The sequence below is a fragment of the Hordeum vulgare genome, chromosome 3H (assembly GCF_904849725.1).
Source record: "Hordeum vulgare subsp. vulgare chromosome 3H, MorexV3_pseudomolecules_assembly, whole genome shotgun sequence".
Taxonomy (NCBI): Eukaryota; Viridiplantae; Streptophyta; class Magnoliopsida; order Poales; family Poaceae; genus Hordeum; species Hordeum vulgare.
Window position 1 is genome coordinate 439,174,704 of NC_058520.1, and position 72,089 is coordinate 439,246,792.

At 45.2% G+C, this 72,089-nt stretch overlaps 3 protein-coding genes and 1 long non-coding RNA gene across 4 annotated transcripts; 3 read left to right on the forward strand and 1 right to left on the reverse strand.

The window, feature by feature from the left end:
• Positions 1 to 12,524: 12,524 nt before the first annotated feature.
• On the forward strand, positions 12,525 to 18,431 carry LOC123444137 (EEF1A lysine methyltransferase 2). Its single transcript, XM_045120758.1, has 7 exons — positions 12,525 to 12,937; positions 14,047 to 14,172; positions 14,720 to 14,911; positions 15,273 to 15,369; positions 17,192 to 17,295; positions 17,851 to 17,902; positions 17,986 to 18,431. The coding sequence occupies exons 1-7, from the start codon at positions 12,642 to 12,644 to the stop codon at positions 18,196 to 18,198; spliced, it is 1,080 nt and encodes a 359-aa protein (XP_044976693.1). The 5' UTR covers positions 12,525 to 12,641; the 3' UTR covers positions 18,199 to 18,431.
• Positions 18,432 to 18,668: 237 nt separating this feature from the next.
• LOC123444138 lies at positions 18,669 to 22,092 on the reverse strand. Its single transcript, XM_045120759.1, has 8 exons — positions 20,775 to 22,092; positions 20,236 to 20,497; positions 19,761 to 19,832; positions 19,555 to 19,622; positions 19,329 to 19,470; positions 19,163 to 19,243; positions 18,970 to 19,062; positions 18,669 to 18,892 (listed from the first exon to the last, which is right to left on the reverse strand). The coding sequence occupies exons 2-8, from the start codon at positions 20,461 to 20,463 to the stop codon at positions 18,791 to 18,793; spliced, it is 786 nt and encodes a 261-aa protein (XP_044976694.1). The 5' UTR covers positions 20,464 to 20,497; positions 20,775 to 22,092; the 3' UTR covers positions 18,669 to 18,790.
• Positions 18,775 to 19,800, forward strand: LOC123444139. The gene is made up of 2 exons (XR_006630949.1): positions 18,775 to 18,861; positions 18,934 to 19,800. It is a non-coding gene; the product is annotated as an uncharacterized LOC123444139 (long non-coding RNA).
• Positions 22,093 to 22,802: 710 nt separating the features above from the next.
• Positions 22,803 to 24,723, forward strand: LOC123444140 (guanine nucleotide-binding protein subunit beta-like protein A). The gene is made up of 2 exons (XM_045120760.1): positions 22,803 to 23,767; positions 24,413 to 24,723. Exons 1-2 carry the CDS (start codon positions 22,883 to 22,885, stop codon positions 24,524 to 24,526), a joined length of 999 nt encoding a protein of 332 aa, XP_044976695.1. The 5' UTR covers positions 22,803 to 22,882; the 3' UTR covers positions 24,527 to 24,723.
• Positions 24,724 to 72,089: the final 47,366 nt, after the last annotated feature.

Sequence of the window (72,089 nt, forward strand, 5' to 3'; positions counted from 1 at the left end):
GATATACAATGACAAGTCAGTACATTTTCTTGGAAGTCATCCCTTCTTACTCACTTGTCATATGCCCAAGTCCCTCTCTTTTCTTAAAGCCGCGCTGCGACATTTGCAGCGGTACTACCGCCAGGGTAGCGGTACTACCGCCAGGACCCCAGCGGTACTACCGCCAGGGGTAGCGGTACTACCGCCAGAGCTCAAAATCTAACTCGGGCGGCTGGAATATTTCTAGGGTTTCGAGGGGGAGCGGTACTACCGCCAGGGGGAGCGGTACTACCGCCAGGACCCCAGCGGTACTACCGCTGCACTCCAGCGGTACTACCGCTGCACCCCAGCGGTACTACCGCTGTCCATACCCCTTGGGCTATATAAAGGGAGGGGGAGCCCGATTTTCAATCTGTTTCTTCTTCCTGGCGGCTCCTCCCTCCCCTACCCCGAAAACCCCCCGATTGGATCTCACTTCGTGGAGCTCTTTCTCCCCGTTGGTGTGGAAAGGCTGCTTCACTTCTTCTTCCTCCTCCAAAGCCATGAATCCCGGTAACAAAAGCTCCTCCCTTCTTCTATTTTGTTGTTCTTCGTGTTCTAGGGTTAGGAGCATTGGGGATTGGATTCATCTTGTTGATCCTATGGTTAGTTATTGGATGGCATGAAGGAATTTTTGAGGGGAGTATAGGTCCAATGGTTGTTGTTATGATTGCTGCCATGGTTTAGGATTTCACCGTCTTAGATCGAATATTTGAACTTTTGGATTAGATCTGAAACGTGCTCTCTCTTGCCTAGGCATGTTTGCACCTCGTGTTCATCTTGTCATTAGGGCTGGGGTGTACGCCTTAATGTTCATATTCAGTCCATGCCCTCGAAAACGAGTTTTACATGTGTAATCTGAAAGTCAAACCCCCAGCGGTACTACCGCCAGGGGGTAGCGGTACTACCGCTAGGCCCCAGCGGTACTACCGCCAGGGGTAGCGGTACTACCGCTATGACCCCCAGCGGTACTACCGCCAGGCCCCAGCGGTACTACCGCCGGGGGTGGCGGTACTACCGCCAGAAGCATTCACGGTGTATTTTCTCTTTTGCTTAGCAATGCATGTTTTCGTTTTCTGCTCTTTCAAGATCCATTGCCTTGACTTTTCTTATCGCCTCTTTTTCGCTTTGTGGTCTGTGTCACAGGTGGCTCTGCTCGCCGTTCGAACCCCCCACGGGACACGGCATCCAAACAGTTTCGCAACACAGAGGCGCCCGAGGGGTCTACCACGTCCGGTCTTCCCCCTAAGAAGAAGTCCTTTAAGAAGGTCGCTCACAAGGACAAGAGGGTGAATATCCGCACAATGTCTCCCAAGGATTTTCTGGAATTTCGCACCAAGAACCACTATCTGCAGGAGAGGGAGAAGATCGATGGTGTTGAAAATGTCTGGGTTAAGGACCATTGCAGGATATATCGAGATGTCATTGCAAACTTCAAGAAGAACTATGTCTCTGTCTAGTGGATTGATCTGGCACACCTTCAGCGGCACACAGAGTACTTTGGTGATGCCCTTGCTTTGATTGACAAGATGGGCCTCAAAAACATCATCTCCTTCAAGACGGATTTTGACCCCACGGCAGTTGCTCAGTTCTATGTCACAGTTCACTTCTCCCCTGATGAACAGCGCTCCATGATATGGATGACTGGGCCACAGAAGATGACTGGTTCCTGGACAGAGTTCATGCAGTTCCTGCACGTTGATTTTCAGGGTGCTGACACCCCTCTTGGGCTGCGTCCTCACGCTCCAGCCCCCACTGATAAGGGCCTCGCAAAGGACAGACTGCAGACACTGTATCTGAGGAAGGGGGTGCTTCCCAAGCACCTGGACATCATGCACCGCATCTTTCGGAACACCCTCTTCCCTCGGAGTGGTAACTTCGATGAGGTCCATGGCTCCTTGGCTGAGATGTTGTTACTGTGTGAGGAGGCTATGTCTATGGAGTCTGCTCAACTGGATATTGCAGATGTGATGTTCACAGAACTATGGAACTGCATCATCAATCGTAAGGTCCCTATCTACGGGCCTTACCTGTTTGCATACATCTGCCATAAGTGGCAACAGGCGTTTCCGGATGAGGTGCTCTACGCACAGTCTGACTACATTGTGCATGACCCAATCAAGCTGCGCGTCAAGGACAAGTGGGCCAACCCATCTTCATCTTCTCAGCACATGGACACTGATACAGAGACAGCTGCTGGTAGAGGACCTGCCTCTCAGTCCCGCTCGTCTGCCATGCCATCTTGGGCTATCAAGTTGCAGGACAAGATGAAGACTCTCTTCTGTATGCAGGCCAAGGGTCAGTATCAGACACACGTGGCTCAGAAGCAGAGCCGCCAGAGACATAAGCGTGTTCTCAGGACCTTGGATGTGGACATCTCCAGTGGCTCAGAGGACGACATCACGCCTGAGGCCACGTGGATGCAGGCTCAGGGGTACCAGTGGTCGGGTGATGAGGCGCAAGATGAGGAGGAGACTGACCAGGAGGGGACCGACGAGTCTGGTGATCCTGAGGACGAGGAGTAGCTACCTGTGACATTAGGTGTGCCCCCTTTTTGGTGTCTTGTGCCAAAGGGGGAGAGAGTCTAGGAATTTGATTTCATTCGATCTTGCATTGCTTTGCCTTATTTGCTTTGAACTTGGTTTGCTTCGTTTGCTATCTTGTGTGAGACATGATACTTCCTATGTGAGATTAGATTTATTTCCATCATATGCTGTGAGTCATATGTCATATATCTCTATCTTTTTACTCTCATATTATTATCCATGCAAATCCGGTATTGTCATCAATCCACCAAAAAGGGGGAGATTGTTGAGGCATAATTTATGCCTAAGTAATTTTGGTGATTGATGACAGTACCGTACAGGACTAATCGTGTGTGTCAAGGTTTCAGGCAACATTCGTCAACGGCACAAGACGACACGACTCCTCTCTTCGGGAACGGAAGCATGGCGCTATCCTAGATTCTCTTCATTTGAGTCATAGGAAAGCCGTACTATTAAGAGGGGATCCGTAGTGGAAAGGTTTGGGTGGAATCTATCTTTGCACACGCACACCTCTATTTTCTCCCTTTCCTTTATCCTTGGAGCGGCCCTCGCCGTTTTGTTCTTTGCGTCTCGGCAAAATGGTCCCCAGCGGTAGTACCGCTGGACTGCCAGCGGTAGTACCGCTGGCTGGCGGTAGTACCGCCCCTGGTCAGCGGTAGTACCGCTAGGCTGACGGTAGTACCGCCCTGGCTGGCGGTAGTACCGCTCCAGGTGCCCTGTTCCACCTACCTAGCGGTAGTTCGTGGACGGACCCTTTTGCAAAGACTTTCTCGGCGGTAGTAGTGCTTATGCACTACCAAGGGCCAGCGGTAGTACCGCTGGTTCCAGCGGTAGTACCGCTGGAAGGGCCAGCGGTAGTACCGCTGGTGCCAGCGGTAGTACCGCTGCATCCAGCGGTAGTACCGCCAGGCAGCGGTAGTACCGCTCCTTCCCAGCGGTAGTACCGCTGGATCTCGGGCAGGGAGTGGGAAAACGGTCTGAATTTTCCCCCCACTATATAAAGGGTTCTTCTAGCTGAGGAACCCTATCTCTTACCTCTCTAAGCTCCATTGTTGCTCCACAAGCTTAAAAGTGCCCGATCTCTCTCCCTAGCCAATCAAACTTGTTGATTCTTTAGGGATTGGTTGAGAAGGCCTAGATCCACACTTCCACCAAGAGAAAAGTTGATTCCCCCACCTATCCCTTGCGGATCTTGTTACTCTTGGGTGTTTGAGCATCCTAGACGGTTGAGGTCACCTCGAAGCCATATTCCATTGTGGTGAAGCTTCGTGGTCTTGTTGGGAGCCTCCAAGCTTTGTGTGGAGTTGCCCCAACCTTGTTTGTAAAGGTTCGGTCGCCGCCTTCAAGGGCACCTATAGTGGAATCACGGTACCTTGCATCGTGCGAGGGCGTGAGGAGAATACGGTGGCCTTAGTGGCTTTTTGGGGAGCATTGTGCCTCCACACCGCTCCAACGGAGACGTACTTCCTGTCAAAGGGAAGGAACTTCGGTAACACATCCTCGTCTCCATCGGTTCCACTTGTGGTTATCTCTAACCTTTACTTTGTATTTGCTTTTCCTTGTGACAATATCTTACTTGTCTTAATAGGTCTTGTTGATAGCTTCTATAGGGGTCACCTCTTTGTCATATTATTTGTGAACCCGTATAATGTTTACCTTAACTTGTTAAGATTAATTAAAAAGTGGTCGTTGTCTATTCACCCCCCCCTCTAGCCAACCATATCGATCCTTTCAAATGATGAAAACCCCATCTTTCTACCCTTGATGGCAACAACACGATGCATGCCTCGCTACCCCTTTTTTCACTGGGTGAGGTCACCGCACGGTATGAACCCAAAACCAAGCACTTCTCCCATTGCAAGAATCATAGATCAAGCTGGCCAAACAAAACCCACAACTCGAAGAGAATTACAAGGATATGAAATCATGCATATAAGAGATCAGAAGAAACTCAAATAAGATTCATATATAATCTGATCATAAATCCACAATTCATCGGATCTCGACAAACACACCGCAAAAGAAGATTACATCGGATAGATCTCCATGAAGATCATGGAGAACTTTGTATTGAAGATCCAAGAGAGAGAAGAAGCCATCTAGCTACTAGCTATGGACCCGTAGGTCTATGGTGAACTACTCACGCATCATCGGAGAGGTCATGGTGTTGATGAAGAAGCCCTCCGTATCCGAATCCCCCTCCGACAGGACACCAGAACGTGCCCCAGATGGGATCTTGCGGAGACAGAAGCTTGCGGCGCCGGAAAAGTACTTTCGATGATCTCCTGATTTTTTCTGGAATTTATGGGAATATATAGGCGGAAAACCTAGGGCAGAGGAGGCCCAGGGAGCCCACAAGCCTGGGAGGCGCGGCCCCCCTGGCCGCGGCTAGGGGGATTGTGGGGTCCCTGGTGGCCCCCTGCCCTGGTTCTCAAGCTCCCCGATCTTCTTCTGTTTCGGAAAAAATCTTTTTGGAAGTTTCGTTCCGTTTGGACTCCGTTTAAAATCCTCCTCTGAAAAGGGTCAAAAACACGGAAAAAACACGAACTCGCACTCGGCACTGAGTTAATAAGTTAGTCCCCAAAAAGATATAAAAGGCATACAAAACATCCAAAGTTTGACAAGATAATAGCATGAAACAATCAAAAATTACAGATACGTTGTAGACGTATCGTACCGCGACGTCGAGTACCCATAATTCTTCCCATGCAGACGGTTAGTGCGTAATAAGGCCTTCCGACCAACCGAGATCAAATACCCAAATCCATTATCATTTTAATTAGGCCATCGACACAAACACGCGAGAATCTACCCGCCTAACATCTAAACACAAATGATCCTAGTAACATGGTCGAGTAACTGTGTGGTTGTAACATCGGGGGAATCCGAGGTATCACCCTCGTTGGATTCCGAACGATGTATCTGTCAAGGTGGGCTTAGAGGAATCACCCTCGGGGGTCCCACACTTGAGGGGTTGCACGGCAGAGGCATCGTCGGGAATGGTGAAAGATGAATCACCCTCGATAACCATGACCGACTAGCTATACTACAGAGATATCATCAGGAGTACTTAGCGAGGTGTCACACTCGGTACCCGATAGTATTTCTGTAGCGACGTACAACTAAGGGGGGTGTATGTGCTGTGTCGGGTCTGGCTCGTCGATCAGGGATCGAGATTTGAAAACAAAGCGGGGCAACTGGACTACGGGGTCAGAAGGGATGACTGCTCCACCTATACTAAGCAGATTTAAAGTATAGTACTGAAAGTAGCAGTTCATCAAAAATAGGCTATGCATCAGGTATAGGAGCTAACTACAACAATAGCAAAATACTAATGCAAGCAGGAGGAAGAAAGACATAGGCGATATAGGGATGATCAAGGGGGGTTTGCTTGCCTTGCTGCTCTGCGGCAAAGGGCTGGTCGACAGGGTCGTAGATGTACCTGGCAGCAGCGTCAGTCTCGGGGTCTACCGGTAAAAAAAGGGGGGAGAAACAATAAATAATAGCAATAGGTGCAACACTAAGCATGACATGGCAAGATGCAGTCTAGACATGAGCTAACGCAGCAACATCTGTCATAGACGGGTCGGAAGAATATGTGACGATATTTTCTGGGTCTCTGGCTACTACCGATCGGACGGAAAACGATGGAAAAGTTCCACGTTTGCTATGCTAGGGACGCGTGACACACGAATGGACCGCGTATCCGGGTTCGTCTCGTTCTGCTGATCAACTTTCATGTTGAAAATATTTTGATCTGACTTACGGATTATTTTATATTAATTTTTAAAGTTTTATTCAATATTTAGGAATTAAAAACAGATTTTATTAATTTGATTAAATGCAATTATGACATCAACATGATGTCAGCAGTTGACTGCTCAACTAACCAGTGGGTCCCACGCGTCATAGACTTAGTTTATTAATTAAGGTTAAATATTAATTAATCAGATTAATTTAGTGGGGGACCCACGTGTCATACTCTAATTATCCTAATTACTTAATTATCCATTTAATTAATTAACTAATTAATTAAATAATATATCTATCTATTTATTTAATAAAAACATATTTTTATATTTATATTTTATTTTTATTATCATTTTTATTTAAGAGCGTGTGGGGCCTCCTTGTGAGTGGGAGTTGGGGGGGGGGGGGGTTGGCCCCATCGGTAGGTGACAACGGTCTAATACACACACATATTCATATCTACATACATACATTAAACATAACGTATTCTTTTTTACATACAGATACCTACATACGCAATACATACATGCATTATACATAATTCATTTTTTTTTCTTTTCTTTCATCTCTTTCTCTAACCTCCTAGACATGTCTCAACTCACACGAACCCTCACAATAGAGAGAGGAGGAAAACTACACCTCCACCAATAGGGGCCCAACGGCGCCGGAATGCGGCGGCGATCGCCGGAATGGAACCGGGAGAGGGAGGAGGAGAGGATGGCCGGGGCCCGGAGCTCACCAGCGTTGACGGGAAGGTCCGGAGTAGCCGGAGTGCACGGGGATTCGGCGCAGTTCTGGCGAGGGGGAGCTCCCGGTGGTGGTGGTGGCCGACGGAGGGCCGCCGTGGCCGGAGGGGCCCCGGCCGAGGGCGCCGATGAAGGGGCCGGGCCGACCGACGATGTAGGAGGCCGGTGGGGCGCCGAGGGGAGCTGGGATCTGGGATGGTGGGGAGGGCGACGGGAGTAGAGGCAGGGCGACGGGGGGGGGGGGGGGGTGGTTCCTGGCGCTGGATCTGGCCAGGGAGGAGTGCGAGAGGGAGGTGGGGATTGAGACCAGGGGAGTTGGTCTCGGGCGTGAGGGAGATGGAGCGAGGCACAAAGAGGTGGGAGCGCGTGGGGAGTGTGGTAGGTGAGGGGGGTTGGTGGGGTCTGGGGTGTCGGTGCGGTAGGTGGGACGAGGGAGTTGCCCTCGTCCCTGGCGGCGGACAGGGAAACGAGAGGAGGCAGGGGCGCCGCTAGGGTTTGGCCGTGGGCGCGGTTGGGCCGGTAGGTGGCCGGCTCGGCCACTTGGCCCAGTTCGGCCAGGGGTGTTTTCTCTTTTTTTTATTTACTTTTTTTATTTTTCTAAATAGCCTCCTGTTTTAGTTACATATGGTTTGTAATAATTTTAAAATGCCCCAATTCACTTTTATAAATTATTAGGGAATTTCTATAAATTTCCCGATTTTTTTTATTTTAAACATTATAAAACTTTTCCCGTTTGATTTATTCTTAAACTTCGAACTTTGACTTGGTTTCAATTAACACGAGATCAACGATATAATTTATGATGACGTGGCATTCATTGCATATATTTATTGTAGCTTAATTACATCCAACACTGTAGCAAAAGCTGAGGATGTCACAACTACGTCTGCGCTACCTTTGTAGACAACAGGCGTCTACCGATGCAGCGGAATTACCGTGTGGCCGGCTGCCGTGCGGACTATGGATCCTGATCGTGTCGCCGTGTGGACTGTGGATTCACGGTTGTAACTCTGCCCGAAGAACTCGCCATCTCTCGCATGGATGGTGGGAGGATCCTCGATCTGGAAGTAGGGAATCACGATTAGAGTTCTTGTTTTTATTCCTTCGTGGGATCAAAATTACGCAGGTGAAGCTTGCATCCTATTTATGTTTGTTGACTCGGTGATTGTTGTATATGCTGGATTCATTTGGTCATAATCATCCAACAAGAAATTTCTCATCACATGCTATTTGCATCGTGGACTCTTGTCATGAGGCTGCTTCGTGTTTACATGGCACAGGATACTGATCCAAGACATGCATCATTAGATCAAATCGATGTTCCCCTCCATTGTAAGGATTCTCATTCTTAATAATGTTTTAGTACATTGTATGTTTGTCGTTAACCCGTGCCTACACATTGCAGTACCCATTGTCGTTGGATCTCATGGATACCTCCTACAGGCTACTTGCAGTGAATATTACAAAGAGGAGGTGTCTCCTGATTGATCAGTTCAACGAGTCATTCCTAGGCTCAGAGGACTTCCATGACAAAGAATTGAAAAAGGAAGCCCTATTAGTGAAGCAAGAATTTGGCAGTGTGATGCAACAGGAGAGGTCTGGTTTTCACCCTGGGCGTTTGGGTACCCGAACCCGCTACCCGAACCAGAACTGAACCGAATTACCCGAATTGTCGGGTAATTCGGGTATCAAGTAAGGGTTCGGTTCTCATTTCCTGACTATTCGGTTTTCGGGTTAGGTTTGGGTTCCAGTCTAGAAAATCCGAAATACCCATACTACCCAAATTATTCATATTATCCAAAATTTGCATGATATTATTACACTAACTTGTTACCCATACTAACTAAAATACCCATATTACCAAAAATATCCATACTATCCGAGTTATTCATATCAAAAGTTGATGTATGCTCTGAATTTTGGGTACCCGAATTACCCTAACCGAAATTTTGGGTAATTTGGGTTTGGGTATTTTTTTTGACAGAAACAATTTTAGTTCCCGTTTTGAATACCTGAATTACCCATAAACCAAACTACTCGAACTTAAATAACCAAAATACCCGAACGCCCAGAGTGATCTGGTTTGAATGCCCAAGTCGTGGATTGGCCACAAGATGAAACCTATATTACAGCCCCACAGTAATGGTTTAAATTGGTCATGCACATTACAACCACATCAATATAGCTTATAACATATTGAGTTTTTGTCACGACCCGGACTCTAGATTAAAGGTCCTAAAGGATATGGCCCATCAAGATGAGACTCTCAGGCATAACATGTCAAGGACTGAGGTGGGTGCATATATAACGAGTTTCCCTCTTCCATATATTTGCTAAATGTATGTTCTGACTTTGGTTTAGATGTTTTAAAGGATCCAGTATAACTCACGATGCGACTCATGATCCAGATGCTGAATGTCAGGGGCAATCAAACACTTGATAACATTTCACGGGAAGTTAGAGCAGCATTGAGGTTCATTGACGAGTAATGTGGACTGCTGCTCGAAGATTCTGTCATCATGGACAAATAATTTCTTATTAAGCTACTCGCTAAGGATTTTAAAACTTATATATAACACAAATGCTTATTGTATCCAAGAAGTGACGGATTCTATCTTTCTTTAGTGTGCCATGTAGCCTTTCAACCTCTTCGCAACTTGGCAGCAATTAATCATTTCCACTAACAAAAGAGATTATCAACTTCAGATGTGTCTGAAGCAAGTGCAGTATGCTCGAAAGGAGAATTATTGAAGTGTGGCCATGCTCTTTTTAACATTTGCAAGGGAACATCCTCCTCACATCTCATCTATACTTTATGAGTGTGACTACTGCAGGTCATACATACCTAGCAACAACCAGGGTCTGGGCTTTGACTAAATGCAATGAAATATGTGTAATTTGTCTTATCACATGTTTGTGAGTAAGATATCCAGATCATGAGTTAACAATAGTTCAAATAGCAGCAAAATACAGTAACACGAGTTTGAACTTTCATGCGGAGCTGGGCTGCCCAAGTTTGTCTCCAACTTTTATTTACTTTGGATGTCATAATATCTAACCTTTTTGAAATATTCTTCTGTCGTGTAATTGTTGATTGTATACCCTAGACTTAGCAGGGAAAGATAACTCTAATCATTCAAAGCGCACTTTGTGTTACAATGCATAGCAGAAAAATAACATATGACCCATAGATACTGAACCAACGGTACTAACGACCATGAGAACATACCTCATATGTAACTACATTGCTGGAGCTAGCATACTGATGAAGGGTTGGTGTGGAGACAGCCCCTAATGCTGACATGATGCACACATCCCTTGGGCCCTGTTGTGAGAACAACATTATCGTGGTTGCAACATCCTACACAATGATAATAGGACATAGTCAGGCTACAATTGTAATCGAGGAAGCTTGCAGTATTGGTAAAAACATTCTCATTCACGGTTCCAATATATGGGACAATGTCATAATTGAAGATGTGTGCATAGAGACTAATTCCTTAGACTATAGTGATATTCATCTGTTGAGCCTGGCTCCATAATGCACATATATCAATATTTTTTGTCTAGAATAAACACAAAATGGGTAGAAAAGGCTACAATATGTTGGACATAATTGAATTAAATTTGCATTGCAATATATGGATTTTAGAATTTGTACAAACTATTAAAGCATACAAGAAGAGCTGAGCAAGAAAACAAATGCATGCCAACCAAATAAGGACATTAAATAATAGATATGTTAACCAAGGTATTATTTTTAGTGAGAAAGAAGTGGACAAAAGATTTCATTATTATTTTACCGTTACCACTTTAATAGTATAAATATGTTAGTTTGTATGGAATCAATAATAATTTTTGATTTAATTCTTTAGAAAGTTCTGATTTGTGAAAACTTTTCTAATTTATTAACAAGTGTGCAATTGATGGAAAAAGGAAAGAGATCCGCACCATACAACAAAATATTGTAGAATTGGAATAAGCGAGGATCTGCTATCCATTTGTCCTAATATATTCAGTATAAGCATGTGAACCGTATAACAAAATATTGTAGAATTGGAATGAGCTATGGTAAAACTTCATTATACCTAATATATTCAGTATAAGCATGTGAACCGTATTGCCAGTTCTAACAAAGAAGCTCATTACCAAACTCATCTTTTTTTTGTCGTATTTCATTTACTTAGGATATTGACACCATGAACTCTGAACGTGTTAAACATTCTGAAGCCAAGATGGTAAGGAATGCATAGTTTGTATAATGTGTGCTACAAAACCAACTAACAAAAACTATAGCAAAAACCAACTAGCATGTTATAGTGACAGGGATGGCACATCGCTATGAACTCTGAATGTTTGATTTTTCTGAAGCCAATATCGACAAGAGTGTGCTACAAATCCAGCTAACAAAAAATTTGCTGTGCCTATCATTTAATTTTTAGCATGTTAAAAGGGACATGGATGGCACATCGCTCTGAGATAGGTAGGCTAGGGGATTGGGGGATCGATGTTCTCACCAACGATGGGAGGCTCGGCCGCAACGACGTCCGGCATGTCGAATTTGATTCCCTTGAAGATGGTGGTGGTGGAGAGTGGGATGGGACAGGGTCGACGGTGTGAGACGTAGATCTGGTGGTGCTACAAGTTTAGGAGGAGAAGAGGAGGTGGGCGACACGATGGGGATCAACTCTTCCGCCAACGAGGGAGAGGAATGGTCTGGACGCCCCCGTCGGGCCACCGGTCCTTGTCCCTGAGGTGCAACATCAGCGTGATGGTGCCGCCGAGGGATTCCCGTAGAGGAAGCATGGCAGTGGCGACGGGTAGTTGGCGTGGAAGGGGATGAAGGCGGCCTCACAGTCGTAGAGCACGGGGCGGATGTCCGGGATGTGGGCCTGGAGGCTGTTGGAGAAGGTGTGGCCCTGGTGGTCGACGACGGCCACGCAGTTGGACTTGTCAGTGAAGCCACAGACGACGGCGATGGCACCGAGGACGGGGTCTGGGCACCAAGCGCTGCCTGAAGATGCGGAGGGGATGAGAGGGGCGGCAATGGGAGGTAATGGCGGAGGCCGATTGCTGCGTGGGTGATGGCGGAGGCCGTCGGCCGGCGGCGATGCGGGTGGGGGAAGGAGGATGAGGCGACCGCGGGGGAGAGCAGCTGTGTGCAGTAACAAAGTTGGGGTTGTGTAGTGTTCTTTTAATAAGCTGTAGGCATAATATTGGATGAAATTATCTAAAAAAAGTTCGGTAGAAAAAGAAAAAGAGATTAAAACAGTTGTGTTGGAAGTGAAAATGGACTTTAATTATTAAGCAATTATGCTTATGTTATATCATTTCTACATATATAAATTTACATGTATTGTAATTGTATAAGTCGCAAAGATATTTCAAGAGTTCGTACTAGTTTTACCTAGCGTCACTGTAGGCACTCGTTTACAAGCAACCATTCCATTTCGCCGTCTACAAAATGTGACCGAGTTACAAATCGCCACTCCAAGCATTGCTAAAATTTAAGACGCCTCCCCGTCCAAGTTCTAACCCCTGTACCACCGTGCCCCTCGCCGCGATCTCCCGCCCGATCCGCATGGCTGGAATCAAGCTGACGCCCGACGAGCCTGAGCTGCCGCAGGGCACCCCGCCCCGCCCCCAGCTTCCGTTCCCCGTCGCTGGCTCCGGCGTCACAGCGGGTGGCGGCGGCAGCGGCAGCGGTGGCCTGGAGATGGCTTCGGACGACGAGCGGTCAGTGGCAGCGGACTCGTGGTCCGTGCGGAGCGAGTACGGGAGCACGCTCGATGACGACCAGCGCTACGCCGACGCTGCTGATGTGCTCGCCGCGGCTGCGGCCGCCGGGAACTTCCCCTCCGCTGCCTCTGATTACTGGTACTCCCCGCTCTTTCTCTATGCAAATTAGCTGAGTTTGAAACGTAGATCTACTGATTTGTGCAGGAAATAAAAATGTTCCACTAGCTTCAGTGTAGGGTGACTGTTACGAGTATGCGATGCATACTTAACATTCTGAAATATTTGTAAGCCCTCAAAAAAGATCAAGATGCCTCCATATGTGATATCAGATCAAAGCTCTAGAGAAATTTGAAGGGGTTTAGATATTTTTCATGAATGGTCTAGAATAAATCATTACCGTGATTCTTTGCAAATCGTGGAAAAATCTAGATGAAAGATATTTCTAGTTTTTTTAGAGTTTTGGTGCAGGGCTTGCCACATGGCTCAATCATATACTCCATCAGTTTACAAATACAAGATGCTTTGGATATTTCAATACGGACTACATAAGGGATGAAATGAGTGAACAAGCACACCAAAACGCGTCTATACATCCGATTCAGGAAAAAAGTTAGGACATCTTATATTTGTGAACGGAGGGAGTATTAAGTATAAATATAAGGGTGTCCTTACTTTTATGTAACAAACGTACAATAAACAAAATAGAAGCACGACTAAACATGAGTTTGCAATGGTTATGATAAGGCCATAGTAGATAGATAGCCACCAAGAAAAGTTTATATATTTTTTGAAGTTTCTACTATGAGCAATAAATATTAGAGCTATTACCTTATGTGAGGGTTTGGTTTTCTTGTGAGTGTGTACATCCTCATATAATGTGGAAGTAGAATTTGCGCGCAAAATTTTCTCATAGTTATAGTCTCCTATGGTTGTCATGCTTACTATTCTGGTGCACTTTCTAATTAAGTTCACCTATGAACAGAGGTGAGGAAGCCGTAAAATGTGTGCCACATTATCACTCCACCACTACCACGAGATTAGCATAAGCGTATTCAAACATAAAACATAACGATGTTCTCACGTTGTATTAAGGTGGATGAACATATTTTCCAAATAGTAGAACTGTGTGAGAACTTCAGATTAGTTTATTTGACAAGAAGAAAAAAACTCTATTCGCTAGCTGATTATTTGTATAATTTTCTCAATAATTCATACAAATGTTCTAAAATATCCTTGTGTCATGGCAGTTCTGATAAAGATGACCAAGACCCTAATGAGGAAGGCTCAATGTTGGGTTTACAAAGTTACTGGGATGCTTCTTATTCAGAAGATCTCACAAATTTTCAGGAACATGGGCATGCTGGAGAGATATGGTAATTAAATTCTAGGTTCCTTTATATTGATTGAAAGTTTATAATCTTGTATGGAAAATCACATGACGTCATATAGGTTACTACATTAAAACCCAAAAGTATTGTCATTAATAATAATTGATCTTACGATGTAACCGTTTTTTATTCCTTAGAATATTTTATAGTGCAAATTATAAAGAGTTAGCTTTATTTTTTTATTAAATACAAACTTTATTATTTTTTATTGTCAATTAATTTTTTGTGAAGCCCTTGTTCATTTATATTATAGACATAGTACATGCATTAGAAAAAATGTGAGTGAGGCATTGAGCATGCATACTCACCTTTTCATTTCTGGTTCCTCAAACTTAGAATTTGGAGTGCAAGCACACACTCACACCAAAACCGTACTCATTTACGTAAGTGACATAATACTCAAGATTTTCTAGAAAATATTGAACTCTTCATTGATACTTTAAGGTTCCCAATGCTATTTCGCATTGAATATTGAATGCTTGTGTTTATTCATTATTCGTCGCTACTGAGCACAACATTTCTCTTTTGGTAGGTTTGGTGCAGATGTAATGGATACTGTTGCCATTTGGACAAAAAAATTGTGTGTAAACTTTATCCAAGGTGGAATTTCAATGGCTAATGACAACATCAAATGTGAAGTTGATGATAAACACTTGATTGACTACCCTGTGCTCGATCTTGGAACTGGCAACGGCCTCCTTCTGCAAGCACTTGCCAAGCAGGGGTACAAATAATGAGTAATCTTAAATATGTTTTCATGTTTATACCATTACACATAATAAGGGTTTATTGAATTAATTATGCTAATTCAGTATGTTACTTAAGAAATAATGTCATTATGTTGCATAGTTTGTTAATACAATTTTTTAGCTTCAATTATGTGCGCAGAGCAATAGCATGTTTTTTAACGTATTCCCGACTTTCTAAGAACTGAATAGACTACTTCTGAAATATCCGTTCTCAGTTCTAGTTAAATATTTCCGTCTTTATTAAAGTGAGGCACTGTTTTTGAAAGCCACTAATGCCAAACTCGCCCTTATTATGATTTTGAAGATCATATGAAGAATGAATAGTTCCTTTTTCAGGTTTTCAGACTTAACAGGAACTGATTACAGTGAAGGAGCCATTGAACTTGCAAGAAACCTTGCTGCTCGTGATGGGTTCACTACTATAAGTTTCTTGGTTAGTATACTGTACTCAAATGGAAGTCCTCTGATATTTGTATGGTTCAAATATTGTTGAACTATATTTGTCTAGGAAGTCTACACTTTGTTATTATATTCTAAATTTATTAACTGTAGTTGACATATTCTACATATTCTGTAACCTCGAAAAAAAGAGCATATGACAACAATAGCTACTTTCACTAGCCTCGACAAGTCTTAGCTAAACGAGGAGCATCTTTGTATCTCGTAGAAAAGCACAGACACTTACTATGAACCTACATAGTTTGTTTATCCAAGTCGCCTCTTTTTTACTTATGTTTCTAACATTCCTGAAAGTAAAAGCATGAAAGACCATAAACGAGGGGAATGTATACTATTTTTCCGTCGTAGCAGATACAATATCCAGTTGGTGGCAGATAATGTCAACAAAAAGTGCAGTTTCCTCGGAAGAAAATGTATTCAGCCCCATAGGTACACCCACATAAAATAAAATCAATTGCCATGAATTCGGCAAACATACTGAAGAAATCAAATATCTAGTGGTAGTTTGCATGTATATTGAAAACCTCACTTTGTAAAGTGTAAATTTATTCAACTTTGTACTTGCCATGCATGCAAACTTTTTTCCTGAAATTGGTGAAACCTTTGTTAATCTTTTGTTTGCTGCTATTCCTCCATAACTGGGCTTGTTCTTGCACAGCCAATTGACATAGGACATAGAACAAGTTCATACAACATAGTTCAAAGACATAGAACATAGCCGTGAGACAACACATAGTCCGATGCCATAGGATATAACAGTAGGACAAGCAACACTTCACCGACGTTTTTTTAAGTGAAGTGAATGAAAGCGTCGTAGGGGTTACTGGAGTCCTCGTCTTCCTCCTCCTGCAATTTGGCGAGGGCTCTGGCGGCGCGGGCTTGGTCATTGTCTCGGTCGGCCTTTTTAGCTTTGCGTTGCGAAGCCTCGATCCCCTCCTGGAGCACCTTTGCGTTCTTCCGACAGCGGCAGGCGGCGGACTCCTTCATGGTCAAGGAGCGTCGAAGGATGTCGTGGACCACCTGCTCGTCCTCGGACGAGGATGGCATGGGTGCTGGAGCGGAGGAGAAGGACGCGTCGCGTGAGCTGGATCCGCCCAGCGGGAGGGCCACGACGCTTCGGGCTACCCGCACCGCTGCCTCGGGCAAGCTCGACCACCATTGCTCCACCCGTGTCGGGCAGCCAGGGATGGAGCTCGAACCGTACCGGGGTGGGGACGGTGGGTGGTGATGATGGCCCGCTGTCGCTTGACTGTGCTGGGGTGGCGGTGGTGACAGAGAGCCTCGTATCTCCACCCTTGACTGGCGGAAGGTGCAGTCCTTGTCATCCTCTGCCTCCAAGAGCTCCCAAAAGACGCCATCGTCCTCTGCTCGAGACATGGCGATGGTGGATTAGGGGTGGAGCGGAGAGCTGAGGGAAGTGAGCTAGATTTGGGGGTGGACATTTTTTTTGGGATGGGCCCGAGATTTGGGGCGTGTCGGAGAGCTGAGGAAAACGAACTAGATTGGGGGACGGACATTTTATTATTATTTTGGGATGGGCCCGGGGTTTGGGCTGACGTGGCGGACATGTCCGAACAGCCCAATATCCTCCCCACACGCGGGCTGGGTTTGGGGTGGTCTGGACAGTCCAGACAAATGGGGAGGTCCGGGGAGGCCTTTTTTTTCTGACTGTCCGGGCGGACGAATGGGGCAAGTTTGGGGAGGTTTCTAGGAGATGCCACTATTAAATGGTCATTAAGTATTTACATTTATGGTGTTTTGATGACTGTAGTAACTCATATTTCTGTCTCTACCAGGTCGATGATGTACTTCAGACAAAGTTAGACAGGAAATTCAAAATTATTACAGATAAAGGGACATTGGATGCCATTGGATTGCATCCAGATGGCCGTGCAAAAAGGTACAAGAACTACGACTAGGTCGTTCTTTGGTTAGCCACCCCTTTAAAATTTACTTTTCACCTTTTGTCCACTTCCATGATTATCCATAGCTGTGGAATTAAATATTGTTGATATGTTCTGTGAGATTTGATTATCTAACGAGAACCTTCAAATTTTGCATACTAAAGTTGGAATAGGTAGAAATCTGGAAGCATTATGTTTTCCTATCTTTGGTAGGTTTTATTTGTTGGCATTGTGTAATAGTGAATAGCATAGCTTTAACCTTTAGGGCTTTAGGCTGTATGAGCCTGACTTTCAATTTGGTTTACTTTCAGATCTGCATAGTGCAGTAGATAGCTGAGTTTCAATGCTTACCAGCACACCCTGTTGATCTTAACAACTCAACCAATGAGTTATATTTCATTGCAATGTGGTATATGCACATAGATGATAGGCTAATGTGGTATACGGTTCCAGTACACAAGAAGTCTATATTAAAGATATCATAAGTACGATTCAATAATCAGTACCATGTTGAGTTAACATTGTTCTCTCTCTTTTTTTTTTTACTTCAGAGTGATGTATTGGGAATCTGTATCAAACTTGGTTGAACCAGGTGGCCTTGTGGTCAGTACCTTCTCATGCAAACTCTATGAAACTCTTATCTTACACCAGTCCTGTAGAATTGAAACGTATGCTTGTGTCTTCAGGTCATAACATCATGTAATCACACAAAGGATGAACTTCTGCAAGAAGTAGAAGAGTTTGGTATGCAGAAATTTGGTAAGGAGGACGCGGAAAGAGGTGCAAGTGATTCGCACCAGATCTTCCGATACTTGGATCATGTTCAAACGTATCCTACCATCATGTTTGGCGGAATTGAGGGGTCTCAAGTGTGCACTGTGGCTTTCCAACGGGCGTGAAAGGCCAGCTTAAGAGTGTTTTTTATCCCTATGTTGTAGCTCAATTTTATCCTCAGGTTGTTGTTGTAGCCTACACTGGCAGTCCTTTCCAGTTTGCAAGGACAGAGAGTAAGAGAACTTTATGAAGCAATTTTTGGGTAGTGTAAACGAACAAGAGGGACGCAGATGTACCGTATTATTGATGTAACTGTGAACGTTTGCCCACTTTCATACAGAGTTTGCAGTTTCAGTTCCCTACTATTTCCAAAGAGAATGCAGGCGTTTTAGTGGCTGGTGTCTTCTGTAGTTGGGCACAAAATTTTCACTGCCATGAATGTTGGAAAGCCTGTACATTCACTCACACTTGCCTACGGTTTCTTAAATTTTATATACACATGCCCACTTCAACTTCACTTCTCATCTCCATAATTTGTGAAGTCAAGTGTGTTGTTCCTAGTATATGTTTGTGTACAAAGTTTCTACGGAACATCTTTACACTTGCAATGATTTTTCATCTTCTGTATCCTATGACAGTCAGCATTGACCTCGCTAACTTCATCCAATGAGACTAATATTTGACAGAACCTAACCACCATTCTCCTTGTGCAGCTTGCTACTGGATGCTGATGACATGCTGTTGAGGTGGTGCCGGCTGCAGGCTCTGTGAGTCTTCTGTTCCTACAGGTTCTGTAACTGGCGTCGCACCCTGCACATCCTGCATTACCATAAAAACCTTACATTCTGATTGAAACTTAGGTTTTATATGCATGACTGTACGTGGGTAAGACAGACCTGGTGTTGATTGTGCCGATGGAGCAATGTGACAATTGATAACAAGATTATGTAGATGGGTATGACAACCCCGGCTGTTCTGAACATCAGCAACTGTCCCACCAAACGTAATTGGTATCAGAATTGCCCATGAATCACATTCAGGGCAAGAAATTAGAAAGATCTAATAAGGTCATATGATTCAGCCTCTTACAGTGATCAGTGCCAATGAGTACACCTCGGGACCGCCGAGGACAAGCGAGATCGTGTCACGGAGCACTAGCAGAGCCATCAACTGAAGGTGCAATACATATGGCATTAGTTGGATGCAGCATGAGTACTCGTGCCCAGATGGAAGGTTTACAATCTGTAGCACTTACGGCGATGGCAATCACACGGCAGTAGGTGACACCTTTTGGATTGCAGAATTGAGAGTCAAAGCTTGATGTGCCAGCACCATGATCAGCGGTTTGGGAAACGTTTTCTCCAGCGTTGAGATTCTCCGGTGTTTCTCCAACTCTCCTGCAGTGAGAAGAGGGCTCAGGATGTTACATAGCCCCTTCGCAGACCAAAATATTACCAAGGATCTTAAGCACCAAGTGACACCTGAAGATAATTTGGTTTCTTCTGATCCGAAACAACTTCAAAGGGGCACTGTAGTTTGGTGTAAATTGCTGTGCCATAGGTAGCAGAGACAACAAATTAGTCAACAACCTATCTTTTGTCACTGAGGACTGATGATGGTTTACCATGAAGTAAAGGGCAAACTGAATTCAGCTGCTTCTTTCTGGTATCCGTTGAGAATCACTCACTTGTAAGCATATCTCGCATATGGTGTCTCCCTTCTCGTTACACCACTTCTGGATGCATATGTGGTGAGCGTACTGCAGGCAGCAACAAACTAGTTCAAGTAAAACCTCCATTGGCAGGATTAAATGGGCATCAGCTCGGAAAAATAAAAGGGTAATCGAATCTTCATGAAAAAAATCATGATTCTACCGTTACAAGGATAACACCTCAAAAAAGTCCAATTCGGTTACGATAACAAAAAAAGAAGAAAGAATTCACTGATAGTGATATGGAAAATAGAAAGTTTGTCCCGGTGGAATTTGAATATGGAAGTATCTAATATGAAAGCAAGCTCTGTACCATTGATTGAAGATGCGGTGATGAATAATAAGCGGGTTCTCTACTTGAGGTTATTTCTGGTGTTCAGATTTTGAACAATGAAGCAAAATTTCATAGCATATGGAATCATCAAGCTGGGAGAGGAGCAGAAACCCTTGCCTTGAGGCTACCCTTGCAGGAGCAAGGGGTTTCCATGTAGGCTTGATCACCTTCTTCTTGGCAGATTCTGCATTCCACCACGACTCCGCTCTTGGTCCTCCCGTCTTCAAAAACAGAAGGATCATGATGATCACACACATCCTTTGCGGAAGGGGCGTCGAAGATGGCACCCTGAAGCGTCGCCTCGGTGATCATCCGCCCCGTCATGAGCGTGAAGTGGTCCGCCATCCTCGAACCGATGGCCTTGCAGATTGAAACACGGCTGCGGACAAGACAGGCATCCACCCATGATTCTCAGGGACACTATATCAAAAAGGTTGCCCGGAACAAAGACTACGCAATCCATGCCAATCCGCACCACATGACAAGAATCAGACCACGAACATCACACGAGACGGCAGGAAAGCGGCTCTTTTTCAAGCATCTTCCCACCAAACATCCCCTTTGCTTACAGAAAGGGAGCTAATGGAAGAGCCATGCGCCCATGCACGGAGGCAGGCACGGAGGCATACGGAAAAGGGCCATGAACTGCACGTTACCTGGGGGCAAATGGGACGAAGCCCGCGCCAAGCAAGCCGGTGGAGCTGGAAAAAGGCAGAGGGGCTTTTCTCACGCCGTGAGAATGAGATTATGAGACATAGCAACGCATCACACGTTGGTCGCCCTAAATGAAAAGAGTAAAGAGCTCGGCTTGGATGAAGAAAGGAAGGAGGGAAGGGATGATATGATATGCAAGCCACCAGGAGAGTAGGAGAGGCAGGCCAACAACGGCAAGAAGGCCTTGGGACGCTTGCAGGGCGGGACTTGGAGATCCCAAACATCCAGTAGAGAAGCAAGAGATCGATGGGTTAGGTGGCCCGCTGCTACTGGCCTCCGTCGCGTTTATCTGGCCGTGGGGATCACCTGGTTGCCGCCTCGCGATTCGCGCCGCGGATCTTCACAGGGCGTCCCGTGCCGCCGGTAACTGACTACTGTTGGGCAGTCCTACAAGACAGGGGTGGTTGTCTGCTCCCTTGGGTCCGGGATAGATATGCCTTATCTGTGAAATGAAAGGTTCCTTTTTACCTTGTCCGCCGCTGTGTATATGGTGGCCTGTTGATTAGTTTCCTCATTATAGTACTATAGGATAAACGGATTGGAACCGAATTTGTTTCCATAAATGGAGAAGGAAGGTAGCTAACCCGACCCAACCCAGAGATGCTCTGAAAAGGTACCTGGGAGTTGGCATGATTGTTGGGAAACCGATCCTGCCTTTGCTGCCAACGCCACCAAATTTCATGGGGGGTGCAAACTCGATCCCGTTCATGGTTCATCCATTGGCGAGCATGTTTGCAAGATTCACGGCCCTCCCTGGTAACTGTGCACTTACCCGCCCTGCTGCGGTGCAATCATTCAGGGAACCAACGGCCGGGAGCCGCTGTGAAACGTTCCCCCCTCCCCCTTTTTTTGAGGATTACTCCCTTGCGCTGCCATCCCGCCACGGCAACGAGTGATTACTTGGTTGATTAGAGCGGAGAAGAGCTGACAACTGGAAGTGATTACTTGATTTGGACCCGTTTCTGTCTCTGTGCTCATCAAACGCCTATCTGGTTCCTGCCTGAATCGTGATCCGTCTCCGAATGTCTTGGCACATCGACGTGGACAGCGCAGAGCACAAGGCCGGTTACTTCGATTCGATTCATGGGGCTCTTTCTTCGGAAAGACGGATCCTTTTTCCACGCTGCCTTTTCCGAGTCGCAGGATTGCAAAAACAACGGGGGATGTCCGATTGGACTCGACATGATTTTCTCTGCACCATAGAAAACCAAGGAGGCCGCTTTTTTTGTGTGCCATTTTTATATTACATGGCAATTTTCGCTGCAGATCCTAACAAATCCCTTACAACAGCATGCCAATTTTATCTGTTTTTGCATGGCAATTCTAGGCGTTCGCTGAGAATCCAACGTCATTTAAGAAAAAACAAATGATTTTTTAAAGATGCTTAAGTGAATTAACCTATGTATTGTAGTGCAATGAATCCCTTAAAAAAATTTGGTATATTATTATTCAATTGTACGAATCAAATAACAAACATAGTAAAACTCCTTAAGGATTCTAATTCTTCAAAATTTATATGAAAATCCTTCTAATAAAAAATGCTCTTAGTCGATAGGAGTAGCTGCAAATACAAATACGTCATGACATGATCCTTTTCTTGAATCATCTTATGCTCGAATTTTCTTGTGGTGGTCACCTAAATGTTTCACACAAGCAAAAGTATACAAGCAAAGCATTTTCCTGCCCTAGGCAGAGGACCAAAGCATTTCTTGCATTTTTCCCTCAGCAGCGATGATTAGGCCCATGGGGCAGAAAAGAGAGAGGAGGATGGTAAGCTATAGGCCCATGCGCAAGTGGATCCGCAGCAGCATTTGTAATGGGCCTGTTGTGTTTCAGCCCATAGACGCTTTCGTCGTCATCGGACGGCCACGATTTCTGCTGAACTGAGCAGAGAGTGCTAGCAATGCACGAAAACCCTAGCGTCTCACGCCCGCCCCCACTATAAAGTCTTCCTCCTCCCTCTCCGCCCGCTTTCCTTCTCATCTCTAGCCTGCGCCGCCGCCTCCACCGCACCCCCCGAAAACCCTAGCGCTCGCTTCGCCACACCACCATGGCCGGCGCGCAGGAGTCCCTCGTGTACGCCGGTGTGATGCGTGGCCACAACGACGTGGTCACGGCCATCGCGACACCCATCGACAACTCGCCCTTCATCGTCTCCTCTTCCCGCGACAAGTCGCTGCTCGTCTGGGACCTCACCAACCCCATCCAGGCCACCCAGGACACCAGCTCCGAGTACGGCGTCCCCTTCCGCCGCCTCACAGGCCACGGCCACTTTGTCCAGGACGTCGTCCTCAGCTCCGACGGCCAGTTCGCGCTCTCCGGATCCTGGGACGGCGAGCTCCGCCTCTGGGACCTCTCCACCGGGGTCACCACCCGCCGCTTCGTCGGCCACGAGAAGGACGTCCTCTCCGTCGCCTTCTCTATTGACAACCGACAGATCGTCTCCGCGTCCCGCGACCGCACCATCAAGCTGTGGAACACCCTCGGTGAGTGCAAGTACACCATCGGCGGTGACCTTGGAGGCGGCGAGGGCCACACCGGCTGGGTGTCCTGCGTCCGTTTCTCCCCCAACAACTTCGCCCCGACCATCGTCTCGGGCTCATGGGACCGCTCCGTCAAGGTCTGGAACCTCACCAACTGCAAGCTCCGCTGCACTCTTGATGGCCATGGTGGGTATGTTAGTGCCGTTGCGGTCAGCCCAGACGGTTCACTCTGCGCCTCTGGTGGCAAGGATGGCGTCACTTTGCTGTGGGATTTGACCGAGGGCAAGAGACTCTACTCGCTGGATGCGGGATCCATTATCAACTCACTTTGTTTCTCGCCGAACCGCTACTGGCTCTGCGCGGCGACACAGGATTCCATCAAGATCTGGGATCTTGAGTCAAAGCACATCGTGCAGGACCTTAGGCCCGAGGTCCCAGTCTCCAGCAAACAGGTTTATTTCCAATTCCCACTACCAGTCCGTTGTTTCATATTTCTCTGATTGTTTACTATTGTTTAGTTCCTTGTGGCTACGTAGATCTGTTGCATTTTGTGTTCTGTATGTATTGTGGTAATCAAATTGATGATTTACAATGTGCTAGCTTCATGTTGGAATTATATTTTAGCATAGGTTCTGAACATTACCAGTGATGTTTTTAGTTCATCACATTATGTAATGTAGCTGAAATCTTGCAAAGTTGTGCTATTGTGCACTGTAATTTAGAACTAGTTGATTTAAGTTGGCAATGATAAAGACTTATTGCGAGCATGTAATTAGATAGCAATCTATCTGTTATATCCAGTTATATTATCAGCACATGTTTACCAGTACCATTTTTGTGTGTTCAGTAGATTGTACTATTAACATATATTGCAGTACTTGTTCATGGAATGTGTAGAGATCTACTCGTTCTGTATATTATTTGTTATATCTTTGTATGAAATATATTTTTGTTCATCTTCCATGGAGCCTCCTAGCCCTAGTATCAAGTGAGAATATATAGGAAGCACCAGCATTTGCTGTGCAGTTGCTCTAATGCATAGCTAAATCTATTGTGCGCTGAGTGGTTTCTTACCATGGTCCATATTGTTTGCACAGATGCTCTACTGCACTTGCTTGAGCTGGAGCGCGGATGGCAGCACTCTCTATGCTGGTTACACTGATGGAACCATTCGCATCTACAAGATCTCTGGGTTCAGCTACTCTAGCTAGATTATGTATCTTGTTTTAGTGGCCTCTGTTCCGGTAAAACGGCTGTGGTATCTTCTTTTTTTTGACTGTCTTGAGGCGTAATATCTGCCTTGGTACTTATGCTTAATTTACTATCTGTGTCTTAGCCGCAGTCATGATCTCATGGATAATGCATCGTTTGTTGGTTTTGGCTGTTCAATATATTATCTCGTGAATCATGGAACCAGTGTTTCTGCTTGATATATTGAAGGATTTTCTAAGAATGCTGTCGAATAGCTTAAAGTTCATCTAATCAGCAAGAGTCGCTGATGCTGTATGAATTCGGAATTGCCGCCTGGTCGTTATTATACTTCCGCTTCCCGGTCCTTCTTACTCCATGAACACCGCGTAGTTCAATGTGAAGGCATCTCCAACAGCGCGACCCAAAAGGACGGCCTGGCTCAAGCATGTGTTTTATCCGTTGGCCGTGTGCATTTTGAGAGTTCGCACTGGCTATATGTCAGCCTATAAAAGGAGCCTATAGGGAATACACAGTTTTTTTAGTTGGGTGCACTTGCCAGCAGGTCGAAACACAAACAGGGCGACCCAAAAGGACATGTGTTTTATCCGTAGGCCGTGTGCATTTTGAGAGTTCGCACTGGCTATATGTCAGCCTACAAAAGGAATACGCAGTTTTTTTAGTTGGTCGCACTTGCACACTACGGCATGGATCGGTCATCTTCGAGACTGAACATGTCGGTATCTTTTTTAACCAAAACCATTTCCTTAGAGATACCGTGCTTAAGTTCACCTTCATGATCTTGACCCTTCAAGCAAGCTAGCTGAACTTCTCATTTTTTGGTGGCGTCGGACGATCTACCACCCACAGACACAACATTGAGGTCGATGCCCGCGGGGGTTGGAGTGCGAGGTGCGACCACGCTCACCTCCGGTGAACTGGAGCCCGTAAAGTAGGACAAAGGGGAGGTCTGCGGGTGGTGCTGCTGAAAGTTGTGTGTTGTCGGCGTGGAGGACATGCGCGACGAGTCCGGAAGTTGGTGACAAAGGGCGATGAGACGATGTTGGTTGTGGCCGCAGCGACAACGACGAGCATGTGTTGCCCAGGGTTTAACCCTAGCATCAGCAGGGTGTGCCTCGCGGACGAGCTTGCTAAAAGTTGTGTGTTGTCGGCGTGGAGGACATGCGCGACGAGTCCGGAAGTTGGTGACAAAGGGCGATGAGACGATGTTGGTTGTGGCCGCAGCGACAACGACGAGCATGTGTTGCCCAGGGTTTAACCCTAGCATCAGCAGGGTGTGCCTCGCGGACGAGCTGACTGTTCTTCATGATGTTGGCCTCTTTCTATAAGGCAGCGGCGAGGGAGGACACGACCTAGGCCTCGTTCGTGGCTTCTTGCAGATGCCGGCGGTTCTTCCTCCTCAACGATTGTTCGGCGCGCTCCTTGGGCGTCAGGATCTTCTTCTTCTTGGCTGGCGCCGACCCTTTTCGCCCGCCGCGGCTCTCGACGGACGCGAGGGAGGCAAGGCCGGCGACGGCATCGAGGGTCGGCGCGTCGTCGTCCAAGGCGCGCGTGGTGAGGTGGGCGGGATTTTTTTGGTGGAAATGGTGGTTGTGTGCCACCGACGGGCGGGCCAAGGGGAGGAGAAGGGCGGGCGTCGCGCGCGTGTGTCCTGGGTCTGCGCGGACGCAAGTTTGGCCAATTGAGCATGCAATGGGTCGCGGACGTGCGTCCATTTCGATGGACGCGTTGGGCTGTGTTTTATGTCTGCGGCTATCCAAACGGATACGGTCGGACGAAATGTGTCGCCCGGTTGGAATTGTTTTTAGAGTATCTATAACCAGACCCTCAAATCCTCCTCAAACACCCGGGCAGAGCGCCCAGTCATTGTCCAATCACAAAAATTTGACCAGATGGACCTCTCAAACCGGTCTCAAACGTCCAGGCTGACACCCCCCCGTGTCGGTGTCAAAACCGTCTGATCTCGAGTAGGGGGTCCGAACTGTGGATCTTGGATCGATGGATAACAAGGGGCGAAGGAGACGATGTTTATCCAGGTTCGGGCCATCTTGATAGAGGTAAAGCCCTACACCCAGCTTTGTTGTATTGATGAAGTAGAGTACATGATTGATCTATCTCGAGATTGGATGTTGTGGTCTAAACCCTAATCGTAATGAGCTTAATCCTCCTATGAACTACACCCCCGGGGTTTATATAGATACTAGGGGTGTTGGGTAACGTAGCATAAATTCAAAAAAAATCCTACGCATATTCAGATCTTCCTATGGAGAGACCAGCAACGAGAGAGGGGGTGAGTGCATCTTCATACATTTGAAGATCGCTAAGCAGAAGCGTTGCTAGAACGCGGTTGATTCCGATCTAGTGCCGAACCACGACACCTCCGCGTTCAACACACGTGCAACCCGGTGACGTCTCCCGCACCTTGATCCAGCAAGGAGGAGGGAGAGGTTGGGGAAGATATCCTGCAGCACGACGGCGTGGTGTCGATGGAGAGACGAGGTCTCCCGGCAGGGCTTCGCCAAGCACCGGCACAAAGGAGGAGAAAGAAGAGCAGGGCTGCGTTGAGGGAGATGGAAAACTTTGTGTCAAACAGCCCCGAAACCCTCATTATATATAGGAGGAGGGGAGAGGGGTTGCCACCCCTAGGGTTCCCACCCTAGGTGGTGTGGCAGCCCCCCCAGATGGGAGGTGTGGCGGCCAGGGCAAGGGGAGGGGGTGGCGCACCCCTAGGTGGGCCTTAGGCCCACCAGCGCCTAGGGTTCCCCCCCTCTCCACCTCCCGCGCCTTGGGCTGAGTGTGGGGGGCGCACCAGCCCACCTAGGGGCTGGTTCCCTCCCGCACTTGGCCCATCTAGCCTCCCGGGGTCGTTGTCCCCTTTCGGTGGACCCCCGGGGCCATTCCCGGTGGTCCCGGTACGTTACCGGCTACGCCCGAAACACTTCCGGTGTCTAAAACCATCCGTCCTATATATCAATCTTTACCTCCGGACCATTCCGGAGCTCCTCGTGACGTCCGTGATCTCATCCGGGACTCCGAACAACTTTCGATAACCTCGTATAACAATTCCCTATAACCCTAGCGTCATCGAACCTTAAGTGTGTAGACCCTACGGGTTTGGGAGACAGGTAGACATGACCGAGACACCTCTCCGGCCAATAACCATCAGCGGGGTCTGGATACCCATGGTGGCTCCCACTTGCTCCACGATGATCTCATCGGATGAACCACGATGTCAAGGATTCAATCAATCCCGTATACAATTCCCTTTGTTTGTCGGTATAGAACTTGCCTGAGATTCGATCGTCGGTATACCTATACCTTGTTCAATCTCGTTACCGGTAAGTCTCTTTACTCGTTCCGTAGCACGTCATCGTGTGACTAACTCCTCAGTCACATTGAGCTCATGATGATGTTCTACCGAGTGGGTCCAGAGATACCTCTCCGTCACGCGGAGTGACAAATCCCGATCTCGATTCGTACCAACCCAACAGACACTTTCAGAGATACCCGTAGTGCACCTTTATAGTCACCCAGTTACGTTGTGACATTTGATACACCCAAAGCACTGCTACGGTATCCGGGAGTTGCACAATCTCACGGCCAAAGGAAAATACACTTGACATTAGAAAAGCTTTAGCATACGAACAATACGATCTAGTGCTATGCTTAGGATTGGGTCTTGTCCATCACATCATTCTCCCAATGATGTGATCTCGTTATCAATGACATCTAATGCCCATGACCAGGAAACCATGATCATCTATTGACTAACGAGCTAGCCAACCAGAGGCTTGCTAGGGACACATTGTGATCTATTTATTCACACATGTATTATTGTTTCCTGTTAATACAATTATAGCATGAACAATAGACGATTATCATGAACAAGGAAATATGATAATAACCATTTTATTATTGCCTCTAGGGCATATTTCCAACAGTCTCCCACTTGCACTAGAGTCAATAATCTAGTTACATTGTGATGTATCGAACACCCATAGCATTATGGTGTTGATCATGTTTTGCTCGTGGAAGAGGTTTAGTCAACGGGTCTGCAACATTCATATCTGTATGTACTTTACAAATCTCTATTACTCCACTCTAGACATGGTCCTGGATGGAGTTGTAGCGGCGTTTGATGTGCTTCATCTTCTGGTGAAACCTGGGCTCCTTGGCAATGGCAATGGCCCCAGTGTTATCACAGAAGAGTGTCATTGGACCCGACGCGCTTGGAACCACTCCAAGGTCGGTGATGAGCTCCTTCATCCAAATTCCTTCATGAGCTGCTTCTGAAGCAGCTATGTACTCCGCTTCACATGTAGATGCTGCCATGACTTCTTGCTTGCTGCTGCACCAGCTCACTGCCCTGCCATTCAAAACATATACGTATCCGGTCTGTGACTTAGAGTCATCCGGATTTGTGTCGAAGCTAGCGTCGACGTAACCCTTTACGACGAGCTCTTCGTCACCTCCATAAACGAGAAACATTTCCTTAGTCCTCTTCAGGTACTTAAGGATATTCTTGACCGTTGTCCAGTGTTCCATGCCGGGATCACTTTGGTACCTCCCTACCAAACTTATGGCAAGGTTTATATCAGGTCTGGTACACAACATGGCATACATAAGAGAGCCTACGGCTGAAGCGTAGGGGACAATACTCATCTTCTCTCTATCTGCTACCGTGGTCGACGACTGAGTCTTACCCAATCTCATACCTTGCAAAATTGGCAAGAATCCTTTCTTTGAGTTTTCCATATTGAACTTCTTCAATATCTTGTCAAGGTATGTACTTTGCGAAAGACCTATGAGGCGTCTCAATCTAGCTCTATAGGTCTTGATGCCTAATATGTATGCAGCTTCTCCAAGGTCCTTCATTGAAAAACTCTTGTTCAAATAGGCCTTTATGCTCTCCAACATCTCTATGTCATTCCCCATCAATAATATGTCATCCACATACAGAGCTCACACTCACTTTCTTGTACAGACAGGCTTCTCCGTAAACCTGTATGAACCCAAACGCTTTAATCACCTCATTAAGGCAAATTTTCCAACTCCGAGATGCTTGCACCAGCCCATAGATGGAGCGCTGGAGCTTGCACACTTTCTTAGCACCCTTAGGGTCGACAAAACCTTCTGGTTGCATCATATACAACTCTTTCTTAAGGTTCCCGTTAAGGAACGCTGTTTTGACGTCCATTTGCCAAATTTCATAATCATAAAAGGCGGCAATTGCTAACATGATTCAGACTGATTTCAGCTTCGCTACGGGAGAGAAAGTCTCTTCGTACTCAATTCCTTGAATTTGTCGAAAACCCTTTGCGACAAGCCGAGCTTTATAAACGGTTACATTACCGTTTGCATCAGTCTTCTTCTTGAAGATCCATTTATTTTCTATGGCTCGCCGGTCATCGGGCAAGTCCACCAAAGTCCACACTTTGTTCTCATACATGGATCCTAGCTCGGATTTCATAGCTTCAAGCCATTTTTTGGAATCTGGGCCCGCCATCGCTTCTTCATAGTTCGAAGGTTCACCGTTGTCTAACAACATGATTTCCATCACAGGGTTGCCATACCACTCTGGTGCGGAGCGTGCCCTTGTGGACCTTCGCGGTTCAGTAGTAACTTGATCCGAAGCTTCATGATCATTATCATTAACTTCCTCTTCAGTTGGTTCAGGCGCCACAGGAACAATTTCCCGCGCTGCGCTACTTTCCTGTTCGAGAGGGGGTGTAATTACCTCATCAAGTTCTACCTTCCTCCCACTTACTTCTTTCGAGAGAAACTCTTTCTCTAGAAAGGATCCGTTCTTGGCAATAAAGGTTTTACCTTCGGATCTAAGATAGAAGGTATACCCAATAGTTTCCTTAGGGTATCCTATGAATACACATTTCTCCGCTTTGGGTTTGAGATTTTCTGGTTGAAGTTTCTTCACATAAGCATCGCAGCCCCAAACTTTAAGAAACGACAACTTAGGTTTCTTGCCAAACCATAGTTCATACGGTGTCGTCTCAACGGATTTAGACGGTGCCCTATTTAAAGTGAATGCTGCAGTTTCTAATGCGTATCCCCAAAATGATAGCGGTAAGTCGGTAAGATACATCATAGATCGTACCATATCTAATAAAGTGCGATTACGACATTGAGACACTCCGTTGCGTTGCGGTGTGCCATGCGGCGTCAGTTGTGAAACGATTCCACACTTCCTTAGGTGTGTGCCAAACTCGTGACTCAGATATTCCCCTCCACGATCAGATCGTAGACACTTAATTTTTCTGTCACGTTGATTCTCGACCTCACTCTGAAATTCCTTGAACTTTTCAAATGTCTCAGATTTGTGCTTCATCAAGTAGATATACCCATACCTACTCAAATCATTGGTGAGAGTGAGAACATAACGATAGCCACCGCGAGCTTCAACGTTCATTGGACCACACACATCAGTATGTATTATTTCCAATAAGTCGGTTGCTCTCTCCATTATTTCTGAGAATGGAGTCTTAGTCATCTTGCCCATGAGGCACGGTTCGCATGTGTCAAATGATTCAAAGTCAAGAGACTCTAATAGTCCATCAGTATGGAGCTTCTTCATGCGCTTAACGCCGATATGACCAAGGCGGCAGTGCCACAAGTATGTGGGTCTATCATTATCAACTTTACATCTTTTGGTACTCACACTATGAATATGCGTAACATCACGATCGAGATTCATCAAGAATAAACCATTCACCAGCGAAGCATGACCATAATACATATCACTCATATAAATAGAACAACCATTATTCTCTGACTTAAATGAGTAGCCGTCTCGCATTAAGCAAGACCCTGATACAATATTCATGCTCAAAGCTGGTACTAAATAACAATTATTAAGGTTTAAAACTAATCCTGACGGTAGATGTAGAGGTAGCGTGCCGACGGCGATCACATCGACCTTGGAGCCATTCACGACGCGCATCGTCACCTCGTCCTTGGCCAGTCTCCGCTTATTCCGCAGTTCCTGCTTTGAGTTGCAAATGTGAGCAACAACACCGATATCAAATACCCAGGAGCTACTACAAGCGCTGGTAAGGTACACATCAATAACATGTATATCACATATACCTTTAACGTTGCCGTCCTTCTTGTCCGCTAAGTATTTGGGGCAGTTTCGCTTCGAGTGACCCTTTCCCTTGCAATAGAAGCACTCAGTCTCAGGCTTGGGTCCATTCTTTTTCTTCTTCCCGGCATCTGGCTTACCGGGCGCGGCAACGGCTTTGCCGTCTTTCTTGAAGTTCTTCTTACCCTTGCCCTTCTTGAAACTAGTGGTCTTGTTGACCATCAACACTTGATGCTCTTTCTTGATTTCTACTTCTGCAGACTTGAGCATCGAGTACAACTCGGGAATGGTCTTCTCCATCCCTTGCATGTTGTAGTTCAGCACAAAACCTTTGTAGCTTGGTGGGAGAGACTGGAGGATTCTGTCAATTATAGCATCATCCGGAAGTTCGACTCCAAGTGAAGTCAGACGACCGTGTAACCCAAATATTTTGAGTATGTGCTCACTGACAGAACTGTTCTCCTCCATCTTACAGCTAAATAACTTGTTGGAGACTTCATATCTCTCGACACGGGCATGAGCTTGAAAAACTAGCTTCAGCCCTTGGAACATCTCATATGCACCGTGTTGCTCAAAACGCCTTTGGAGCCCCGTTTCTAAACTGTATAACATGCCACACCTAACCAGAGAGTAGTCATCACTCCGCGTTTGCCAGACGTTCAGAATGTCCTGGGCTGCTGCGGGAGCGGGAGGGTCACCTAGCGGCGCATCAAGGACATAAGCCTTTTTAGCTGCTTCAAGGATGAGCTTCAAGTTGCGAACCCAGTCCGCATAGTTGCTACCATCATCTTTCAGCTTGTTTTTCTCTAGGAATGCGTTGAAATTGAGGTTGACGTTGGCCATCTACAATATTTATAAAGACAACTTTTAGACTAAGTTCATGACAATTAAGTTCATTTAATAAAATTAAGTATGAACTCCCACTTAAATCGACATCCCTCTAGTCATCTAAGTGATACATGATCCATGTTGACTAACCCGCGTACGATCATCACGTGAGTCGGACTAGTCACCATGGTGAGCAACTTCATGCTGATCGTATTCAACCATATGACTCATGTTCGACCTTTTGGTCTCTTGTATTCGAGGTCATGTTTGTACATGCTAAGCTCGTCGAGTCAACCTAGATGTTTCACGTGTGTAAATCTGGCTTACACCCGTTGTATGCGAACGTTAGAATCTATCACACCCGATCATCACGTGGTGCTTCGAGACAACGATCCTTCGCAACGGTGCACACTTAGGGGAATACGTTCTCGAAATTTTAAGAGGGATCATCTTATTATGCTACCGTCGTTCTAAGAAATAAGATGAAAAACATGACAAACATCACAATGCAATCATATAGTGACATGATATGGCCATTATCATCTTTGCTCTTTCGATCTCCATCTTCAGGCATCGCATGATCATCATTGTCACCGGCGTGACACCATGATCGCCATCATCGTGTCTCCGTGAAGTCGTCATGCCAACTACTACTATCACTACTACTATAGCTAACTGTTAGCAATGAAGTAAAAGTAGTAAGCACATGGCGTTGCATCTCATACAATAAATTAAGACAACTCCTATGGCTCCTGCCCGTTGTCATACTCATCGACATGCAAGTCGTGAAACCTATTACAATAACATGATCATCTCATACATCATACATGCAACATCACAACTTTGGCCATATCACATCACATGTCAAACCCTGCAAAAACAAGTTAGACGTCCTCTAATTGTTGTTGCAAGTTTTACATGGCTGATTTGGGTTTCTAGCAAGAACGCTTTCTTACCTACGTGACAGCCACAACGATGATATGACAAAGCTATTTACCCTTCATAAGGACCCTTTTCATCAAATCCAATCCGACTAGAGTAGGAGAGACAGACACCCGCTAGCCACCTTTATGCACGGTGTGCATGTCTGTCGGTGGAACCAGTTTCACGTAAGCATACGTGTAATGTCGGTCCGGGCCGCTTCATCCCACAATACCGCCGAAAAAGAATAAGACTAGTAGCGGCAAGCAATTGACAAATCATCGCCCACAACCTTTTGTGTTCTACTCGTGCATAGAATCTACGCATAGAAAACCTGGCTCGGATGCCACTTTTGGGTAACGTAGCATAAATTCAAAAAATTTCCTACGCATATTCAGATCTTCCTATGGAGAGACCAGCAACGAGAGAGGGGGTGAGTGCATCTTCATACCTTTGAAGATCGCTAAGCGGAAGCGTTGCTAGAACAAGGTTGATGGAGTCATACTCGCGGCGATTCAGATCGCGGTGTGATTCCGATCTAGTGCCGAACCACGGCACCTCCGCGTTCAACACACGTGCAGCCCGGTGACGTCTTGCGCACCTTGATCCAGCAAGGACGAGGGAGAGGTTGGGGAAGATCTCCGGCAGCATGACGGCGTGGTGTCGATGGAGAGACGAGGTCTCCCGGCAGGGCTTCGCCAAGCACCGGCACACAGGAGGAGAAAGAAGAGCAGGGCTGCGCCGAGGGAGATGGAAAACCGTGTGTCAAACAGCCCCTAAACTGTTGGAAATATGCCCTAGAGGCAATAATAATTAGTTATTATTATATTTCTTTGTTCATGATAATCGTTTATTATCCATGCTATAATTGTATTGATTGGAAACACAATACTTGTGTGGATACATAGACAAAACACTGTCCCTAGTAAGCCTCTAGTTGACTAGCTCGTTGATCAAAGATGGTCAAGGTTTCCTGGCCATAGGCAAGTGTTGTCACTTGATAACGGGATCACATCATTGGGAGAATCATGTGATGGACTAGACCCAAACTAATAGACGTAGCATGTTGATCGTGTCATTTTGTTGCTACTGTTTTCTGCGTGTCAAGTATTTGTTCCTATGACCATGAGATCATATAACTCACTGACACCGGAGGAATGCTTTGTGTGTATCAAACGTCGCAACGTAACTGGGTGACTATAAAGATGCTCTACATGTATCTCCGAAGGTGTTCGTTGAGTTAGTATGGATCGAGATTGGGATTTGTCACTCCGTGTGACGGAGAGGTATCTCGGGGCCCACTCGGTAATACAACATCACACACAAGCCTTGCAAGCAATGTGACTTAGTGTAAGTTGCGGGATCTTGTATTACAGAACGAGTAAAGAGACTTTCCGGTAAACGAGATTGAAATAGGTATGCGGATACTGACGATCGAATCTCGGGCAAGTAACATACCGAAGGACAAAGGGAATGACATACGAGATTATATGAATCCTTGGCACTGAGGTTCAAACGATAAGATCTTCGTAGAATATGTAGGATCCAATATGGGCATCCAGGTCCTGCTATTGGATATTGACCGAGGAGTCTCTCGGGTCATGTCTACATAGTTCTCGAACCCGCAGGGTCTGCACACTTAAGGTTCGACGTTGTTTTATGCGTATTTGAGTTATATGGTTGGTTACCGAATGTTGTTCGGAGTACCGGATGAGATCACGGACGTCACGAGGGTTTCCGGAATGGACCGGAAAGGAATATTGATATATAGGATGACCTCATTTGATTACCGGAAGGTTTTCGGAGTTACCGGGAATGTACCGGGAATGACGAATGGGTTCCGGGTGTTCACCGGGGGGGGGGGGCAACCCACCCCGGGGAAGCCCATAGGCCTTGGGGGTGGCGCACCAGCCCTTAGTGGGCTGGTGGGACAGCCCAAGAAGGCCCTATGCGCCATAGGAAGAAAATCAAAGAGAAAAGGAAAAAAAAGGAGGAGGTGGAAAAAGGGGGAAGGACTCCTCCTTCCAAACCTAGTTGGACTCGGTTTGGAAGGGGAGGGTTGCCCCCCTTGGCTCGGCCGAACTCCTTGGGGGTCCTTGGACCTCAAGGCAAGGCTCCCCCTCTTCCCCCTATATATACAGAGGTTTTAGGGCTGATTTGAGACAACTTTGCCACGGCAGCCCGGCCACATATCTTCACGGTTTTACCTCTAGATCGCGTTTCTGCGGAGCTCGGGCGGAGCCCTGCCGAGACAAGATCACCACCAACCTCCGGAGCGCCGTCACGCTGCCGGAGAACTCTTCTACCTCTCCGTCTCTCTTGCTGGATCAAGAAGGCCGAGATCATCGTCGAGCTGTACGTGTGCTGAACGCGGAGGTGCCGTCCGTTCGGCACTAGATCGTGGGACTGATCGCGGGACGGTTTGCGGGGCGGATCGAGGGACGTGAGGACGTTCCACTACATCAACCGCGTTCACTAACGCTTCTGCTGTGCGGTCTACAAGGGTACGTAGATCACACATCCCCTCTCGTAGATGGACATCACCATGATAGGTCTTCGTGCGCGTAGGAAATTTTTTGTTTCCCATGCGACGTTCCCCAAGAGTGGCATCATGAGCTAGGTTCATGCATAGATGTCTTCTCGAGTAGAACACAAAAGTTTTTGTGGGCGGTGATGTGCGTTTTGCTGCCCTCCTTAGTCTTTTCTTGATTCCGCGGTATTGTTGGATCGAAGCGGCTCGGACCGACATTACTCGTACGCTTACGAGAGACTGGTTTCATCGCTACGAGTAACTCCGTTGCTCAAAGATGACTGGTGGGTATCAGTTTCTCCAAATTTAGTTGAATCGGAATTGACCGAGGAGGTCCTTGGATGAGGTTAAATAGCAATTCATATAATTCCGTTGTGGTGTTTACGTAAGTAAGATGCGATCCTACTAGATACCCATGGTCACCACGTAAAACATGCAACAACAAAATTAGAGGACGTCTAACTTGTTTTTGCAGGGTATGCTTGTGATGTGATATGGCCAACGATGTGATATGATATATTGGATGTATGAGATGATCATGTTGTAATAGTTAATATCGACTTGCACGTCGATGGTACGGCAACCGGCAGGAGCCATAGGGTTGTCTTTAAACTAACGTTTGTGCTTGCAGATGCATTTACTATATTGCTAGGACGTAGCTTTAGTAGTAATAGCATGAGTAGCACGACAACCCCGATGGCGACACGTTGATGGAGATCATGATGATGGAGATCATGGTGTGACGCCGGTGACAAGAAGATCGTGCCGGTGCTTTGGTGATGGAGATCAAGAAGCGCATGATGATGGCCATATCATGTCACTTATGAATTGCATGTGATGTTAATCCTTTTTGCACCTTATCTTGCTTAGAATGACGGTAGCATTATGAGGTGATCTCTCACTAAAATTTCAAGACAAAATTGTGTTCTCCCCGACTGTGCACCGTTGCGACAGTTCTTCGTTTCGAGACACCACGTGATGATCGGGTGTGATAGACTCAACGTTCACATACAACGGGTGCAAAACAGTTGCACACGCAGAACACTCGGGTTAAGCTTGACGAGCCTAGCATGTGCAGACATGGCCTCGGAACACATGAGACCGAAAGGTCGAGCATGAATCGTATAGTTGATATGATTAGCATAGAGATGCTTACCACTGAAACTATTCTCGACTCACGTGATGATCGGACTTGAGATAGTGGATTTGGATCATGTACCACTCAAATGACTAGAGAGATGCACTTTTTGAGTGGGAGTTCTTAAGTAATATGATTAATTGAACTAATTGTCATGAACATAGTCTAATGGTATTTGCGAATTACGATGTAGCTTGCGCTATAGCTCTACTGTTTTTATATGTTCCTAGAGAAAATTTAGTTGAAAGTTGATAGTAGCAAACTTTCAGACTAAGTCTGTAAAACAGAGGATTGTCCTCGTTGCTGCGCAGAAGGCTTATGTCCTTAATGCACCACTCGGTGTGCTGCACCTCGAGCGTCGTCTCTGGATGCTGTGAACATCCGACATACACGTTTCTGATGACTACACGATAGTTCAATGCAAAATACTTAATGGCTTAGAAGCAAGGCACCGAAGATGTTTTGAAACGTCACGGAACATACGTGATGTTCTAAAGAGATGAAATTGTGATTTCATGCTCGTGCCCTTGTTGAGAGGTACGAGACCTCCGACAAGATTCTTTGTCCACAAAGTAAAGGAGAAAAGCTCAATCGTTGAGCGTGTGCTCAAATTGTCTGAGTACGACAATCACTTGAATCAAGTGGGAGTTAATCTTCCAGATGAGATAGTGATGGTTCTCCAAAGTCACTGCCACCAAGCTGTGAGAGCTTCGTGATGAACTATAACATATCAAGGATAGATACAATGATCCTTGAGCGATTCGCGATGTTTGACACTGCGAAAGTAGAAATCAAGAAGGAGCATCAATAGTTGATGGTTTGTAAAACCATTAAGTTTCAAGAAAGGCAAGGGCTAGAAGGGATACTTCGTGAAACGGCAAAACAGTTGCTGCACTAATGAAGAGACCCAAGATTAAACCCAAACCCGAGACTAAGTGCTTCTGTAATGAGGGGAACAGTCACTGAGGCGGAGCAACTCTAGATACTTGGTAGATAAGAAGGCTGGCAAAAGTCGAAAGAAGTATATTTGATATACATGATGTTGATGTGTACTTTACTAGTACTCCTAGTAGCATGAGGGTATTGGATACCGGTTCGGTTGCTAAGTGATTAGTAACACGAAATGAAAGCTACGGCATAAACGGAGACTAGCTAAAGGCGAGGTGACGATACGTGTTGGAAGTGTTTCCAAGGTTGATATGATCAAACGTCGCACGCTCCCTCTACCATCGGGATTGGTGTTAAACCTAAATAATTGTTATTTGGTGCTTGCGTTAAGCATGAACATGATTGGATCGTGTTTATTGCAATACGATTATTCATTTAAAGAGAATAATGGTTACTCTATTTTCTTGAATAATCACCTTCAATGGTTTATTGAATCTCGATCGTAGTGTTACACATGTTCATGATATTGGTGCCAAAAGATACGAGGTAATGATGATAGTAACACTTACTTGTGGCACTGCCGCTTGAGTCATGTTGGTATAAATTGCATGAAGAGGCTCCATGCTGATGGATCTTTATACTCACTTGATTTTGAATCACTAGTGACATGCAAATCATACCACATGAGCAAGGCCTTGTTTTCATTGAGATGAAATAAGATAGTAACTTGTTGGAAGTGATACATTTTGATGTATGCAGTCCAATGGGTGCTGAGGCACACAGTGGATATCATTATGTTCTTACTTCAATGATGATTTGAGTAGATACTAGAGTATTTGCTTAATGAATCACAAGTCTGAAATATTGAAAAGTTCAATTCTGTTTCGGAGTGAAGTTCGTCGTAACAAGAGGATAAACTGTCTACGATATGATCATAGAAATGAATATCTGAGTTACGAGTTTTGGTACGCAGTTAAGACAATGTGGAAATTGTTTCGCGGTTCATGCCACCTAGAACATCATAGTGTGATGATGTGTCTGAACGTCATAGCCACACACTATTTGGTATGGTGCATTCTATGATGTCTCTTATCGAATTACCACTATCATTTATGGGTTAAGCATTAGAGACAACCACATTCACTTTAAATAGGGCACCACGTATTTCCGTTGAGATGACACAGTATAGACTGAGGTTTAGAGAAATCTAAACTGTCGTTTCTTGAAAGTTTGGGGTTTCGACACTTATGTGAAAAATTTCAGTCTGAGAAGCTCGAACCCAAAGCGGATAAATGCATCTTCATAGGATATCCAAGACAGTTGGGTACATCTCCTATCTCAGATCCGAAAGCAAAGTGTTTGTTTCTAGAAACGGATCCTTTCTCGAGGAAAGGTTTCTCTCGAAAGAATTGAGTGGGAGGGTGGTAGAACTTGATGAGGTTATTGAACCATCACTTCGACCAGTGTGTAGCAGGGCGCATGAAGTTGTTCCTGTGGCGCCTACACCAATTGAAGTGAAAGCTGATGATGGTGATCATCGAGCATCGGATCAAGTTACTACAAGCCTCGTAGGTTGACAAGGTCGCGTACTACTACAAGAGTGGTACGGTAACCCTGTCTTGGAGGTCATGTTGTTGAGCAACAGTGAACCTACGAGTTATGGAGATAGCAATGGTGGGCCCAGATTCCGACAAATGGCTGGAAGCCATGAAATCCGAGAGAGGATCCATGTATGAAAACAAAGTGTAGACTTTGGAAGAACTACTTGATGGTCATAGGACTATTGAGTAAAGATGGATCTTTAAAAGGAAGACAAACGATGATAGTGATAAGTCACTATTAAGAAAAGCTCGACTTGTCGCAAAGGTGTTTCCGACAAGATCAAACAGTTGACTATGATGAGACTTTCTCACTCGTAGCGATGCTAAAAGTCTGTTAGAATTATGTTAGTAGTTGCTGCATTATTTATGAAATATTGCATGTAGGATGTCAAAACATTGTTTCCTCGACGGTTTCCTTGAGCAAACATTGTATGAGATACAACCATGAGGTTTTGTCGATCCTAAAGATACTAGCAAGTATGCAAGCTCCAGCGATCCTTAAATGGACTGGTGCAAGCATCTCGGAGTTGGAATGTACACTTTGATGAGATGATCAAGGATTTTGGGTTTGTACAAGGTTTATGAGAAACTTGTATTTCCAAAGAAGTGAGTGGGAGCACTATAGAATTTCTGATAAGTATATGTGGTTGACATATTGTGGATCAGAAGTAATGTAGAATTTCTGTAAAGCATACAAGGTTGTTTGAAAGGAGTTTTCAAAGGAATACCTGGATTGAGCTACTTGAACGTTGAGCATCAAAGATCTATGGAGATAGATCGAAAGCGCTTAATAGAAGTTTCAACAAGATGCATGCCTTGACAAGTTTTGAAGGAGTTCAAAATAGATCAGCAAAGAAGGAGTACTTGGTTGCGTTGTAAGGTGTGAATTTGAGTAAGACTCAAAACCTGACCACGACAGAATAAAGAGAATAGACGAAGGTCGTCTTCTATGCCTTAGCCGTAGACTCTAAAGTATGCCATGCTGAGTACCGCACCTGATGTGTGCCTTGCAGCAAGTCTGTTAAGAGGCACACAGAGTGATCCAGGATTGAATCACTGATCAACGGTCAAAGTTATCCTTAGTAACTAACTAGACTAAGGAATTTTTCTCGATTATGGAGGTGGTTAAAGAGTTCGTCGTAAAGGGTTACGTCGATGCAAGCTTTGACACTAATCCGAATAACTATGAGTAGTGAAACGGATTCGTATAGTAGAGTAGATATTTGGAGCATTTCCGAATAGCACGTAGTAGCAGCATCTATAAGATGACATAAAGATTTCTAAAGAACGCACGGATCTGAAAGTTTCAGAACCGTTGACTAAAACCTCTCTCACGAGCAAGACGTGATCAGACCCCAGAACTATATGGGTGTTGGATTCGTTGAAATCACATTGTGATGTGAACTAGATTATTGACTCTAGTGCAAGTGGGAGACTGTTGGAAATATGCCCTAGAGGCAATAATAATGAGTTATTATTATATTTCTTTGTTCATGATAATCGTTTATTATCCATGCTATAATTGTATTGATTGGAAACACAATACTTGTGTGGATACATAGACAAAACACTGTCCCTAGTAAGCCTCTAGTTGACTAGCTCATTGATCAAAGATGGTCAAGGTTTCCTGGCCATAGGCAAGTGTTGTCACTTGATAACGGGATCACATCATTGGGAGAATCATGTGATGGACTAGACCCAAACTAATAGACGTAGCATGTTGATCGTGTCATTTGTTGCTACTGTTTTCTGCGTGTTAAGTATTTGTTCCTATGACCATGAGATCATATAACTCACTGACACCGGAGGAATGCTTTGTGTGTATCAAACGTCGCAACGTAACTGGGTGACTATAAAGATGCTCTACAGGTATCTCCGAAGGTGTTCGTTGAGTTAGTATGGATCGAGACTGGGATTTGTCACTCCGTGTGACGGAGAGGTATCTCGGGGCCCACTCGGTAATACAACATCACACACAAGCCTTGCAAGCAATGGGACTTAGTGTAAGTTGCGGGATCTTGTATTACAGAACGAGTAAAGAGACTTTCCGGTAAACGAGATTGAAATAGGTATGCGGATACTGACGATCGAATCTCGGGCAAGTAACATACCGAAGGACAAAGGGAATGACATACGGGATTATATGAATCCTTGGCACTGAGGTTCAAACGATAAGATCTTCGTAGAATATGTAGGATCCAATATGGTCATCCAGGTCCCGCTATTGGATATTGACCGAGGAGTCTCTCGGGTCATGTCTACATAGTCCTCGAACCCGCAGGGTCTGCACACTTAAGGTTCGACGTTGTTTTATGCGTATTTGAGTTATATGGTTGGTTACCGAATGTTGTTCGGAGTCCCGGATGAGATCACGGACGTCACGAGGGTTTCCGGAATGGACCGGAAACGAATATTGATATATAGGATGACCTCATTTGATTACCGGAAGGTTTTCGGAGTTACCGGGAATGTACCGGGAATGACGAATGGGTTCCGGGTGTTCACCGGGGGGGGGGGGGGCAACCCACCCCGGGGAAGCCCATAGATCCTTGGGGTGGCGCACCAGCCCTTAGTGGGATGGTGGGACAGCCCAAGAAGGCCCTATGCGCCATAGGAAGAAAATCAAAGAGAAAAGGAAAAAAAAAGGAGGAGGTGGAAAAAGGGGGAAGGACTCCTCCTTCCAAACCTAGTTGGACTCGGTTTGGAAGGGGAGGGTTGCCCCCCTTGGCTCGGTCGAACTCCTTGGGGGTCCTTGGACCCCAAGGCAAGGCTCCCCCTCTTCCCCCTATATATACGGAGGTTTTAGGGCTGATTTGAGACAACTTTGCCACGGCAGCCCGACCACATATCTCCACGGTTTTACCTCTAGATCGCGTTTCTGCGGAGCTCGGGCGGAGCCCTGCCAAGACAAGATCATCACCAACCTCCGGAGCACCGTCACGCTGCCGGAGAACTCGTCTACCTCTCCGTCTCTCTTGCTGGATCAAGAAGGCCGAGAACATCGTCGAGCTGTACGTGTGCTGAACGCGGAGGTGCCGTCCGTTCGGCACTAGATCGTGGGACTGATCGCGGGACGGTTCGCGGGGCGGATCGAGGGATGTGAGGACGTTCCACTACATCAACCGCGTTCACTAACGCTTCTGTTGTACGGTCTACAAGGGTATGTAGATCACACATCCCCTCTCGTAGATGGACATCACCATGATAGGTCTTCGTGCGCGTAGGAAAATTTTTGTTTCCCATGCGACGTTCCCCAATAGAAACCCCCACTATATATAGGAGGAGGGGAGGTGCGTTGCCACCCCTAGGGTTCCCACCCTAGGTGGTGCAGTAGCCCCCCCCCCCAGATGGGACGTGCGGCGGCCAGGGCAAGGGAAGGGGGTGGCCCACCCCTAGGTGGGCCTTAGGCCCACCAGCGCCTAGGGTTTCCCCCTCTCCACCTTGTGCGCCTTGGGCTGAGTGTGGGGGGCGCACCAGCCCACCTAGGGGCTGGTTCCCTCCCGCACTTGGCCCATCTAGCCTCCCGGGGTCGTTGCCCCCTTCCGGTGGACCCCCGGGTCCATTCCGATGGTCCCGGTACGTTACCGGCGACGCCCGAAACACTTCCGGTGTCCAAAACCATGTCCTATATATCAATCTTTACCTTCGGACCATTCCGGAGCTCCTCGTGACGCCCGGGATCTCATCGGGGACTCCAAACAACTTTCGATAACCTCGTATAACAATTCCCTATAACCCTAGCGTCATTGAACCTTAAGTGTGTAGACCCTACGGGTTCGGGAGACAGGTAGACATGACCGAGACACCTCTTTGGCCAATAACCATCATCGGGGTTTGGATACCCATGGTGGCTCCCACTTGCTCCATGATGATCTCATCTGATGAACCACGATGTCAAGGATTCAATCAATCCCGTATACAATTCCCTTTGTCTGTCTGTGTAGAACTTGCCCGAGATTCGATCGTCGGTATACCTATACCTTGTTCAATCTCGTTACCGGTAAGTCTCTTTACTCGTTCCGTAGCACGTCATCGTGTGACTAACTCCTCAGTCACATTGAGCTCATGATGATGTTCTACCGAGTGGGCCCAGAGATACCTCTCCGTCACGCGGAGTTGCAAATCCCGATCTCGATTCGTACCAACCCAACGGACACTTTCAGAGATACCCGTAGTGCACCTTTATAGTCACCCAGTTACGTTGTGACGTTTGATACACCCAAAGCACTCCTACGGTATCCGGGAGTTGCATAATCTCACGGTCGAAGGAAAATACACTTGACATTAGAAAAACTTTAGCATACGAACAATACGATCTAGTGCTATGCTTAGGATTGGGTCTTGTCTATCACATCATTCTCCCAATGATGTGATCCCGTTATCAATGACATCTAATGCCCATGACCAGGAAACCATGATCATCTATTGACTAACGAGCTAGCCAACTAGAGGCTTGCTAGGGACACATTGTGATCTATTTATTCACACATGTATTACTGTTTCCTGTTAATACAATTATAGCATGAACAATAGACGATTATCATGAACAAGGAAATATGATAATAACCATTTTATTATTGCCTCTAGGGCATATTTCCAACAAGGGGTACTAGGGTTTACACAACGATAGTTACATCAAGGAAAGGAATATACAGATCACCACGTTGCCTTGGATTGCACGCCAAGTCTTCGAAAGACTCCATTTTGATTTTAGTATCTTCAATGATGATAGAACGGTCCACGAGTCCGGCCCACAAGAACGGGTAAGTGGCCCAAGGACCCCTTAATACCAGACTCCCTAAGTAGCCACTGAACTAGCCTCCAATGCTGCAGCCTAGGCTCGCCATCTTCACGCTTTCACAATCTTTGGCTTGCGGAGCGAGTTCTGCCTTATGTTCGGTTGTCCCGGGTTCGGATCGTTCCTCATTCGCAATTGACGAAACGTTGTCGGGCCCACAAGAATGAATATTTCCCTCACAGGGTTAACCACCTCCTCGATTCCCGCACACCAATGACAAATAGACGGTTTCTTCCCAAGAGAAAACAAATAAGTTACTTATCATATAACATGCGCGTGCCCCGACCAATGCTCCTCATCCCTTCCAAACGTCGAGAAGAACACCACATAAACAAAGATATGGTGAGTGCTCCAGGCTCATCCTCGCGTCCTCATGGCTCTCTTCTAGGTGATTGGGCCAGTTGTTCTATCTCGCGCCTTCGTCTGCACGAGCTTGAAGTGCAGGGGTACTTGTCTAACTCAGATCTCACACCTTCCCGTTCCGGGATAACCTCCGCCAACGGCAAGGCTTTTGCACAGAAATTGCCCACACCCCACACGGAGGATAGAGCATGCTTCGTTCCATTCCTCTTACGAGGCCTGGGCTGCATCATCATCCCTTCTGTTGTCGCCCACCACCATGCATCAATATTCACCACATGCTCCAATTGTTCATTGTCATTATCATACTTGAGGTCGTTCGCATCTGTGCTTGATCCAATCTGCATCTTATTTGGTTGTTGGAGAGAATAGAAAAAAGTGAGAGCAAAAAAAAGAGAAATAAAGAAATAAAAAAAGTGAGAGAAAAATAGAGAGGAAAAAGTAAAAAAAGTGAGAGAGAAAAAAAGAGAGAAGAGAAAAAAAATCGGATCTATCTAGACTCAATCCCGTATCTGAATTCGGATTGGAAACTCTTTTGTGCAGTGTTCAGTAAAACAGACGTATCTTCCTCATACGGAGTCCGTTTTGGCTCCACGAGTCCTCAAATTTGAGCTATCGAGGAGCCGCATCTAAATAGTTCATCAAACTAGTTCATTATTGCCAGTTGCAAATCGACTTCTAAATAGGACTCTTTGCCCTCCGAAGGTCGTGAACACAGTTTGTCAATATTTTTCAGTTCTTCTCATACGAAATCGGAATTGAGTAATTATTTTTTGCATTGACAAGCTTGGGTCAGTGACAATCTTGGGAAAAAATATCATAAATTTGACATAAATTTTCTAAAGGAAAGTTACAGAGAGAGTTTTGGTATATCATGCTTAGCGGTCATTTATCATCCTTATCTTTATTGTCATTGTGATTTTCACTTATATCTTGCTATTTAGAGCTACTGGATATCATCCATTGCTCATATGTGGTACGCCGTGACTCCGTTAGTGTTCTAGGCTCGCACCTCTAGTACGGTCTAGCCTAGGAAAAGCATAGTATCGTCGTTGAGCGTTTATTCAACATTGCATCTTTGAACTGATTATTGCTAACCTTTTGCTATCATATATTAATCCTTCCTAGCTCCACATATTTCTACACCGTGTATACATACGTTCACCTCGTAATCGCTTTACTCAATCTTCAGAGATATTGACACCGTCGGTTGCCGGTCACTAATATTGGTGATGATTCTATGTCAAATGACTCGTTGCATGTTTGTTTATTTAAGCATGTTGTAGCATGTAAATTTGAAACAATTAAAGTGTATTCACCAATGTTAGGATGGTTTAATGATGAACATTGTCAATCCTTTGATATGAATAAGGACTTCATTTATATGTGCAAACCGAGTTGCAATATTTTCATGCCTTCTACTTCTTGTGATAATATTTTGGCTTTATATTTCAAACATATGAAAGTTACTCATGTATACATGTGTCATATATGCAAAAAACAAGGGAAGTAAAAAATGGGTGGCATATACATATACAACATGTATGCTTTGTCTCTTTTGTTGGCCATATTTTAGATTAAGCAACGCCGAGGACGACTTTGTTTTCAAGAAGGAGAGGATGATGAGGACATGACTACCTTGGATACGACTAAAAATATTCCATATTTGCATATTTCTGATGTGATTTCTTATAATAATTATGTAATAATTTATTTATGTAATCCGAAAAAAATACTTCACCTATTTTTACTCCATGCCTAAATGCAGAATTGTCGAACGCTTGCACGAACCACGTGTGAAGATAAAAAAAGAGAAAATAATTAAGTGTTGTTCAAGAAGTCCTCTCATATCAAAGGAAATGATTATGTGTTGTTCAAGAAGTTCTCTCACGTCACTTTTAGCTCAAGAGAAGATAAAGTCCAAGCCTCTCACCTCATATTCAGACCGCACATACATACTTGTCTCAAAACATCAACAACTTTTTCATACGAACTCCAAATTGGTTGATTCTTTTTTTGTTGGAGAGTAGATTTTATGTACGTTCCAGCCCAATTAGAATCACCTAAAAATTAGTACGGAGAGTGGAGATATTAACGAAACAATCTTACATTGTATCAGAATCCGAGTCAAACTACAAGTCCAAACGTGTTGCATCACCTCCACTTTGGCCCATAGGCCTTGTATGACCTAGGGTTAGTTTTAGGCTGCCTTGATACGTCCTCCCACCTCCTTGACTGCCACCCCTTACTCCTATATAAGTTGATCAACCTAGTAGCTTTTTCATGAATAGGACCGGCCCTTGGCCATGGTGACGAGTGTGACGGCCTAGGGCCCTGCCTGAGCAGCGGCCCATACTCTGCAGGTATATGCACTATATGTATTCGTAGAAAAAATAAAATAGTACGTAGAGAAAAAGGCCAGGCCCATTAAGAAGCGAGCAAGTCACACACACGCACGAATAGAAGTTACACGTGAAAAAAGTCAACAATCCCTAAATCGTTTCCTTCCTTTGCCCAATGAGAGGAACATGCCACCATCTCATGATGTCCCTCCCGTTCTTCATCTTTTTCAAATCCAATTCCCGAAGCTCTAATTAATGGATTTTTCGTTGTATCACAATTCAATGGATTTATGTGCATCTTATAAATACCCAAGTGCCCCAGCGAATGGATCCACACAGGTGTGCTGGCCGCGGTGACACATCAAATGCCCTGGCATGAAGAGAGCAGCTACCCACAACCATGGCCAGGGTTTGATCGTCCGAGGGCAGGCCTTGGAGACGTGGAGTTGTAGTTACTTGTACCTTTTTGGATTTCATTTTTTACCCATGGCTATTTTTTTTTAATAAATGGCTATTTGCTTCTGTTATGATGAATTGATGTAATAGTGTTTGACTTGCTTCTGCTTGATTCCTCACTTGTTGTCGACATTGCGGTAAATAGATTTTGCTAGTTGCGACATTTCAGGTGAAAGACAAACGGCTCCCGTTATTTGCTGATGCACGTCAGTTGTTGGACTGCTAGAGTTGGAGTTGTAGTTTCTACGAACTGGATCAAGAATTGAGAACAATCTCATATATATTTAGGTAAGAGTTAAAACCTGGGTTGTTGGAGCGTGTATCCTTTAATCATGTAATCATATGATATATCCATGGACCATGGTGTATTAAGATGAAATTTACAATTGTTTTTATAATGACTTTTCTCTATACATGATAAGCGTGAAAGCATTTTTTTTATTGTATAGTGAGAGGGCCCATTTTCTCAGTTGGCACAAGGGCACGTGGAATGCCAGGACCGACCCTGTTCGTGGGGATTTGTTTAGTTAAAAGTTAACCATTGCAACTTTGTGTACTTCATTTGTGTCCAACAACCAGACCAAGACCGCTTTCGGATCCCCATCCTTATCAATACTTCATATATATTCCCAATATTCAGATTGATTTTATCATATTCTTACTTGTTCTTCGATTGCTTGCAGGAAGAGACCTTCGTGGTCAGGTTGATCGTGCTTCGGTGTGGTCAATAACCTCTTGGAGTTGGTTTAGTGATTGCTAAGGCGCAACGTAGTGCATGTTTGTAGTCGGATCATCAAAGTCGTCTCCACCAAATCGATAACCACCATCTCATCGAAAGATCGGGCCCCTCGTCTCTATCATGGGCTTCCCTATTCACCCCTTTTTACGGGGTTTACTTGAGTTGATGTTTGTGGGTTGCGAGGCCCATTTTGATCTGCGGAGGAAAAGTTTATGCCTTGTCCCCCGAACTAAGGAAGGGACTATTTGTGAAGTAGGTGGAGCCGAAGTATGGCGTATAGTGGGAACTGGTATCCGGTAGGGATCTCGAGGGTAGCTTCCGAATAGTGGACCTCAGAATGGGTCTATATCGAAGATGTCCCTTTATTTGATCCTGTCCGGAGGGGTGAGTCTGAATTTTCAAGTTCTCCCATTAAGAAGCGGTTCAACTGGCGCCCGAGGAGCCCTTATATATCAAGAAGACAACTCGAAGGTGAAGTAGTTGGTTGCCAAGGTAAAATTGTTGGCACATTTTAAGCTTGTTGTGATTGATGTAATGGTCGAGACCATAAACCGATGTGTCCAACCTCTTCAACAAAGGTCCCATCCCGTGTGGAAATATGATGGTTCAAGTGATGCCACTCAGTACAAGTGGGAGGATCCTGCCAGTCCAACAACATTGGGTGTCGTATTAGCCGACCTCTACAAAGGAGAAAAGGAGGATTTTATGAGTTTGAACACCAAGGAAGGCTACTCAAGTCCTAACCCCATCGAATGGGTTAGTATAGCTTTGTTCCCCTTAATTCAGATTTTTATTTACAACGATCCTTGGCTTATTGAATTCCTGAAACTTAGCTCAAACAGGAATGGAGACGTTGGGTAGAGAAAATCAACTGCCCTCCTCCCCATCCAGAAAACTATGCCAAGGATGATGATCCACGATTCCATGACGATCCAAATACGTCAATTATCTTTGAGGACGAGTTCTTTTTTCAGATGAGCGTTAATGGCTCTGAGGTTACCCTAATAGCCGATTACCCTAGGATACCTCCTTCCTCGACGAGAAAAAAAAAATAAAACTTCTTCCCGAAAAGGATGCCCGCTTGCTACGGCGGTAACTCCTAGCCCAAACAGGTCATCGCTCCATGCTCCGAACACCTATTAATACACAACCCGTCGAGCCCGCGCCAAACAATGATAGGTCCTCTAAACGTGGAGCATCCACAAGGACCACTTCGACTGCTCCTCCTACCAAGAGGTAATGAAATCACTGCAAGCATTGCTCCTCTCATCAGTAGAAAGTATTTACACTTGTTGCCATATTTTATAGGAACCGAACACAACCACCTTTATCAATAGCGGAGGGTAATGTGGAGGTCCCTTGTGCAAATCAGCCTCCTAAGGATCATGACGAGGTTTCGGTTACCAACTCTGAAGTTGAGAGCGTAATGAATCATATCATGGAAAGAATCACTGCATCATCTTGAATTTTCCGAACATGTGTTTAATACCTTGAGTTCGGTGGATGCGCACCTTGGAGCCGCCCGAGCAGGACTTGAGGGATTCGCCAACCGTGTGTCAACAAGTCTTAAGGTATGTATTTAGATTTTTGCAATTGTGTATAAATCTCAAGCCACTAGCCCCCGATCCTTAGTCGGTCGGTATGGACGATCTGAGGGTCTAAATACACTTATCGACATGTTTTTAGGCCGCGAGGGATAAAAATAAGGAGATGTCCAAGGACATTGGGATGTACCGAACAGAACTCGAGGCTCCGAAGGTCGAACTGGAGAAAGTAAAAAGTTTCATAAGAGAAGCACATGGTGAGAAATTTATTTTCAAATCATGTCCATAGTTGTCATGTTATCTTTCTTAAACGAAAGTGTAGTTTATAGCAATTGAGTCTATAGGTCAACTTCAAAGATATTGGAAGTGGCTAGAGAATCGCAACGATACGCCGAATCTCGTAATGAGGCCAGCAATCACTCATTATTCTGAAGTATTGATGAGAACAAAAAACTTAGGGCAAAAAACAAGAACAAATTAGCCAAATTGAAAGTTTAAAGACTCAGCTCGCACACATCATCGAAGAGAACAAGAGATTGTAGGGGGGAATGTTCATGAAGTAAAATGCGAACTCGTAAATATACGAATGTGTGGTCTTAAATTGACAAATATTCCACTTCTCTTTATAACACTCGTGACTGGGCGGCCTGAAGAAGAATACATTTCATTTAATGGTGACCTTCTAAAGGAACTGTCCATAGTTTATGAACGAGGGCGAAAGGCGATGAAGAGCATGATGACACTAGTAGAAAATGACCCATTTGTCACGATTCCAGAGGCCCATTAGCCCCGGTTCTGGAACCGGGACTAAAGCCCAAAATCTTTAGTCCTGGTTCGCTTACCAACCGGGACAGAAGGGTCTCCACGTGGCCGCTGCGGCGAGCCCGGGAAGGAGGAACTTTAGTCCCGGTTGGTCGCACCAACGGGGACCAAAGGGCATCCCCACGTCAGCATTTGGCAGGAGCTGAGTTTTTTGCTTTTTTTGAAGGGGGGTGGTGGAGGGTTAATTTAGGGGTTTCATATTGTGTTAGCTAGCTAATAGAGAGAAGTGTCCTCTCTTTCTCCGTGCTTGGTCGACGCTAGCTACTATACATATAGAGAGAACTCGACGCTAGCTAATAAGAAAATGAAGGAAACCATTAATTACACATGATCATCATGCTGAACATATATAGAGAGAAGTGACATCTCTTTCTCCGTGCTTGTCAAACAATAAGTTTTCGTATATCTATCCAACGCTACTACATATATACAATATAATATCTTTTACAATCCCTAACATCATCTACCTAAGATCCAATCACAAATCATGGTATTATCCGTCTTTAGGTATGACGTGGTCAAGAAAGAATCCTGCCAATTCCTCTTGAATTGCTCGTATGCGATCATATGGTAGGAGTTCATCCCGTATCTGCCAGATCTAATTTAAAGAAGCGGATCAATACATGCATATATATGAATAAAACTCAACACAATTGATGGTAATATATAAAATAAAATTGTGAATATTATTTACGTACTTCAAATTGTTTGTCAGAGAAGCCCCGCTCGGAGGTCGAGTGGCGAATGAACTCGCATACATAGTATGCACATAAAACAATCCCTTCTTTCTGGTACAAGCACTTTACGAGAATAGAGTTCAATCAAACTGATAAGCAAGCATGGTAATGATATATCGATGAAAATTTGAATCAATTAGAGATGCACAGAACTAGCTAGTACTACTTACTTTGGGGTGCGTAAATCGCAACTCTTTGTTTAAATCGGGAACCTTTTTTGTGAACTTCTTCCAAACCCTGTCAGGCAAAGAAAATGAATTACTTGATATAAGGAAATTAACAAACGTTGCATGACGATATGGTCCCGGTATTGACTGTACTTACTTCTTGAGTATTGCATTCATGTTCGCATAACCCTCGGGATCTTTATGTCTCGAGCCTAAGACAGTTAGTAATGCCCCGTCAAGCTTAACAGGTAGTAGAATAAAGTGGAAACTGCGCACGCATATATAACTCATCAATTACATTACTTAACCCCGAGTAAGCAAAACCGAGTATACACAGAAGACAACAACACTCACTTGAAGTTGTAAGGAAACAACATTTCCTTTTTGTTTTGATGTATACGTAACGACTTTAGCAAGTTCTCCTTGGTCTCTTTGATTGAGTTTCGTACTGTCCATTCATTTAAGGCATCTGGGCTAATGAACCCAACATCGAAGATTCGTGCTTTTTTGCATTCGACGATCTTCAATCTGCATAATATAGTGAGGATATTTATATATACATGCAATGAACAAGCTGAGCTAGAGACTTAACTATAGAAGTAATACTTACAGACAGTAGGAAGTCATGAGTTGTTTATCGAGGGCCGGTTGATTGTATCACTGAAATAACTCCACAAATTCAATAGACATCACGGGAAGTCCAATGACTTTGTGCTCTGGTTTCACTGCCACATACATAGTGTCTTTCCTAGACTCCCTGCGGATTTTCATGTACCACTCATGCAATTTGTGCATCATCGTTGTTAGTGGAGGACGATCAGGTTTGACGAGAGGCTTCCCGTGCACGTATTTATATTGTTCTTTTGTTACCTCAGCCGTTTCAAAAATTACATCATCCCCCAAGTAATCACCAGGATTGGTACCGGGCACCATCCCCGGAGGATTAGCGACGATATCGCTAGACACCTTGAGCGGGGGGCACGATTGCTTCTCCTGTTCACCGAGCTGGGGAATTGTTTTCCCACTTCTTCGTTCTGCTAACCTTGCATCACTGGAAGTACTTCCCGACCGTCGCGCTGCTACATATGTCTTTTTAAGAATGCGGTCATAGTTGGAATCCAACGGAGGCGGTGGTAGTCGCTTCACGACATTGATAGTGCGCTTCACTTTCACCGGATCTAGCTTCTCCTTCGAAGGTGGAGTTTTCTTTGCAAAATGGTCCCTCAATTGGGCACGACATATGTCCTTGTTTTCCTGCGCGGTCCTCTCATATGGTAACTTTTCCAGAGGCTTGAGAGATGGACCGTATCTGGATTGCCTCCTGCCTCTGCTTATACTGTTAGCCGCCGGAGCGGCGGCGTCTCTCTTCCGTCGTTGCTGACGAGGTTGAGAAGGAGGAGGACTGCTCTGACGTGCGAGAGGAGCCGGAGCGGCGGCGTCTGTCTTCTGCCGTTGCCGATGAGGCGAAGGAGGACGCAGACTGCTCTGACGCGCCAGAGTGGGCGAAGGAAGAGGTGGAGTGCCCTCACGCGTTGGAGGAGCCGGAGAAGGAGGCGGAGTGCCCTGATCACTCGCCGGAGGAGGAGGAGGAGGATGCGGAGTGCCCTGACTCGCCGGAGGAGGAGGAGGAGGTGGAGGCGTCCAATTTGGAAGCTTGATGTACTCCTTCTGTCATAGACATGTACTCCTCCGTGCACGAACCAGCTGATTCTCCCCTTCACCTGTAGGGTGGTCAAGCTCGAGCTCCTCAAATCCCTCCATTACTTCATCCACCATCACAACAGCATATCCATGTGGAATCGGAAGGGAGTGAAAAGTTCCGTTGGGTTGAGGAGGTGCAAGAGAGCCGACAACCGCCTTGAAAGTGAGGTTCCGACATTTCGTCATAAGCTCGCAGCGTTGAGCCTCCGTGATAGTATCCACAGGGTAGCTAGGAGCCGTGAAGTCAGGCTGAACGGGCTCTGTGGAAGCCACACTGGTTCTCCGCTGAGATGGCGGGGTACCTTCTAGGGTAGCTTCGTGCCGCTGAGATGGTTGGCCGGTAGCTTGCTGGCTCTCAAGTTCCTCTAGCTTTTGTAGTCTTGCATTGATCTTCTACATGTCGCTCAGCTCCGCTTTCCTCTTTCTCTCCCAGCTTCTGTAACCGCCTGCGTCGGGAAACCCAACCTTCCAAGGAACGGAGCCTAGTGTGCCTCGTGTTCGTCTAGGGTGATCAGCATTCCCTAGGGACTCAGTCTGCCCGTCCTTCTCACTATCGGGAATGAACGTCCCTTCCTGTGTTGCGGTGATATACTTCTGAAGCTTCTTCATGGGTATTGCAAGTTGCTCGTCCGTCCAACGACACTTCCCTGTTTCAGGGTCCAAAGTTCCCCCAACTCCGAAGAACCAAGTCCTTGAACGGTCTGGCCAGTTCAATGTGTGTGGTTCGACCCCTTTAACAATCAGGTCATTCTCAGCTTTGTCCCACAACGGACGGGCTTTGAGGTAGCCACCTGACCCCGTGTGATGGTGATACTGCTTCTTTGCAGCATTGTTCTTGTTTGTCTCTGATATTTTCTTACTCTTGTCTGATGTCTTGTAGGCCACAAATGCGGGCCAGTGATCTCTTATCTTCTCAAATCGGCCAATGAATTCTGGAGTCTTTCCTTTGTCGACAAATTTTGATTTCAACTACTTCTTCCACCTCCTGAATAGATCTAACATCTTCTTAAGAGCGCACGCCTTGACTAGTGGCTCTATAACTGGCTTATTCGGATCCTCCTCTAGCGGTAGGGTGAAATTTGCCTTCAACGTGGTCCAAAGATCATCTTTCTGTCTATCGGTGACAAAATCACCTTCAGGGGCATCGTCGCCCTCAGGCTTATTTCATTGTTTGATGCTGATCGGGATGTTGTCCCTAACAATAGCTCCACACTGAGCAGAAAATGCGTCCTTGGTCCGCTTGGGCTGAATTGGTAGGCCATCGTCCATGGGCCTCGTCTCGTTACCGAAGTTTGGCTCGATCCGGAGGGCTATAAAAGAAGAAAGAAGAGTTAATATATGTACATACCAAAACAATTAATGCAAATTAGCTAGTTAGCACAGGCTTAACTAATACATACCTCGCCGGACTTTGCAACAGCTCCCTCCTTCGTTCGGTCACCGGAGCCATCATCATGGTCTTCTTCTTCCTCCGGCGTTCGGTCACCGGAGCCATCATGATCATGTACTTACTCCACCATTGTTCGATCACCCGAGCCTTCGTCCTCTCCTTCTATACCATCGGTGTCATTGAGATACGACAAGACATCACGTCCGGCGAGGATTATCTCCCCCAACAACTGTTCTTGTTCCAAGTCTCTTTGATCCATAGTTTCTGCAAATATTACAACATGGCAATTAATATACAAACATGAATGTCCGATGTCCAGACCGCCTCTTTCATGAATGTCAAACATGTCTTGACAAATTCATAGCCAAAAAAGCTTGTTTGCTTGTCAGAGTTGATACTGGAATAGTTATGACCAACCGCATGAATCCATCAAACTACAAAAGCTCTGGCTCAAGAAAGCCGGGCAAAAGAATCTGGAATTTTTCAAAGGTCCAGTGATAGAACTAGTAAAAATGACCGACTAGGTATGAATATGGTGGGATATGATTCTCAGTCATCAGATGGTGAAGGTACATATATGTGTGTGGTAGAATGGGACTGGGCTTCTAAGTCCAAACCATTTGTTTTCTCTGTACTAAAGCTAATTTCACATAAGAAGTAAGAAATGAAATACACATTTGATGTCTCTAAGTGTGATAAGATATTTTATTATTTCACATAAGAAGGAGGGATGATGCTACAGGAATAACAAACAGTAAGGAAGCCGCAATGCCATATGTGAAAAAGGATCTGCTACAGTTAAATCTGGTTTAATTACACACTGTGCTGATTTAGGGGCACCAAAAATATCAAATTGTGCCAATTTGAGCAATAGTTCAGATTACAGAAAGTTGACAGGAATGTGACTTTGCTACCTGGGACAAAGCCGCAACCACGTTGGTGCCCAAAGGGTCTTTCACATTCACAAAAACGATGATTACAGAGACTGCAAATGGAAAAGTTGAAGGAGGATGAAGCTGAACAATCAAGAGATGAGTGGTTTAATGAGTGGAAGCCTATGGTTCCTGTTCAAAAGGAGTGGAGGGTGAAACAAGTTAATGTATCCGCTCCAATGCCCAGTGATGATGAACATGACCTATTGGATGAAGAAGGATCTTCGCTTATTAAAAATGGTTCTCCAATGAGTGATGGTATGGATATTAATATGGTATTTGTATTGCCTTCAGAAATGACCAGTGAATTTTATTAATAGGAACACGACACCTGATTACAAGGAGAAAGTAATCGAGTTACTTAAGCAATATGTTGATTGTTTCGCATGGGAGTATCATGAAATGCCCGGTCTTAGCCGAGAGCTAGTAGAGCATCAGTTGCCTATTAAATCTGGATTTAGACCTCACAAACAGGCACCTAGAAAATTCAATCCTAATATGTATGATGGGATTAAAGAAGAAATAGGGAGGTTACTGAAAGCTGGTTTCATAAGGCCGTGTAGGTATGCTGAATGGATTTCTAGCATTGTCCCAGTTGAGAAGAAAACTACCAGTAAGTTGAGAATGAACCCGCTCAGATGTGCTTTTGGTGTGTCGGCTGGCAAATTTCTAGGATTTGTAGTACATGAGAGAGGCATTGAGATAGATCCCAGTAAAATAGAAGCTATTAAGAAAACAGAGGCACCACAATGTAAGAGGGATATGCAGAAATTTTTAGGAAAAGTTAATTGTTTAAGAAGATTTATATCTAACTTGTCTGGAAAGGTTAGTGAATTTACACCTATACTTCGGTTGAAGAGGGAAACTGAATTCACTTGGGAGCAGAGCAAGCAGAGCGCGGGCGGCCGGAGCACGGGCGGCGTCGGCATCGCGGCGGGCAGCAACGTCTGGGCGTGGGGAGGGGGAGGAGAGGAGGGGAACGACGCGATGGCTCACAGTGGGAGCGGGCACGACGTCGGGGCATCCTGACGGCGTCGGGGCAGGGCTCGGCAGCGACGACGACGAGGTGAAGTAGCCTGACGACGTCGGGGCAGGGCTCGGCGGTGACGGTGACGAGGAGCAACCTGGGGGCGTCGGGCGGAGAAGGACAAGTGATTTCGAGAAACTGCGAAGTGTGGGCTTATATACACATAGCATTGGTCCTGATTGGTGGCACCAACTGGGACCAATGCCACCCTTTTGGTCCCGGTTGGTGCCACCAACCAGGACTAAAGGTCATTTTCAGCAGCCCAAAGGGCGGGAAGCAGAGACCTTTGGTCCCGGTTAGTGCCACCAACCGGGACCAAAGGTATGTGCTTCTCGCCCTTTGGGCTGCTGAAAATGACCTTTAGTCCCGGTTGGTGCCACCAACCGAGACTAAAGGGATGCATTAGTCCCGGTTGGAGCCACCAACCGGGACTAAAGGGCTGCGGCTAGCACGGCGTCGGGCGGGTGGACGTTTAGTCCCACATCGCTAGCCGAAGGGCGCCCATAGTTGTTTATAAGCGCTGGTGCGCCTCCCCTTTCGAGCTAAATGACCCTGAAATTGAAAAGCACTACAAATGAACTCTGAAAAGGTTGAAAGTTGGCATGATATCATCATTTCACCCACATAGCATGTGCTAAAAAGTTGAGAGGGTTACGGCAAAAAACTGGATGCAATTCGTGTACAAAACAGACAATCTCTTTTGAAGTATCAGCGCTTCGGACGAAAACTCATCTGTTACAAAGGGATTTCATTTTTTTGAACTTATTTGAACTCCAGAATTTTTGTGTGTTCAAAATGCACCATTAAAAGCCACATCATCAATTTTCAACCCTTTCTCACTTCATTTGGTATTTTTCATGCATTCACTAATTGTTTTTAGCTAAATGACCCTCAAATTGTAAATCACTACAAATGAACTCTGAAAAGGTTGAAAGTTGGCATGGTATCATCCTTTCACCCACATAGCATGTGCTAAAAAGTTGAGAGGGTTACGACAAAAACTGGATGCACTTCGTGTATAAAACGGACAATCTCTTTCGAAGTATCAGGATTTTCGGATGAAAACTCATCTGTTACAAAGAGATTTCATTTTTTTGAACTTATTTGAACTCCAGAATTTGTGTGTGTTCAAAATACATCATTCAAAGCCACGTCATCAATTTTCAACCTTTCTCACGTCATTTGGTATTTTTCATGCATTTACTGATTTTTTTAGCTAAATGACCCTGAAATTGGAAAGCACTACAAATGAACTCTGAAAAGGTTGAAAGTTGGCATGGTATCATCATTTCACCCACATACCATGTGCTAAAAAGTTGAGAGGGTTACGACAAAAAATGGATGCACTTCGTGTACAAAACGGACAATCTCTTTCGAATTATCAGGGTTTCAGACGAAAACTCATCTGTTACAAAAGACATTTCATTTCTTCACATGTAACTGCAATGATATTCTAGATCAAAGGCATCATCATACTAGTTGTGGAGAGAAAGTCTTCACTTTTTCTTCGCTTGTGTCCTTTGCTTATTGCGCTGTAACCATGGATAATCTTCATCGTTTAACAGGGTGCTTGGGCCGGCCTTGACTTTGAAGGGAGGAATTTCATGAAACTTTTCATAATCTTTAGACATGTCTGTCTTGCCCTCCAATCCCATAATGTCTCCTTTTCCTGAAAGAACTATGTGGCGCTGTGGCTCATCGTATGATGTATTCGCTTCCTTATCTTTTCATTTTCTCGGTTTGGTAGACATGTCCTTCACATAGAAACCCCGCGCCACATCATTGGCTAGGACGAATGGCTCGTTTGTGTAACCAATATTGTTCAGATCCACTGTTGTCATTCCGTACCGTGGGTCTACCTGTACCCCACGTCCTGACAGATTGACCCATTTGCACTGAAACAAAGGGACCTTGAAATCATGTCCATAGTTAAGTTCCCAATGTCCACTATGTAACCATAATATGTGTCCTTTCCCCTCTTGGTTATTGCATCAAAGCGCACACCGTTGTTTTCGTTGGTGCTGTGTTGATCTTGGGCGATCGTGTAAAATGTATTTCCATTTATCTCGTATCCTTTGTAAGTCAATACAGTCGAAGATGGTCCCCTGGCCAACGAGTAAAGCTCGTCAAAAATAGTGTTGCCACCCATGAGACGTTTTTGCAACCAACTGCCAAAAGTCCTGATGTGTTCATATGTAATCCAGTCGTCACACTGCTCCGGGTGTTTGGAGCGCAGAATATTCTTGTGTTCATCGACATACGGGGTCACCAAGGTAGAATTCTGTAGAACTCTGTAGTGTGCTTGAGACCAAGAATGCTCGTCCCTACATATTATTGAGTCCGCTCCTAGCGTGCCTTTTCCAGACAGTCTCCCCTCATACCGCGATTGAGGGAGACCAATCTTCTTAAGGTCAGGAATGAAGTCAACACAAAACCCAGTGACATCCTCTGTTTGATGGCCCATGGAGATGCTTCCTTCTGGCCTAGCGCGGTTACGAACGTATTTCTTTAAGACTCCCATTAACCTCTCAAAGGGGAACATATTGTGTAGAAATACAGGGCCCAGAACGATAATCTCGTCGACTAGATGAAGTAGGACGTGCGTCATGATTTTGAAGAAGGATGGTGGGAACACCAACTCGAAACTAACAAGACATTGCACCAAATCGCTCTTTAACCTTGGCAGGATTTCTGGATCAATCACCTTCTTAGAGATTGCATTGAGGAGTGCACATAGCTTCACAATGGCTAATCGAACGTTTTCCGGTAAAAGCCCCCTCAATGCAACCAGAAGCAGTTGCGTCATAATCACGTGGTAGTCATGAGACTTTAGGTTCTGGAACTTTTTCTCTGCCATATTTATTATTCCCTTTATATTCGATGAGAAGCCATACAGGGCCTTCATACTAAGCAGGCATTCAAAGAAGATTTCCTTCTCTTCTTTGGTAAGAGCGTAGCTGGCAGGACCTTCATACTGCTTTGGATGCACGCCGTCTTTTTCATGTACACGTTGATGTTCCTCCCATGCCTCCGGTGAATCTTTTGTCTTCCCATACATTCCCAAGAAGCCTAACAGGTTCACGCAAAGATTCTTCCTCACGTGCATCACGTCGATTGCAGAGCGGACCTCTAGGTCTTTCCAATAGGGTAGGTCCCAAAATATATATTTCTTTTTCCACATGTGTGCGCTTCCCGCATCGTCAGTCGGAACAGATAGTTCGCCAGGACCCTTTCCAAAGATTACTTGTAAATTATTTACCATATCAAGTATGTGATCACCAGTGCGGAGGGCGGGCTTCTTCCAGTGATCTGCCTCACCTTTGAAATGATTTCCTTTCTTTCGACATTGATGGTTTGTCGGAAGAAATCGACGATGCCCCAGGTACACATTATTCCTGCATTTGTCCAAATATATAATGTCGGTGTCATCTAAACAGTGTGTGCATGCGTGGTATCCCTTGTTTGTCTATCCTGAAAGATTACTGAGAGCAGGCCAATTGTTGATGGTTACAAACAGCAACGCATGTAGGTCAAATTCCTCCTGTTCGTTCTCATCCCACACACGTACACCTCTTCCATTCCATAGTTGTAAAAGTTCATCAACTAATGGCCTTAGGTACACATAAATGTCATTGCCAGGTTGCTTAGGGCCTTGGATGAGCACTGCCATCATAATGAACTTCCGCTTCATGCACAACCAAGGAGGAAGGTTATACATACATAGAGTCATGGGCCATGTGCTATGCTTGCTGCTTTTCTCCCCAAAAGGATTAACGCCATATACACTTAAACCAAACCATACGTTCCTTGGGTCACCTGTAAAGTCGCTCCACTTTCTCTTGATCTTTCTCCACTTCAACCCGTCAGCGGGTGCTCTCAACTTCCTGTCTTTCTTACGGTCTTTTATGTGCCATTGAATCAACTCGGCATGCTTTTTTGTTTCTGAACAGACGTTTCAACCGTAGTATTATAGGAGCATACCACATCACCTTGGTAGGAACCCTCTTCCCGGTGCGCTGGCCCTCAACATCACCAGGGCCATCTCTTCTGATCTTATACCGCAATGCACCGCATACCGGGCATGCGTTCAAATCCTCATATGCATCGCGGTAGAGGATGCAGTCATTAGGGCATGCATGTATCTTCCGCACCTCCAATCCTAGAGGGCATAGAACCTTCTTTGCTTTGTACGTACTACCGAGCAATTCGTTATCCTTTGGAAGCTTCTTCTTCATTATTTTTAGTAGCGAACTAAATCCCTTGTCAGATACACTATTGTCTGCGTTCCATTGTAGAAATTCGAGTGTGGTACCGAGCTTTGTGTTGTCATCTTCGCAATTTGGGTACAACCCTTTTTTGTGATCCTCTAACATGCGATCAAACTTCAACTTCTCCCTTTCACTTTCGCATTCTCTCTGCGCACCAACAATGACCCGGCGAAGATCATCATCGGGCACATTGTCTAGTTCCTCTTGATCTTCAGCTTCCCCCATTGCAGCATCACCGTATTCAGGGGGCGGGTAGTTGTCATCATCCTCTTCTTCTTCGTTATCTTCCATCATAACCCCTCTTTCTCCGTGCTTGGTCCAAACATTATAGTGTGGCATAAAACCTTCTCAAGCAGGTGGAAGTGAAGGGTTTTAGAGTTGGAGAAAGCCTTCGTATTCCCACAGACAGTACATGGACAATGCATAAAACCATTCTGCTTGTTTGTCTCATCCGCTTTGAGAAAATTATTCAGGCCCTTAATATACTCGGAGGTGCGTCGATCACCGTACATCCATTCTCGGTTCATCTGCGTGCTTTATATGATAAAGTGTATTAAAAACCATTACATCATATCATGAATAGAGAAGTGACCAAATTAATAGAAATTCATCATCACATTAAAGCCAAAGTACAGTAGTGACCAAAATAAATACATAACATTCACACATAGTTCTCATTATTGAACAACATATAGCTCTCTAGAGCATCTAATTAAAACATACATTGAAACTACAAAATTTAAATGCAACAACAAATGCGATCATAACCGCAACTAAGGTACCAATTGATCCAACGACATAATGATACCAAGCCTCGTTATGAATGGCATATTTTCTAATCTTTCTAATCTTCAAGCGCATTCCATCCATCTTGATCCTGTGATCGTCGATGACATCGGCAACATTCAACTCCAATTTCATCTTCTCCTCTTCAACTCTTTGTAATTTTTCTTTCAAGTAATTGTTTTCTTTTTCAACCAAATTTAACTTCTCGACAAGAATTTCTATGTCGGTTGGAATTTTTGGTTCACATACCTCCTAGATTAAAAATCTATGTCACGTTGGTCGGCATAATTGTCATAAACACTAAATTGAACAAATAATTATAAAAGATAATATATACCTCATCCGAATCATAGACAGGACGAGGACCGACGGAGGAGGATACCAAAACCATGGCACTATATAATAACAAACAATAATAAAAGTAAGAAAATTACACAAGTATCTATCTAAATCATACAAGTAAGAACTTTTTTCTTTTAGAAAGAAGATAAGAAGAAGAGGCTAATCACGGTGGTGTCTGCTACTTCTCAAACAACAACGCGAGAAATTGGCACGTTGACGGAGACTTTGCTTGCGTTGGTTTTTCCCTTGAAGAGGAAATGGTGATGCAACACAGGAGTAGTAAGTATTTCCCTCAGTTTGAGAACCAAGGTATCAATCCAGTAGGAGAATCTCGTCAAGTCCAGAGTACCTGCGCAAACACAAAGGAGCTTGCACCCAACGCTATAAAGGGCTTGTCAATCCCTTCAATATTGATTGCAAAGTGAGATCTGAAGGCGGAAAGTGCAACGAAGTAAAAGAGTAAGGCTGAAAATATGGTGTGAAGTAGACCCGGGGGCCATAGTGTTCACTAGAGGCTTCTCTCAAAATAGCAAATATTAAGGTGGGTGAACAAATTACTGTCGAGCAATTGATAGAACCGCGCAAAGTCATGACGATATCTAAGGCAATGATCATACATATAGGCATCACGTCCGAGACAAGTAGACCGATACTTTCTGCATCTACTACTATTACTCCACACATCGACCGCTATCCAGCATGCATCTAGTGTATTGAGTTCATGACGGAGAGAGTAACGCCTTAAGCAAGATGACATGATGTAGAGGGATAAACTCAAACCAATGATAAAAACCCCATCTTTTTACCCTTGATGGCAACAACATGATGCGTGCCTCGCTACCCCTTCTGTCACTGGGTGAGGTCACCGACGGTATGAACCCAAAACCAAGGACTTCTCCCATTGCAAGAATCATAGATCAAGTTGGCCAAACAAAACCCACAACTCGAAGAGAATTACAAGGATATGAAATCATGCATAAGAGAGATCAGAAGAAACTCAAATAAGATTCATAGATAATTTGATAAAAAATGCACAATTCATCGGATCTCGACAAACACACCGCAAAAGAACATTACATCGGATAGATCTCCATGAATATCATGCAGAACTTTGTATTGAAGATCCAAAAGATAGAAGAAGCCATCTAGATACTAGCTATGGACCCGTAGGTCTATGGTGAACTACTCATGCATCATCGGAGAGGTCATGGTGTTGATGAAGAAGCCCTCCGTATCCGAATCTCCCCTCCGGCAGGGCACCATAACGTGCCCCAGATGGGAACTTACGGAGACAGAAGCTTGCGGTGGCGGAAAAGTATTTTCGTGGATCCCCCTATTTTTTAGGGAATTTATAGGCGAAGGAGCTAGGGCAGGGGAGGCCTAGGGAGCCCACAAACCTGGGACGCACCCCCCTTGGCCGCGCCATAGGGGCTTGTAGCCTCCCCCGGGACTCCCTGCCTTCGTTCCCAAGCTTTCTGTGTATCTTTTGTTCCGGAAAAAAATCTTTTCGGAAGCTTTATTCCGTTTGGACTCTGTTTAAAATCCTCCTCTGAAAAGGGTCAAAAACACGGAAAAATAGGAATTGGCACTTGGCACTGAGTTAATAAGTTAGTCCCAAAAAATATATAAAAGGCATACAAAACATCCAAAGTTTGACAAGATAATAGCATGAAACCATAAAAAATTATAGATACGTTGGAGACGTATCAAGCATCCCCAAGCTTAACTCCTACTCGTCCTCGAGTAGGGAAGTGATAAAGACTGATTTTTTGATGTGGAATGCTACCTAGCATAGTTGTCCTTTGTAAGTTCTTTCATGTGACATGAATGTTCAGATCCGTAAGATTTAAAACAATAGTTTGCTATTGACATGAAAACAATAATACTTCAAGCCAAAGAAAGTTATCCCTACAAAATCATATAGTCTGGCTATGCTCCATCATCCCCACAAAACTAATTTAAATCATGCACAACCCCGGTATTGGCCAAGTAATTGTTTTTGCACTCTTACTTTCTCAAACCTTTTTCAACTATCACGCAATACATGAGCGTGAGCCATGGATATAGCACTATAGGTGGAATAGAGTGTGGTGGTGGTTGTGAGACAAAAAAGGAGGAGATGGTCACATTGACTCGGCGTATCAAAGGGTTATGTAGATTCTCATTAATAGATATCAATGTGAATGAGTAGGGATTATCATACAAAGGATGCACGAGAGCTATAAGTATGTGAAAGCTCAAAAAGAGAACTAGTAGGTGTGCATCCAACTTGCTTGCTCACGAAGACCTAGGGCAATTTGAGGAAGCTCATCCTTGGAATATACAAGCCAAGTTATATAATAAAGATTCCCACTAGTATATGGTGGTGACAAAGCAAGAATCTCTCAATCATGAAGAACATGGTGCTATTATGAAGCACAAGTGTGGAAAAAGATAGTAGCATTGTCCGTTCTCTTTTTTTTTATTTGGGCTCTTTGGGCTCTTTTGTTCTCTCTTCTCTTTTTTTTATTTGGGATCTTTGGCCTCTTTTTTTATTTCCTCACATGGGACAATGCTCTAATAATGACAATCATCACACTTTTATTTACTCACAGCTCAAAGCTTAGAACGATGATGACTCTATAGGAAATGCCTCCGGCAGTGTACCGGGATGTGCAAAGATATAGCTTGGTGTATGACGTTGAAACATCTCGCTAGCTATCTTACGATCATGCAATGGAAATATGAGAGTGACTGCACAAGTCATGAGACGGAACGGTGGGAGTTTCATGGAAATATATCTCGGAATGGCTATGAGAATGCCATAGTAGGTAGGTATGGTGCCTGTTTTGAGGAAGGCATATGGTGGTTTTGTGCACCGGCAAGAATTGCGCGGCACTAGAGAGGCCAGCAATGGTGGAAGGTGAAAGTGCATCTAAACCATGGACTCACATTAGTCATGAAGAACTCACATTCTTAATGCGAAAGTTTTTATTAGTAATTGAAACAAAGTGCTAAACGCATACTCCTAGGGGAAGGGTTGGTAGGTGTTTACCATCGCGCGATCCCGACCGCAACACAAAGGATGACAATCAATAGATCAATTATGCTCCAACTTCCTAACATAGAGGTTCAACATACATGCATGATACGAGAATCACTAACTTCAACACAAGTATTTCAAGATTCACAACACCCTACTAACATAACTCTTTAATATTACCAAATCCACGTCTCAAAACTAATTGAGAGGAATCAAACTTCTCTTTCTACTCAATGCACATGAAGATGGAAGTTTTTGTATCCTCTTTGGGTACCTATCACCTTTGGGACTAATTTCATAGCACAAACCAACTACCAAGTCACGCACCACCGTGCTATAAAAGATCTAAGTGAAGGACACAGAGCAAAATTATCTAGGCTCAAAAGATATAAGTGAAGCACAATGAGCATTCTAGCAAATTCACGATGAGTGCATGTCTCTCTCAAAAGGTGTGCAGCAAGGATGATTGTGACACAACAAAAAGAAAAGACTCCTACGATACAATACGCTCCAAGAAAAACACATATCATGTGGTGAATAAAAATATAGCTCCAAGTAATGTTACCGGTGGATTGAAGACGAAAGAGGGGATGCCTTCCCGGGGCTTCCCCAAGCTTAGGCTTTTTGGTGTCCTTGAATTTCGCTTGGGATGCCTTGGGCATCCCCAAGCCTGAGCTCTTTCCACTCTTTATCCCTTTGTCCATGAGAACATCACCCAAAACTTGAAAACTTCACAACACAAAACTTAAACAGAAACTCGTGATATCATTAGCACAAGAAAACAAATTACCACCTCTTTAGGTACTGTAGAAATTTTGATTTCTATTTATATTGGTGTTATATTATTGTATTCTCACTTTTCCATGGCTAGTACCCCCCGATACTATCCATATTTTCATCAAAACAAGCAACCAACTCAACAAAAACAGAATCTGTCAAAAACAGACCAGTCTGTAGCAATCTGTATACTTTGTATACATTTGGTACCTCCAAAATTCTGAAAAATTGCGACTACCTGGGAAAAAGGCATATCAACCAGAAGCAAAAAGAATCAACTCAAAATATCTTTCTGAATAAAAACGAAAAATAATCTCATGAGCGAAAAGTTTCTGTCTTTTTCCAGCAGGATCAAACAACCATCACCAAGACTAGTCATAAAGGTTTTGCTTGGCTCAAACACAAAAAGAAACACAAAATACACTATCATAACAGAATTATGATGGCGTGGACGCAACAAAACATAAAGAAAAATATAAATTCATTGGGTTGCCTCCAAACAAGCGCTATTGTTTAACGCCCTTAGCTAGGCATAAAGCGATAGAATCATGTATCGTCGTCTTTGGTGCTCAAACCATAAGTAGCGTGATCACTCATCATCTTAAGGTCTTCATCTTTCTTACTAGATGATTCACCACTATTTTTAGGAACAAAAATAGACTTGGTGGCCTTATTGTGGGCAAAGTTTGGAGTATTCTTCAGAGCGACAAAAGCGGAACCCAAGTTGGTTATAACATCCTCTAGTTTGCCAATCCTAGCAGAATCATGACCTAGTTTTTCATTAACTGTGGGTTCCTTCTCCTTTAAAATTTTCAAAACCATTCCCACCTTGGATCCGTACTGAGTGATTTGATTGTGGATCTTTTTATCCAAATTCTCAATGAGTTCGATCATAGCAACTTTATTTTCAATGACGTCTAGCCTACGCATCACATGTTCCAGAGTTAAGGTAGTTCCATTAACCATGAGTGGGGGTGAGAATAAACGGTATGGCTACCGTAAGAATAAACGGTATGGCTACCCAGGAAATTTCCGCCTACGATGGTATCAAGAATATACCTATTCCAAGGAGAAATACCTACATAAAAACTGCGAAGCAGGACGGTAGTAGATTGCTTACGAGTAGATCTACTCTGAGCATTGCAAATCCTATACCAAGCGTACTTTAAGTTTTCTTCCTCATTTTGCTTGAAATTGAGAACTTCGTTCTCGGGAGTATCGTTCGGAGCGGTGGGTCTAGCCATTAGGACAGGTAGACTATCCCACACAAGCGAACAGGAAGCAAGCGAGAAAAAGGGCGAACGAAAAAGGCAAAAGAAAAAGGCAAATATTTTTGTATTTTTTTGTCTTTCAGAAGTGGGGGAGAGGAAAACGAGAGGCAAAAAAGTGAATGAAAGAGAATGAGTTTGCGACACTTCCTTGGACGAGTTCTTGACTTGATCCTCCCCGGCAACGGCGCGAGAAATCCTTCTGCTACTTCTCAAACAACAGCGCCAGAAATTGGCACGTTGACGGAGACTTGGCTTGCATTTGTTTTTACCTTGAAGAGTGTAACACCCTGGATTTTGCCCATTTCTTTTTCTTTGATTTTCATCTGGATTTGCTTTTCTTTGGTTTGATAATTTCGAAACCTAAAGGGATTACCCTTGATTTCTTTTTCTTAGTGGCTTGCCATCCTTCAAACCACCCCAAGACCTAGCCATTTCCATCTTGATCCAATCCCAAGATTCCTTTCCATGGGAATATTCCTTCTTCTTTTAAAGGAATAATCCTGTTTGCCTTGTGTTGTGAAGCAACCCCCATTTATATCTCTCCAAAAATTCTCAAATAATTCTCAAAACTCCATTGGGTTATATCTTCCTCAGATATGAAAAAAATATTTCCTTTCCATGTTCAAAAATATTTCCCAAAAAGTCCTTTTCTGATTCTGCCCTATCTGTCAAGTTGTGAAGAAAGTACCCTTTTTATTTGCTTGATTGCTCTCAAAATTTGTGGGCACTCTTTCCTAGCCATACCATTGCCTCATGCCAAAATTCAACTCAATCTAGATAGTAAATATTTCTTGCAAATTTCCAAAGTTTCTGATCCACAAGAAGCTGTGTGAAGCAAGTGCTAGCTAGGAGTGTTCAAATGAGTTGAATCTTTGACATCATCTCAATATGCTCAAATAATGCCTCTCCACCAAATTTGAGCATCACACCTTCAACCATGTGACCATAGCATCAAATCTTTGTCTCTGGTCATTATTTGGATTTGTGAAGCAACTATATTTTATATTGCTCCATAAATTCTTAAGTTTTTACCAGAACACTCTACTATCTATAAAACCTTGCTAAACCAATTGTGAGCTCATTTTATCTAGCCAATTATTCCCATTAATTTTTCTAAGCTTCTGTCCAATGAGAAACTGTATGAAGGAAGTGCCACTTGGGCTTATCAAGATGGAATGAAATTTATACAGCATCCTCGCATGTCCAAAATATTCATCTCCTCCAAGTTTGATCTCAATCCAAGATGTATGTGAGTGCCACATCAAAATTCCTATTCTGGACCAGTTTAAGCTAGTTTCAAAGCAACCATGTCCAATTTTAATATTGTGATCCTCAAACTTCACAGGATTGTAGTCCCTCCTACCCTAAGCCTCCCAGACATAATATTTTGACCTTATTTCTTTCCTGTTGACCTGAGTGACAGTGCCAAGTTGGCAACATCAATCTTGTAGTGAAGTTTCCCATCACCCCAGTGCTTGCTTTTGTGATCCATCACCTCCAGGCTGCCTTGGGAACCAAGTACTTCACCCCAGACTAGGTGTGCCAGCCCCTTGTATCTCCTCAGCGCCAGTGCATGTGGTGACCATCCCCCTGGCATGCCATGGACGCGAGCTGCGTGTTTGCTAGCTCGGGCCCCTCCTTTGCTCGTCGTTTCCGCACGCCTCGTCGTGTCCCACAGCCTCCCCTCGTCGTCCCCTTCCTCCAGGAGCCCTCTCCCCCCTCTCAAGTCCTCTCCTGAGCGGTGTTGTAGCCGTGCCTGCGACGTGGCCGTCCCTGTCGCCGTCGCGTCCCGTCGCCGAGCTCTCCCGAAGTCTCCTCCTGCTTCTCCTCCTCTCTGGAGGCCCTGCCGACGTCGCCGTCACGTGCCCAGTAGCACCAGTGCGGCGATAAGGCCGCCACGGCGGCGGTGCTAATCGGCTCGCCCCGGCCGGCTATAAAAGTGGCAGCCTCGAGCCTCCCCGGGGATCCCAAGCCACCTCTACCTCTTCCTCTCTCTCCCAGCAGCGTCCCCATCCCCCCTCGAGCCCGAGGAGCTCCCCTGTCCTCTGATTGCCGCCATGGCCGCCGGCGAGCCCCTCCTATATTGGAGCTGCCCCGAGCCTCCGTTGATCCTTCAGCACCACTAGCAGACCACCAACACCATAGCGGCACCACCCCGTCTCCTTTTTGCTCCGGGAATGCTAATGGCCTCGGGTTCAATCTTGCCAGTGCCGCCGTCCGCCGCCGCCCATGCTCCGCTCAAGTCCGAGCTCCTCGGCGTCCGGATCCTACACCTATGGATGCGCCTCTTTGCGGGGAACCCATCCCTAGGCCGAGCGCCGCCGGAGACGTCCTGTAGCCCCGGCAATCACCGTCGGGAGCCATCCCTCTTTTCTGCCAGGCAGACGCGGGAGGAAGATGAAGACCCTGTGGGCGGGCCCGACCAGGCAGCGACTTGGCGCCCCTCGTCCATTTTTTTATGCGGGGGTACAGGTGGGCCGGCCCAGTGGCAGCAGTAGCAGTGTGCGGCATCAGCGACTGCTTTCGACCCAGAGCGGCCCAAGATCATAGTGCTCTTTTTCTTTATCGGTGGAATAACTGGTTAGGACCTGGATGCAAATAAAATAATTACAGAAAGGCCCGTGACAGAAAAACCACCATATCTTTTTATCTATAACTCCGAATCCAGTGATTCCAAAGCCCACGCCTTCGTCTCGTCGAGCCCGACAAGATGGTATCATTTTCACCATGTGATATCACAATGGAAGTGACCATGTTGCCCTTGCCTAAACAGCCCCTCCTTCGAGAGAGAACTATTTCCGGCAATTCCTTCCGCGAGTTTTTCGCGCTTCTTCCCGGTGGTTTCATCATCCAAGGCAAGCCACAACTTTCATTTGACTCATTGCATTGCAATATCATAGTCTCATTAACTACTTTAATAATGAATATATGTGTTGATAGTCTGGTATGTGAGCATGCACTCTGTGAATAAATGACTACCGTGTTGGGTACAAGACCGTTAGTAACTAATATTTTCACCCACTAATATAACTTATACTGTTGAGATTACTGTCTATGATTACTTTGTGAACATGGATCAACAGTAGTGGCTAGAGCTTATCAGATTGCTATGACATCGGAGTGTTAGCTGTGACAGATTATTCGGAGATAAGATACCTAGTTGGTTGATCAGAGTCACCTGTGTGGGCCCATACGCACAACCACCTCTTGCTGATATGGGACGGCCCTGACTTGAGCTGATCGCGTGGTCTTTCATCGGTACTTCCAAAGAGGGAGGGTTATGCACGCGCGCTGACCCTGATCAGGTAGGAAGTGATAACCATGTGAGCCAGTTGAGTTGTTTTGTGCGCACGTCCCCGGTTGGGACAGTTTTGGTTGGCCACGACGGTGGCAGGTGTCATGAAGACACATGTGTCATGAGGACACAGGGCCACCCAGGGCAGGACTCCGAGGAAGGGAGTGGTTGCCAGTAGTACGATGAAACATTCACGGGTGAGGAAAGTTTCGTTGGAGCAATGCTGGTCCACCCGCATGGGATTACGAGGTTAGTGCTCCAGAGTGTGGGTAAAGTGTGCAACCTCTGCAGAGTGTCAAACCTATTCGAATAGCCATGTCCACGGTATTGGACAGCCCGACCAGACCTCAAAAGATGGTCAACCATGTTGATGATAGTAATGATGGAAGAACTCGTCTGAGTATAACAGTTGGGCATCGTGCTAGTGTAACAGTTGGGCATCGTGTCAGTGTTACAGTTGGGCATCGTGCCAGGGTAACAGTTGGGCATCGTGCAGAGGATAAGTCTTGGTATCCATCTTGAGAATACCCGCTAAGGATCTTAGTAAGATCACATGAGTTGGTATCACCCAGGTATGGTGAGAGTAGCCTGGTACAGTTAGTTCTTTGATACTCCTTTAGTAATAACAACCTTTTACTTAATCTTGATTGATATGACGTTGTCTTGCCTTAATGCTAATGTTTGTTGTGAGCTTGCGAGTACATTCGAAGTACTCACCTGGCTTGTCATGCCAGTTTGCAGGTCATGCCTTGATTGTTTGATTGTCGAAGATTCTGAGTTGCGAGCTAGGATGCACGTTCCAGCTAGAGTCCCTGCGGAGTGGAGTTCATCACATCGGTAGTTGTTCTGCTGCTAGCGTAGGATTTACCATAGGCTGGTGTAGTATCGCCACGGTGATGTAATCCATGTATCCTTGTAATCCTTTTCATAGTAATAAAGAGCTGATTTGTTCTATGCCAATGGTTTCGTATTCCAGAAGACTGGTCCTTGGACTAGAATACGGGGCATTCCGGTTTTCTGTGAGCCGTGGTGCCACAAGAGTTGGTATCGGAGCAGGTCTGGCTGTAGGACGCCCTAGACCGCGCGAGCGTTAGTAACTGGTAGAACAGGATCCAGTTGGTTTGCTGCACTTGTTTGTTGCATTTGATTGTGCATAGCATGCATATAGACTAGATATGCTATTACTAACGATGGATCTGGTGAGTGTAGGTGGCATCGGCTTCGATTCACCCCGTGCACTCTCCAGCCAGCTTTCTTATTCCTTGGTGTGGTGTCACCTGCGCTTCAGCGGAGTGATACCAAGGTGCCTGGTAATGTTGATCCCTTGTCGGATTGATGCACCGGTACCACACCAATGCATTCTCTCCAGCCGCCCTATGGTCTTGGTGATAGACATGCTTCTATCTCGGATCTTGCCCATCCCTCTAGACGCGTTGGCAACCCTTAATGATCTTGTTCATCAGAAAAGGGCAATGCCCGCAAGCCCTTCTTTTCATAGTTATCTTTCTCTGCCATCCATTCTCTGGACGAGTACGGTTCTCTTCCATATGCTTGATGATGACGTGGTCGAGACCTTGTGTTCCGACCCACGATCACCAGTTCGTCCTTGCCACCATGCCCATCCAGACGGAGCCGGTGTAAGCCCCTATTTGGTGTAGCTTTGTTTACACCAACCCCCTTCCACACATTGATTCACCTTCGTACACACCGCCACAACATGTTAGACCATAGTACTGGAGTTCTTGCGAGAGTTTTGTGCTTAAGTAGGAATGCATATCATCGTTGTG

Bases quoted from the DNA above. Each gene is read 5' to 3' on its own strand.
- LOC123444137 (XM_045120758.1), top strand. From the start codon at position 12,642: ATGGCTGGAATCAAGCTGACGCCCGACGAGCCTGAGCTGCCGCAGGGC. The intron at 12,938-14,046 runs GTACTCCCCGCT...GTGTCATGGCAG, and splicing joins TCCGCTGCCTCTGATTACTG to TTCTGATAAAGATGACCAAG. The intron at 17,903-17,985 runs GTCAGTACCTTC...TTGTGTCTTCAG, and splicing joins TTGAACCAGGTGGCCTTGTG to GTCATAACATCATGTAATCA.
- LOC123444138 (XM_045120759.1), bottom strand. From the start codon at position 20,463: ATGGCGGACCACTTCACGCTCATGACGGGGCGGATGATCACCGAGGCG. The intron at 19,244-19,328 runs GTAAGTGCTACA...TTGCACCTTCAG, and splicing joins GCCGTGTGATTGCCATCGCC to TTGATGGCTCTGCTAGTGCT. The intron at 19,063-19,162 runs GTAAGAGGCTGA...TTGGTGGGACAG, and splicing joins ACTCATTGGCACTGATCACT to TTGCTGATGTTCAGAACAGC.
- LOC123444140 (XM_045120760.1), top strand. From the start codon at position 22,883: ATGGCCGGCGCGCAGGAGTCCCTCGTGTACGCCGGTGTGATGCGTGGC. The intron at 23,768-24,412 runs GTTTATTTCCAA...TTGTTTGCACAG, and splicing joins TCCCAGTCTCCAGCAAACAG to ATGCTCTACTGCACTTGCTT.